The sequence below is a fragment of the Jatropha curcas genome, chromosome 2, assembly GCF_041381405.1.
Source record: "Jatropha curcas cultivar XTBG-Jc1 chromosome 2, XTBG_Jcur_1.0, whole genome shotgun sequence".
Classification (NCBI taxonomy): domain Eukaryota; kingdom Viridiplantae; phylum Streptophyta; class Magnoliopsida; order Malpighiales; family Euphorbiaceae; genus Jatropha; species Jatropha curcas.
Window position 1 is genome coordinate 8,911,110 of NC_143152.1, and position 61,743 is coordinate 8,972,852.

Sequence of the window (61,743 nt, forward strand, 5' to 3'; positions counted from 1 at the left end):
CTGCTCGTTTACCTCCACCTATTGCTATCCCTCCTTTCTATACACCGCAACCAAGAGATTCTTCGCCACCTGCTCCATCTCCATTTGACACAGGTAATTGTACAAATGTCATATGATTTATATACTTTCATGTAAATATTTAGAATGCCTCGTGTATTGATTTTGTGTCATGTTTGTTCCTTTTCTAGCAGCTTCTTCAATTGAGGCACGTAAGGAGCTCCAGTTGGTGGCAGGACAATAAGTATTAGTCAATTTACCTATGCATTTGAATTGTACTTAATCTTTAGGTGTGAGAATATTATTCATATGTGAAATAAATTTGCAAAATTTGTACAGCATTCATCCATCTTCTGTTGCTTCGAAGGCTTTCACGAGGATCATGAAGCTTCACTCTGATAAGGAGGGACACACTTGGCAGACAATACCAGCAGAAGCGAAGGAGTTCTATTGGGATGAGTTTCAGGTACATCAGAGGGTCTAATTGTTACAAATTATATGTTTTAATTTTGTAGAAGTTATTTTTCTAGGAGGAGCCCATTACAGCGATGATGAAGATCGCTTAGGAGAAACAGTGCGCATATCGTTACGCTGACTTCACTTATAGGATGCGGAAGACTTCACCTATAGGATGTGGAAGAGCAGAAAGAAGCAGCACTTCAATTCCAGTACACGAATACCTTCCTTCAATCAAATAGATGGATTCCCAGGTCGAGAGAGTACTCTATCTTCAGGTGAACGTGAATTGAACTCCCAATAGCTTAAGCAAAAACTCACTATTCTTAGCCTTTCCAAAGACATTAGCCCTATTTATTACCTCGAATGGACCACCTTGTAATAAAATTTCAAAGAATAAAGAAAACTTTCCCATATAGGTATTTAGTATTACATTCTGCCGGAAGCATATTAGGCTTGGCAAGAGGCATGTCGTCACCCAGATTTCGTGAGGAAGTGTGAGATTTAATCACAGAATAGGCTCAGTGAGACCAGTGGTCTAACAGGACCATCGAGATACACTGGTGGCTCCATCTCGACTGTTGAGGTGACTGAGCGCCCGGTGAGAAACATGACTCGAACAACTATTACTTAATATTTTATCACTAGTGCAAATATTAATTTCTTTTTATTGAAATGCAATGCCATACAGGCAAAACGGATGGGTTGTGAGCCTATCCCGATCGAAGTCTTCAATTACACTCATACAAAGGACCATGATTCAGAGACCTTTGTTGACAGTCGCGTGGTTAGCATTAATGTAAGTATACTTTCATTCTCTACCTGATTTCAAATGAAATATCTGTTTAACTATTATATTGCATGTTTTGTTTTCAGGAAAATTACCATACAGCTCGAGAGCGTATGATATCTTCACAGCCTAAGGGTACAGAACAGGCGATTGTTGACGAGCTGTAATTGTATTGCGAGGCCGTAGGAGGCAAGAAGAAGAGGAAAGTCTATAGGATTGGCTCGCAGGTGGCACACTATTATGCACACTCATGTCGTGCCTCTGCGAGTGCTTCCACATCAGCACAGCAAGATTTCAGGGAAGAGGAGATTCGTATGTTGTGTACTCATCTTGACGAGCATGAGAGGCAGCTGGCAAATCTTGGCAAGCATGTCATGAGGATGTCTGGTCCACAAGTAGCATTTGCTTCTAGAGATCTGCGTGTTTCATCTGATGCACCGACTCCATCAATTATAGTTCCAGCGCACGACTCAACTACAGCGCCTACTCCAGACACGGGTTAGCATCCTAGTGAAACTCATGCCGACCCTCCTACTACCCTCCTACCGACATTGTTTTTCCTGATACGGACACATTGGCCACTCAGCACCATAGATTTGATTTTGGACTGTTTTAGACTTATTCTTATATATATACTATCGTTTATGACTTTTTCTTTATGTTACTGAGTCGTATACTATTATTCGACAAATTGTGCCTATCTATGTATGATTTGATATGTGTATATATGTATGTTCTTTTAACAGGTGTTTGACATTTAGCTTTTTCCAATTTCAAATTTCTTTTTGCCTCAAACAATTTTGCGATCAAATTGCGACTGCCTTTCAAATATTAAAATGTATTCAGCGACTAATTGAGTGACTGATGACGTACTGCTTTTAGCGATCGATTGGCGACCACTGTACAACTGGCCCCTTATTGTGAGCGATTTGCGACCGACCACTGCAAGACCAAATAGCGACCGACATAAGATATTCTGTGACCAATACTGTCATTATTGGTCGCAAATAAATTAGCAACCGGCTATCTTGCGATTGATTTGTGTTTATCGCAAATCGGTCGCAAATGCCTATCAGCGACCGATTTCGACAATATTATCGACCGTTCGGTCGGTCGCTATTTGCCTTTTTTTTGTAGTGTGGGTTAGTTAAAGTGAAATACACCATTTCACTTACTGAACACCTTGGTTTAATCTAATCAAATGTTCATAGGTGGGACCCACAATTTATATTCTTTATTAAATAAATTGCCATGATTTGAATTTGTGGTAATTGAGGAGCTAAGATGCTTCAAGATACACCATTCTTTTCAATAATATAGAGTTTGCACATCAAAATGAGATAAAATTTAAATTTGGGCTGCTATTACAATGAAAAGTTTGACATAATTTGAATTTAGAGTGCAATGTGACTATAAATTAAGAGTATAATTATGATAAAAAGTTAAAATTGGAGCATCTAAAAATTAAGATCGTTCTAGGGTGCAATTATTATAACATGCAAAGTTAAGAGTATTTTATATAATTAAGTCAACACATTCCTTATTTAAGTTGACTCAAGTATAAGATGTGGGACCTGTATTTAATATATTTTATTCACTAATTTTGACTAGGATGAAATTACAATGCTTGAGAAGTTAAGTGGATTTAAAAACCAAAAGCTTGAGAGATTTTAAATGGTTTACATTTCGCATATTTTTATAGACTCTTTCTAAATTGCGTTTAGGTTGCGAAACAGTTTATTTACTGAGTTTTTTTTGGTAACCAATTTTCATTTTACAATAGCTTTTTTTAAAATAATTTTACAATAAATTTTGAAATTAACTAGAACTTTTTTAAAGGTGATTTTAAAAATTATATTAAAATATATCCTTTTTAGTATCAATTTAAATATTTTAATATAAAATATGTCGGTCATTCTCGAAAACTATAAATACATATATAATATTTTAGAAAAAGGTGTGTTTATTATGCTTTTATAGAAAATAATATTACATTTACATATTTTTATTAATTTGGAAAACTTAATACATAATTAAAAAAAGGAAATATGGCTATATAACTTAAATTATTAAGAATATTATATTATTTACTCTACTACGAATTAGATATTTAATTATATTTTGTTCTTTCATCAATATTTTCATCTATTAAATTTAAAAGAAAATACCAAGATACTCTTTTGCCGCTTCCCTTACCTCTCTCTCTTGAATTTATTTTATAATATAGTTACGAGATTAGCAGACACAAAATAATTTTGATCGGTAAGTTTTTAATAATATCAAACGGTATCGTATTCCTCTATCTTTCCACCTCCATCTCCCCTGCGTTGTTGTAACCCTAAATCTAAAATGTTTTGTTACTAGATTCTTCATTAAAAGCAGAAGTCTCAATGAACAACAAAGCAATAAAAAAGAAAAAAAAAAAAAAAGGAGAATTCACTCTTTGAAAGGAATAGTAAAGCAAAACAATGATAATAATAAGAAAAGAGAATAGCTATATATGACAATATAAGGAGAACGTTGTACTTACTAGTTTCTTAGGTACAGTATCTCCTTCATTCGGTTTCTTCATGAATTTTTTTTTGGTAACAGAATTTTGTTTCTTTTGGATATGAGGAGAACAACATAATACATGGACTGAGTTAACCAATCACAGCCCCCCATAACAAGGTAGGAAACCACGTCGCAAAATATTTTTTATGTTCTATAATATTTTCTCTTTTTTGGGTTTTCCTTAAAATGATTTTTTTATCCAAAATAACACAACTAATATTTAATTTTCTTTAATTAAAAATTGGGCTGAATTGATATTAAAATAAAATTTGATATTAAATTAATCAATTGATTGTTAAATGCAAGTAGGAAAGAAAATTGTGCACTATCCCTCATGTACATAGATTTTTTTTTTTTTAATTCATAGGAAGATTCAATGGGCCGAAATAACATTGACGATTATATAACAGGGATAACTTTTTCATTAATTTATCAAATTAATAAAAATTATCATAATCGAAAAGATTCAAACTTGAAGTTTTTCACTCTTTAAAATCAGATGGCACGTAATTGATTTATACATGTAGATATTTAAAACATTGGATATTAGCATTAATATTAGGAAAGGTAAGTGAGTGAACAATGATAAAACAAGGCATGAAATGACTTGATGTTAAAAGTGTAGGGTCCTAACACCAGACATAACACGTGGAACGCGTGTCCCACCATAAATCAACCTACTTGTCTATATTATATCTCCACTGCCCTTTCCACAAATTAATGCTGTATTTTACGGTAATTGACAGTAATATTTAAGAAAACAAAATCAGTTAAAATTCAATTTTTAGATATTCAAAGTATTTATAAAATCTTCATTGTATTACTTATTATTATATTGACATATTAATGCTTCTTATTCAATCTCCCGTTAACAGGGGTGGACACGGTTTCGAAACCGTCGGTTTCTGTTCCAATTTTGGAATCGAGCCGAAAATTAATGGTTTCGATTACGGTTTGAAAGCGAATGGTTCCGATTTCGATTTCGATTCCTCAATGATTCTAAAATCAACGATTCCAACCGGTTTTTTGACCGGTTTCGGACTGTTCTGGTCAGAACTAAAACCGTCAGTTCAGACCGAAGCTGAAACTGCATTTTCACAGTTCCAAAACTGGTGGAACCTGAACCTAACCGGTTCGGACCGATTCCGATTCTCACTAGTTAGGAACCGATGGTTCTAGTTTCGAAAACTGAATTTTGGCCACCTCTACCTGTTAGATATAGGTATTTACCAAACTCAATAGCAGATCCCATACCCAATACTTTTAAAATATGTTGAATGCATAATCTTAGATCGAGGTAATATTGATGCCCATATTTTACTATGTAGAAAACTCAAAGTAATAAGTGGAGGATTCATAATTTTTTTTCTGAGGATCAATATTAAAGTATTGATAACTAAAACATAGAAATAGGGAAGGTCAATTGAATAATTACATTATATATATATATATATATATAATTGTGAAAAAAGAGCTATCAATTGATCTCTCCTTTTATGAACAAATCCGCCACCGAACACCATCCGATCTTTCACTTAACATGGTTGCTATTGTATGATAATTTGGAGTAACATTGTATATAAGAAACACAAAAAAAAAAAAAAATAGTGATAAAATATATTTTGTTGATGTTTTGCAGGTATAATACCAACCCAATTAATTATAACTCTATGTATTAACAATAATTTTTCATCCAAAAAAATTTTTAGGTCTCTTTCTCTTTTCTTTCTAGTTTTCTAACTCTAGTTTTAATTGGAGCTGCCGTTGTTTATTAGAGGTAGCTCCTACCTCCTACTTTCTACTATCTCTTTCACTTTATCTTTTTTTATTTTTAATTTTCTTTTGCTTTAATAAACTCATATCTGTCTTCTTTGTTTTATTATTATTGATTGTCTCCATATTTGGAATTTTTTTTTTTGTTCCTTCTTTGTGAGAGTTATTACTAAATAAAACTATGATATTTGATTTTATTTGGCTGGAAACTTTAGATTTTGATTTGCATGTATGAATCTTCGATCGATGGAGCTGGTAGTACGGCATGTTCCTCTATTGATGCTATTGAAGGTAGTACGGCAAAAACTCATCTATTTTTCATGATATATTCCAAATTATTAGAAAATAATTCAGTTATAAAATATCCAAAGAAATTATTATTTTGACGTCTAAATCAATTAAGGAACTAACTAGTGATATGAATGATTTATATCTTTGTCAAAATCAACGCTGAGCGAAAAATTTTAATATTATATTTTTTTAGTTTTAGGCTCACTATTCAAAATAATATGAATTTTTTGTTTCATTAAAAAATCAGCGAACTGTATTACTTACTGATTGTTATTCTTGATATTATTATTAATGAATTACTTTTTCAAAAAAAATATCAATCCAATAAAAAATTAATTTATAAATATCGTCACCAAATGTTGGCATAACCATTACCGACGGATTACCTATAAATTTATATGTATATTTTGTGAATGAAATAATGATCAATTACCGACCAAATAAAATTTGTTGGCAAAGAGAATAGCCAACCACATATAACAGCCAAATGAAATTAGTACACTTGTCCGTTCTACAAAAATTATTTGATGAGTATGCTACCTTATTGGACGTTTATGTTCATAAGGGACAATACACTGATTGAGAGTTCATGAAAATTCATTAGATTTTAGAAACAAAAGAATAGCTAGCTAGCTGGAGCACATTTCATGGAGGTCTACGTAGGGTGGGCAAAAATCCGGCTCCATAGATATCCGTTTCAATTCATCCTGACGGGTGGATTTTATCCTATTCGATTAATAAATGTGATAGAGTAAAAATTAAAAATTATATTTGCTACGAATTTGGGTGGGCACTGGATAATACATAACCCGCCGTGAATCCCATCCAATTAAATTTTTATTTACTTGGTATTTTTTTTTAAAAAAAAAAAATTATATATATATAATTTAGTCTAATTAAATGGTGTTAAAGTTCAAACATTAAACAAATTGAACTTCAAATGAATTCTCTTCGTGACTTCGTTACTTTATGGCTGTGGATTTTTGTTGCTGTTACCGGCAAAATTGTAATAAATCAAATCATCATCCTTCCAATTTATGCTTTTATTTCTTTTAATTTTAATATTTTTATAATGTTTGGCTTTTCTTCAATATCTATTTTTCTTATTTTACTATTTGATTTATTATTGATATGTTCAACGATTAATTTTTTACTTTTTTTTATTTATTATGTTGAAATGGAACTATAAGCCTTTCTTATTTTTATTACGGTTATCATGCACAGTTTTGTTCTCATTTTCTTTATTTTCATTATTTTATCATATTTATTTAAATATTTTTATTAAAAGTAGATAATATATAATATTGAATAACATTTATTACAATTTCATAAAAATATGTATATGCAAATTAAATGGATTTAATATTAAAAACTTAAAAATAAAATTTTAACTAGAATTAGCGGATCTAATACATGTCTATCCCGACTTACCCGATCCATAGTAGGGCGGGTAATACATATTGCTTCATGGATAGAGGTAGGCAATACAATACTCGATTCATACTCGATCTGTTGTCATCCCTAGATCTATACATACACACAGCACGTGCACAACATCTCAATAACCATCAAATAATTTTTCTTTCATATAAAAACTTTTCCAATCAATTTAGAACCAAATTAAAAAAATTTCAAGCTTTTAGTTCTAGAATATCCCATAAGTAAATATATATATCTCTAAAACAAACACTTCTCTCACCCTCAAAAACAAAAGTAGTCACAATCTCAAAAAACAAAAATTAGAAGTAAACACAATTTGTTGAATATAAAATTTTTATAAAAAGTACACATTTTGAGATCAAAACATGGACCCTCATTGGCCACAAAAATCACATTCCTCCCCCAATCAAAATCAACATCAGCCTCACAATCCTCCAAAAAAATCAATCACACAACTTGCACTCAAGCCTTTCCTTTTTCTCTTTTCTTTTCTTATTATTTATTTTTTTCGTGCCAATAATATGGAAACTCTTAACTAAACCACACAATTTGGAATCCCATAAATCTCGATGACGGGACACGTTCACTTGTCACTTACCATACACAAAAATACCACCTTAGCGTTGACGTGTAAACTGACTCCCCACCCATTCTTCTCTTTATTCTGCTCCCTCACCTCTAAACCCCTCAAAATCATTTGTAATACACAGTCTTCTTCTTTCACAAAGAAAAACGAAATGTACAATCCCATGTATCAAGAAATCAAGAAACCAGTAAATCAAGAACCAAGAAACCAAGAAAATCAAGAATCAAGTAACCAAGAAGATCAAGAAATGAATCCATTATCGCTTCCATTAGAATCAAACCAAACCCATTATCGTCTTACTAATGATTATGACGACGATGATGAAAATCAACAAGAAAGTGAAGGGAAGACCCAGCAGAGTGACACTGGGGTGCCTGTAGGAGATCAAGATTATGGAAAGAATGAGAAACAAGAGACGAGAGGCAAGGCATTGGTGCAAGAATATGATTCTGGATGTGAAAGATTAAGGAGACATAGAATTGAAGTTGCAGGTAGGGTTTGGATTCCAGATATATGGGGTCAAGAAGAGCTATTGAAGGACTGGATTGATTGTTCTGCTTTTGATGCTCCTTTAATGCCTAACAGTATTATGTCTGCTCGCGCAGCTTTAGTTGAAGAGGAAGAAGAGCAACTTCTGGAAGATTAAGAATAGAAAACAGGTGTTGAGTAATTTTATCAACGTAAAGATCATTCCTATTGTTTCTCAATTAATTAGTTTCCATTTGTTTTGATGATGATCTTCATGATTATGGAATCGTTAATTAAATTCCACAACATCATGAAATTACTTTACGTCTATTAATTATTTAACTAGTTATTCTGTTTCTATTGTGGTGGATGATTAACCTAATCTACCAGAAACTGGATTGATGTTGTGGTTTTTTTTTTTTTTGGAATATTTGTTGTTATTAAAACATACATGCTAAGACAATATGTTTGAAATCAAAGGACAATCTCCGTTTGATCCGTGGAAAAATATTTAGGGAGATGAACAATCACAAATTCTGGAACGATATTCTGGAACGACATTAGTTAGATGTGGAGATATTCTTGTAGAAAAATCTAACCACAAGTTTTAGTACGTAAGCTCAATGGTGCAGGAAGGGTTTTCGGATCAGAAAGGTTTCGAATTTAGATTCGAGTCAATATCATAAAATGGCATCCACAAAATAACGGCTCTAATAGATGGCTGCTTCTCGTGTATCTTGATATTAACCGGCCAATGATTCTGCATTATCAATCATGAATAACCTAGTTGAACAGCGCAGCAACAATTATATTGGCCTCTGACGCACGTCTTCTTGCCTACATTATCTATTTACATATTGTGCATATAATAACGAATTGGTTAAAAATTGTGCATTTTATACCGAATTGGTTAAAAATTGAAAACCTCAATTAAGGATTAAAAATTGAAAATCTCGATTAGACCTTTATTCTACGAAAGCTTTTTTTTATAGTGTTTTAAATATTAAAATTACATTTTATAAAATATTTAACTTTTAGCATTTGATGAAAAGCTACTTACTCAAACAGCTGAATATACCTTAAAATGGTAAATGGATGAAACTATAAATGCCCTGCTCCACATTTCTTAGAGGGAGTTTCTGAATAACAGGGTTAAAATTAATTAACAATAAAACGCCAACACTTGCACTCCATATATTTGAATATATTTACTTAAAACATTTTCTGGACACAGCACAAAAATATTTCCAACAAGCATGTCAGATATTACTTTCTTTAAAGTAATTTTATTGACACAACAGGGTAGCGTCCCTGTCTATGTTTCCCTACTTAACTAGTATGCTAAACATGTTGGACAGCTTAGCATTATTGGTATATCCAGCTATGTATTTGTTAGACAGCAAGGCAACTGTCAACTTGATCAACCCTTGTTGAATTTTAAGGCCCTGAGTTCTAATGCCAGGGAGGGATAAAAACAAAAGTTCATAACCAAATTTGAAGACAAAATTGAACACTGTAAAAATTCAAATGATTCTGCTAACCCAATCGCTGTGACAATTCTCTAGTAAATTTTATAGAATTTCTTGATTTCACAAAAAAAGAAAGGAAAAATTTTGAAAAAGGCTGACTACTTAGGAAGATTGTTTCTACAACTTTATGAAACAATACAAGGTTTATAAATATATATATATATATTTTTTTTTTTTTGGGGGGGTGGGGGGAAAGAAAAGTAAAATCATGTAAGAGTTGCCAGCTCCCATATCTTTACTGTTCCGTCATCACTTGCAGAAGCAAGAAGCCGATTCTCCTGTCATATTTAAACAAAAATATACAGCAGAATGTTAAACACAAATCACTAAGCAAATAGAACCAAAAGAGGAAAATATGAAATAAGTATTAAACTAAGAATATTCTGGTGTCATGCGCTAAGAAGAAAGTACATGAAAGAGTTCAATATAAAACAGGCAAGATGGGAGATAAGAAATATCATGCATCACTTTGTTTGCTTTTGAGTGTATTAAAAGTGAATGGATAAATCAATCACTAGAAGACCGCGGTAACTTTTAAAATGATTTTATTTTGCAAACAGTTATTCAAATTAGAAGCATTATTGTTGTCAAACTAACACGGAATGATTAATCCATCCACCACCCACTTTAATCATATTTGATGATGGCACTCAATTTTCAGTACTTATAAAGTAATTTATCTAAATATAGTCTCACTAATTTTATAGAAGAAATCTTACTCCAGGTCCCCATTGCACTGAATTTATGTCCATATCATGAGCCTTTTCTCCTTTCAACAGTAGTCTACATGAAGAACCATTAACCTGTAACAAACATAATTGAGATTATTCGATTTAGTTCTTTTCCAAATTCAATAGGCAAAATATGGGACCAAGAACAAAATTAAGGCATCCAGAAATTCCAAGGAACCATAATAGTGAAGTTCATGAAGTCACATTTCCTTTATGTTTCTTTAGAAATTGTTGACCCTTTCACACCTATAACTCAGAAAATTGTTTCATTTGGTTTAGATATTCAGATCTGAGCAGAGTGTGATTCCATATCAACAAACACAAAGGGTCAAAAAAATGAATAAATCACTTCAAACAGGATCAATATTACAGCAATATACTTGTGGCCAATTTTTGCAATGACTAGCAAACTCCATAAGCAAATAACTTGCAAGTGCAATTCTGATAATACTGCTCAAGGTAGTAAATATCATACATGTGTTTAAGTGTATGTGTGCACATAGGAAAGCACACAAGCATATGTTCATATACTTCTAAATGTATCATAAGAGTAAGCATTAATACTGCTTCAACAACAATGTAAAATGGAACAACTGCCATGCTAATTAACCAGTAGATATAAACGTGTGGGTGAAATGATTAAATACCAAACCATCTTTACTCTCCACAAAAAGTCGAATAGCATCATCAGCTGCTCCACTGGCTATAATACCTTCCCTGTCACATTCAGATGAAAAAATAATCAATTTAAGGCCAGTGAGTAAAAGAAATATCTTGGTGGAGGAGAGAAAATTAGAGTTCAACTTCAAGTGTGAAGAAGAAGAAACATTCTCATATTTTACTTAAGAGATTCAATTTCAAGATACAAACAAATTGATGAAATATATAACCAAACAGGCCCGTCATAACAACCTTTTTCCACTTTCTTTCCTATTTCAAATCAAGGGACGTGAAACATGGATTATTCAATCAAATAGCAAAGTCAATGAAAGATTATTCAATCAAGGGAAAATTAGAGTTCAACTTCAAGTGTGAAGAAGAAGAAACATTCTCATCTTTACTTAAGAGATTCAATTTCAAGATACAAACAAATTGATGAAATATATAACCAAACAGGCCCATCATAACAACCTTTTTCCACTTTCTTTCCTATTTCAAATCAAGGGACGTGACCATGGATTATTCAATCAAATAGCAACGTCAATGAAAGATTGCTAGATAACATTAGGCATGGCCACCGGTTCGATTCGAACTGGAACCGAACCGTACTGTAGACGAACCGGAACTGGACCGAAACCGGAGGTTCAAAATTTTAAACAGGAACCGGCGGTATCGGTCTGGGTCAAACCGAAAATTTTTTATTTTTATTTTCAAAATGATAATCACTTAGCCTATTTTATGCATCTCTAAAAGTCTCAATAATATTATACTACATAATATACTTTAGTTAAGAGATTTATTTTTTAAAATACACTTTACTTTAAAAGTTAAAAATCTAAAAAGTAAATTGGTAAACAAAAAGAGAAATATTTAGTCTAATTATATTATTTTTAACTTTTTTTTTACCCTTTTAAATTGTTTGCTAAGTTTAAAATTACATTCTTTTGAAGCATTTTTCAAAATTTTCTTATAACTTTTTTAATTAATAACATTTAAACAAAATAAAGTGATAATTTATTTGATTATTTTGTAAAATTAATTAATTTTATTCCTATATGAGTACAAGCATCCTAAAATTTATTTAAAATAAAATTTACCAATATTTTTTAAACTCATATTAATATGTACGAAAGAAAGATGTAATATTAAAACCGACTTAAAAAAAAAAAAAAAAAAAAAAAACATATATCGCCGGAAACAGTAAACGAAACCGTCGGTTCATCGGAACTGCGCCGGAACCAAAGGTTCAAAGGCCGGTTCAGGTTCAACATTTTAAAAAATTTGAACCGTCGGTTTCCTGAACCGGAACCCGCGGTTCAATGAACCGGCCATGCCTGGATAACATTAGCCAATCGCTTGCACAAAATTTCATTTGAACTCCAGATTTCATGGCTGTTGGTTTGGTCTCTCAACTCAAGTCCCGAATGGTACCTAAGCTGCATACAAACAATGAATTTGTGGTATTCTGCAGAATAAATTACAACAATGGTTACACTTAGTTCCTAAAGGTCACATATTTGCCATTTTTAAAACACTAAATTTTTTATTTTTGTTTCAACAGGAGATCACCCATAGGGATCCGATAACCAAATGGTAATAATACTTCACAAAGAAAGGATGATAGAGTAATAGAGGGGTAAGAGAAAGAAGAAGATTGCAAAATACAATGGCAGAGTTGAAATTCTTTTTTTTCTTTTTTTTTTTTTTTTTTAAAGCTTAGTTCATTTGGGGGCACCATTTGCAAACTAACTAATGAGAAAATAAGATTTCTTTTGAATAAAATATTTTACTTTTAGTGTTATGCTAGTATTGCCAGTCACTGGATTCCAATGATAACTTCATAATTGAAACAAAATTAAAATTTAATGACTAAAAAATGAAAAATTGAAGTTATATAACCTTAATGAAACTAAATGCAAATTTTAGTGATCATCAATATAATTTTACCCATATCATAGGTGTCAATTTAGCATTCAACAAAAATCACTTCTTTACAAATCAAGGAGATGACCAATATTTATCTCGCCTATGCATTTTAAACCTCAGAATATTGTAACCAATGTCCAGAGGTGTCTAATGGTGCATGCATTTCCTTTTCCTATTTTTGGACTGCTAAACATTGATAACAGGAAAAAGTATGGGCAATGAAGAAGAGACAATCCTAAATAAATCCATTTTACACATATTATTGTAGATTGCTCAAGACCAAATATTGGAACCCAAATCCATGTAATTATTGCAATTAATTGAAATTTCACTACCTTGACCAGTGAACCGAAAAAATTGTCCGATCATGATAACCAGAGAGAGTACAAACGTGATTCCTGAAAAAAAATGATAAAATATTTTATTAATAATTTCAGGAGTCTAGTTTGCTCATAGTGTACATGCTGTAACTAGAAAAGGTAAATGAAAAAATAGCTAGCGTACAACTTCATATTTCTGTCAAATTACACCTAAAGATAATATGATGCTATTGACATTCTAAGACCATATCTTGTAGCTGAAAACTATTTTTTCCTGAATGAAATCAATGATAACAAATAGTAAAAATATTTTTCACAAATTAGAAGAAAACAGTAACCTTAATTTTTTGCAAAGAACTATAATAGTAAAATCAATGAGAAATTACTACATTTCTATAGCATGTAGTGCTTTTCTTGCTATTCAAAACAGCCTATCAAAATTTAAAGTTCAATATTACTCGCACTATTCTATTTTTCTATGACTATCTGGTACTCCTGCTTTCCTTAGAAATGCATTTAACTGTTCATAGTCAGAGTGACTAAATATAAAATCCCAAATCTATCCCTGTTTGCTATTTTGAAACGATTATAATTTATAATTGAAGAAATACCATATTTCTTTTGGTTAAGAATGAATTTGGACAAGAAATACAAAAATTGAAAGGTACGACAGAACATTTGGGATTGAGTAATTCAAATTTTTAATGATAAACACCACATCACTTGACTTAGAGAATTGGCTTGTGTCATTACCAACTCTTTGATTCCTCCTTTATTCACAGCCAAATATGCTAAGTTATAATTCTGGTTATTTGCAGAGTTACTGATGCTTCCAAGCACAGAAGCTACTACTTATACTTAAATGTTTTCCATTAATTATTCAAATACTTTGCATGAGGTTTCCACAATATTGGGGAACATCTTTGTTTCTTCAAATTCCATTCCAAAAGTACAGCCTGTCAAATATAGAACATCTAGAGTCTAGATCTATTTGTTTACTCAGAAACAGAACATCTCAAACAGCATTATAGATACAATCATACTAGAAGATCAAAAAAGTGCAAAGTTCCTCACCAGGGTGCATGGCCATCACCAGATGCAGTCCTTCCAATATCTGATTCCCATATCTTTAGGGTAAGATCGTCGCTGCAAATGAATCCAGTTATCTTTAAGTTGCCTTTGAAAGAATCACTTTGCTTTTACTTAGGATAGAATTCCTCAATGTCATGAAAAAAATAATCCCAATCAATATCTAAACAAGGAAAAAAGATCCACGTACCTACAGCTAACCAATTTGTCTCCATCAGCATTAAAAGAAAGTGCCCAAACAGTAGAAGTATGACCACTGAAAGAAAGAAAGCCATGTCACATTAGGCCAATTACTCTAACGCAAAACAAATTGTCATTAGGCCCACACAAATATATACCCATGCGAAAGAAATCAAGTTCATGTAAGACCTAAAGATAGTAATTTTACTAATGTAGACCGAAAAAAATATGTCCATATAAACAATAGAAAGGAAAAGAATCAAAACAGCAAGGGAGGATGATGCAACACCAAGAAAGAAGTAAGGTAGTACTTGTTAGATTCACTCAAGGTCTGAACACAGTGCCAATCACCATCTTCATCCTCAGCCCAAACCTGTGAATAACAATTTTTTCTTACCAAATTTTTAATCCTATATGTATGATCTTGTCATCTAAGAGGGAATAACAGTCAATGTTTACAAAGATATTATAGAGAAAATTGAAAGCGGAAGGCAATGTAACCCATAAAGTACCTTAATAGTGTTATCATAACTACAAGAAAACAAAATGTCTATAGTTGGATGCCATTTAACCATTTTAACATCTTGAGTATGTCCTTGTAATACTGAAGCACACTCGAATTCATTCCCTGGCATTACTTCCCAAATCCAAACAGTTTTATCTCGACTGCATGTTGCCAGCAGAGTTCCAGAAGTATTCCAAGACACACTTTTGACTTCATTTTCATGACCCTATTTGCCAACCAAAAAAAAAAAGAGTGAAAAAAGAAAAAGGTGTGTGTATTATGGAGGAAGAGAGAAGTTGCATATCTACAATTCTAGTTGCCATGACAAGTATAGAAGAAACTTTTATTCAAACAAGCTATTATATCACATATAAAGAAATGACAACAAACAAGCTTAAATTTTTCCAGCAGCATGGACGGATAACATGTTTAAATTATAGACAAACCTCCAAAGTTGAAATGCATTCAAAATCACCTCCAATGCTTTTCCAAATGGCAGTAGTGGCATCAAAGCTTGCAGTGGCCAAATACGTCCCATCTGGGGACCAGTTGCAAGATCGCACAGTTCTTGTGTGTGTTTCTTCTAAAACTGCCTGCATAATCACATGTTATCAATATGAATTCCCAGATAAAATCAACTATAATCAATATAGTATGAGGATTTTTACATTTACCATCAATCTCAAAAGAAATGAGAAACACAGATCTAGAAATGAAAGACCCAGCACAATAAACAACCAACCAAAGTTGGAATGGTAACCTTATACCTTCACTGGCACTAGTCAACTCTATTTCATATTAGAAGTGACACGCCAATGTAAATATAATTTAATTAAAAAGCACACAACGAAATGTAAGAAAGAGCTAAATGTTCTTTCTACCACTCTGGAGGAAGAAAAACTATGCAACTCTGATCACTTGATTCCATACCTCGATTCAATATAACTTAATTAGCTTCATTAGTGCGAAAATTTACTTGAAGGAATATGCTTAGGAGATCCTTTTGCGTTTAAATCCTACAAAAAAATCAGTATTCTGACATTTGAAAAAATGGAAATAAAATGATAATCCTCCTTTGTAGTTTGTACACTCGAGACATGCAATAAATCACTTTTCCAGTTCTCGTATCAACAAATAAACCAGAATTCGCAAATTCTACTGCTTTTATTATAAGTAAGATAGTCATTTAATTTTTATAACAACTAGAAACTACAGCAAATAATCAATCATGCCTAATCCAACTACTTAACTTCACTTAATCTGATTCTTGATTTTGCAATTAAGAAAAAGGAAAAAAGCGGAGTTCGACTTCTACTTCCATTTCAAGTTCAACACTTATATTTACTCATCGACCAAACAGGAAATAGAAGCTAAGGAATAAGAAGTCAAAAACCTTGCAATCCCAAGAACGAAAGGTTGGATTCTGAGACCAGATTCGAACAGTCTTATCGCCGCTACAAGAAGCCAAGAGCGGTGGATACTCACCGGTACCGGAGGCTGGATGCCACGCGAGGCTCCAAACCCTATCAGCGTGGCCTTCGAGTTTTTGAATCTCTTTCAGCTCAAAGTTGCAGTCAATTAAATCCATGGAGCCAATTGCGAGAATGAAATAGTAAGAGAGATTTGATTGGGAAAAAAAAAAAATTTATGTAGTGATCGATTGGTATATTAAAGCCAGCAAAGAGTGATAAAGTGATCGGGAAAAGTGAAGCGCAGAAGTTGAAGTTTGCTACTTTGGCCTTTCGCGTTTCTCTCTTTCTTTCTCGAGAATAGTAAAAAGACGACCGGTTGAAAGTTTTACACGGGCTTCGTCCTGGAAAGGTGCCGGTGAATGTAACATTACGGAGAAGGAGTGTGGCTCCCACGTGGCGTAGTAATTTCCAATTTTCGCACTCCCAATTCACTGCGGTATTGTTCGTAATATTGAATCATTATATTATATTATATTATATTATATTATATTATATAGAAAAAATATAATACAATTCTTGGTTTGCGAAATACAATTAGTATGTCCCTGTCTTTTAGGAAATAGACTAAATGTCCTTGTAGTTTACTTTTGTCAGACTACAAGATCTTTTTCATGTAATTTTTGCATCTTTTTCATTAAATATCTTATAAAATAACGAAAATACCTGTTTTATTTTAAAAAACACAGGGACAGACTAATTGTATTTTTCAAACCATAAGGACTACATTGTAATTTCTCTACTATAATATTTTACTATCTCCCCTTTGACCTCTATGTTTTCTTATTGACTTAGCGGAAAATATGTAAAAATTGAACATAAGAATCTAATAGTGTAATGGAAGCAAAATATAAAGACAAATTAGTATATTTTAAAAAATACATGAACGAACTAGTTGTATTTTGCAAACCACAAGGATCGTACTATAATTTTCTCTATATATACACAGAGGAGAATCATAAAGTTCTTCTATATACTTACGTGGCATCATCTTAAGAAAGTGAGAGTCTTTACTATTTTAGTATTTGCTTTTAAATTGATTGAGAAAAATCTTACATTTTTTTTTAATTCTAAGATTATGCATCCCTTCAATTTCATTCTCTTTATGACTTTTATGAGTTTTAAATACTTCTCATTTTCCTTTTATAAAAACTTGTATACTGATGGTGGTGATAGTTTACCTTCTGCTGGGATCCTGAATGGCTTTCCTGCACTTTCTACTTCGGATTGGGAAAATTTGCATCTCCTATTTATGGAGGATGAAGTTATTCAAGCTTTGAGATCTATCAGTCCTTATAAGGCCCTAGGGCTAGATGGTTTTCAAGCTGTTTTCTTCCAAAAGGCTTCTAAATCGGTTGGTCTCTCGATCATTAATACGGTTTTAAATTTTCTTAATTGTGGAGTTTTTTATCGCGTGGAATCTATGACATTTTGGTTACTCTTCTTCTAAAGGTAGCTAATCGTGAATATATTACTCAGTTTTGCCTAATAAGTTTATGCAATTTAACATATAAGCTTCTGACAAAAGTGTTGGTAAACCGCATGAAACATGTTCTTCCTTTTCTTATTTCAGCCAATCAAAGTAGTTTCATCCGAGGTAGGTGACTATATGATAATGTTGTCACTTTACAAGAGATTGTCCATTCTATGAAGGGTTGTCATAGATCTACAAAGTGGATGATTCTGAAAATTGATTTTGAGAAGGCTTATTACCTCCTTCGTAGGAATTTTGTTATTGAAGCCTTGCAATTAGTTAAGTCTTTAGCTTTTTGGAGCTCTATCATCCGTCGTTGTTTTGAGGCATGTTTTATGTGTATTTTGTAGAATGGCAAACCTTCGAATCCTTTCCGTCCTAAGCATGGTGTTCGTCAGGGTGATCAAATCTCTCTGTATTTATTCGTACTAGGTATGGAGAGGTTGGGACATTGTATTAATCAGGTTGTGGGAAATGGGTCTTGGCATCCTTTTTCAGTTAGTAGACGAGGTCCCTCAGTTTCACACATTTTCTTTATTCATGATATATCGCTTTTGCCGAGGCATCTCTGGAACAAATCAATGTTATTACAGATTATCTTAATCGATTTGGGGCAACGTCGGGTCAAAGGAATAATAAGGCGGAGTCTCAAATGTTTTTTTTCCCTGAATGTTGACCTGGAGCTGCAGATGCAAATTTGGCAGGCAACTGGTATGCGGTTATCTACGAATATTGGTTCTTATTGGCGAGTTCCAATCTTCTATGATCGGGTAGGGAAGCATGATTTTGATTTTTTTTCTTTTGCAAGTAGATAAGCAATTGGCAGGATGGAAAAAAGGTCTCTTATCTTTTATAGGACTTGTTGGATATCAGTGCAGTGATAAACTCCAAGATTGATTAATAATTTATTAAAACAAAATAATAACGGGAAGGGCAACCAAAATAATACTAAAACAAAACACCAAATAAAATTATATTAATAAGAAGTAAACTTTCACAAAGCTTAAGGAAAGAATTACTTACTTGCTTCTTGGACTTGGTTTTTGCTTGGTTGGTTACAAATGAGGTGAGGAGTGGTATTTATAAGCATTTCCACCTCCTCAATGTACGGCTATGATTTACTTACAAAAATGTACAGTGGAGATTACACGGAGCATTCTAGAGTAGGTGAGATATTTCATTAAAATATCTTGTGGGAGTATTCTAGAATGTCCTAGGTATTTACACACCATGTGGGCTTGGGACATCCATCTTTGGGCTTAGGGTTCCCACCTTTGGGCTTGAAGCTTACCAAGTATTTAACTTATTGTGGTAGCCCATTTTGGTGGTTGTCTTTTCTAAATTAATCGGTGATATTTTAATACTCTCCCTTAAGGATTAATTTCTCTTTCTTCATCATTCCCAACTATTGGCGAAAATCTTCATATTTATTTGCGTTTAAACTCTTTGTAAAGATATCGGCTGGTTGATCCTCCGTCTTGATATATTTCATTTTAATCTCTCCTTGTAGAACCTTCTCTCTGATAAAGTGATAGTGAACCTCCACGTATTTTGTTCTCGCATGAAACACCGGATTCTGAGCCATTTGTATAACCGAATGACTATCACAATTCAACGGAATCAGATAATCGAAGGGTTGATGCAGATCGTTTATAAGCTGTGACAACCAAACACTTTCCTGAGTTGCTGTTGCTGCCGCCCGATACTCAGCTTCTGTTGTGGAAAGTGACACTGTAGATTGTCTCTTGCTGCACCAAGAGATTACTCCTGAACTAAGACTAAATGCATAACCTGTTGTTGAGTGCCGAGTTTCGTGATCTCCTGCATAATCAGCATCGCAATATCCTTCCAACTTGATAATTTCACCTCTCTTGTATAAGATCCCATAATCGATTGTACTTTTGACATATCTCAATATTCTTCGAACTGCTTCCAAGTGAGGTTTCTTAGGCTTCTGCATAAATCGGCTGACTACTCCAACTGTAAAGGAAATGTCCAGCCGTGTCATAGTGAGATAGATTAGGCTTCCCACTAGTTGTTTATACATAGTAGCATCTTCAAGATCATTCCCTTCATGAGCACATAGCTTGACATTAGCATCCATTGGAGTAGATATCGGCTTGGATTCCATCATTCCAAACCTCTTCAGCAGATCTCTTGCATACTTCTATTGTCCGAGTTACAAACCTTCCTTGGCTTCTTCTATCTCCAATCCAAGGAAATACCTGAGCTTTCCTAGCTCTTTCATCTTGAAACGAGTAGCAAAATTCTCTCGGATGAGTTGAATCTCTTCGATATTGTCGCCAGTGATTATTAAATCATCAACTTATACTAGCACTATAGCTAGTCTTCCTTCCTGATCTTTCACAAACAAATTGGAATCTGCTAGTGCCATAACATATCCATTCTTGATAAGGAATTCTGCAATCTTGCCATACCAGACCCTCCGTGCTTGTTTTAGACCATAGAGAGCTTTCCTTAGCTTGCACATATAGTTAGGACTCTCACAACTTTTGAACCTTGGTGGTTGCTCCATGTAGATTTCACGATCAACTTCACTATGTAAGAATGTGTTCTTCACATCCATTTGCCATAAATGCCATGACTTACTAGCTGCTAAAGCTAGTAATACACGCACAGTAGTGATCTTGGCAACTGGACTAAATGTCTCACCATAGTCCAAGCCATACTGCTGAGAAAATCCACGAGCAACCAGTCTTGCTTTACATCGCTCAATTGATCCATTCGAGCGAGTTTTGATTTTGTAGACCCATTTGCAAGAGATGAGTTTCACATCTCTTGGTTTTGGCACTAATTCCCATATTTGATTTTGCTCCAAAGCAGCAATTTCTTCTTCCATCACAGTAGTCCACTCAATCTTCTTTGATGCTTCTTCATAAGTTGTTGGCTCCTTTATCTCTGCTATAGCAGCATTTGCATATTTTGGATTAGGCCTTTTTTCTCGACCCGATCGCCGAAGTAGAGGATAATCTGGATCTTGTTCTTCTTGACTTGGCTATTATTGTTCGTATGCACCTATCTTCCATGGGCTCTTCGATTTCTCTTAAACTCTGGATGGGTCTGCTTAACCTTTCTCTGGGATGAACTCTCCCTCTCCTATCTTTTCAACTTTTTCTTGAATTTCTTTTGAGTCTGGTAGTAAGGTTGCTTGAGATGACCACCAAGATGATGCCTCATCAAAGACCACATTTCGTGAAATATGGCACTTGTTAGTTATAGGATCACAACATCTCCAGCTTTTTCTTTGCTCATCATAATCAACGAATATGCAGCGAACTGCCTTTTTTATCAAACTTGCTTCGAAGTTCATCCGAAATGAAGACATAACATACACATCCAAAAAATCGAAAAGGACTTACAGTTGGTTTAATGTTCCGCAGTTTCTGGAATGGGGATGTAAACTCCAGTCTTACTTGAGGTAGTCTGTTGGTGACGTACACAACTGTCTTCATGCACTCTGCCCAAAATCTAGCTGGCACATTCTTCACATGGAGCAAACTCCAGTAAATCTCCACTAGGTGTCGATTCTTTCTTTCAGCAACTCCATTCTGCTGCAGTGTTCTTGGACATGTGAATTGCCTTCGAATGCCTCGCTCTTGGCAATATTGAGTGAATTTGTCAAACGTGTACTCTCTCCACCATTGTTGGTGCGAAGGCATCTAATTTTATTTCTGACTTCCTTTTCAACTTTCATCTTGAAAGCTTTGAATTTTTCAAAAACTTTCGACTTCTCTACCATGAAATCTACCCAAACATATCTCGAGTAGTCATCGATGAAAGTAATCATGTACCTCATCTTACTGTTTTTAGGTTGCTTGATCCGTCTAAGAACATCTGAATGTATTAACTCCAATAGCACCTTGGCTCTATGTTTTGACTCTTCAAAGGGAAGTTGGTGAGCTTTCCCATACTGGCATCCAGCACATATAGTGTCTTCTCGGCATTCCGATTGAGGAAGACCTTTAAGCATGGACTTCTTCATCATCACCTTAAGCTTGCGATAACTAACATGTCCCACCAAGCGTGCCACAAGTTAGCTGTCTCACTCTTCCTTGTTCTGTCAATATAGGCTTCTTGTGCTGACATGACGTAGATTGATTCTACTCGTCGTCCTTCAATGACTGGATCTCCGATTAATTTAAGGTTACGATAAACCTTAACATTATCAAGACCGAACACCACATAATTACCTGCACTTGCTATTTGTGATACAGAGAGCAAGTTTTTCTTCATCCTTGGCACATGGTAACCATCTATAACTCCATTTTCTCCTTACTGGAGGGAGAAACAGTGGTTGTCTTTCCAATGTGAGCTATTGGCAATCTCGTGTTATTTGCTGTGACTACAGCACGACCTCCATCATAATCAGATACATCCGATAATTCCTCCTTATTTCCTATCATGTGATTAGAACTTCCAGAATCAACTATCCAATCATCATCATAGTTGATTTTATCACTTACAATTATTAATGATGACTCCTGCTCGGGTCCTTGCATCATCATCTCTACTGGCTTCTGAGGCGAATATTCTTCCTCTTGAATAAAGAAACTGTAAATATCTCATTACTCTTCACTTTGTTGCTCGTTCTGGGTTGATACTATGTTTCCTTCTACTCGTCTACTTCGACGTTCTCAGGCGAAATGTCCTCTTTTATTGCACTTATAGCAACGATCACTTTCTCGCCAGCCGTCTTTCCTTTGTCCTAGCCTTGCTCCCCCTTACTGTAATGGTCTCCACTTTTGCTTTCTCCATCCTTGTTGATTGCTCTTTCTTTTCCACCATCTACTCTCGCAACGTTTTGAAATCCCCTCTTTTTAGCAAAGAGAGCTTTCTCATCATCCTTCAAAGCTACTTTAGACATTTTTTCGTCCAAAGTCTCTTCATTGGACAAGATATTCTCTAACTCGTCTAAGGTTGGTTGCGTAGCCCAACCACGAGTAGCAGTCACAAGACCCTTAAATTCAGGTCTTCGACCATGGATGATGATCCTCCTCATCCTTGTCTCGTTGATCTCGTTGTCTGGATCTAATTTTGAAATCTCCTCACATAAAGATTTTACTTTAGAAAAGTATTGACTTACAGTGAGGTTCTGTTGCGAGATTTAGAACAACTCATTTTCGAGCCATTGCAGTTTTGCTTCGTTCTTCTTAACGAAAGCAGACTTGAGGATGTCCCACGCTTCCTTTGGTGTTTTAGCCGACTTGATCCGTTGCATCTGCTCATCTTTTACTGCAACCGTCAGCACAGACATCGCCTTCCTGCATTTTGTCTCCCACTCTTTTAGAGCTTTTGCATCCCCAATTGGTGGTGTAATATTATCTCCTCCGACGATATCCCATAAGTTTTGACCTATGAGATAATATCTCATACGGGTACTCCAGTTCCTGTAATTATTGTTATTTAGCTTCTCGATGCTATTAGCAACTCTAAAAAAATTCGCCATGAGGTACTGGTGTTCCTGACACTAACCAATACACGACGGTCCCTGACCAATCACGATCACAATCCTTGCTTGTGAATCTTGTTGCTTCAACAACAGTCCCCGACTATTAATTCCAGCAGAGTAATGATACCATACACTTGTAAATGAACACCGCAAAATACCACGACTACAACAACTACCACCACAACCACGCTCTGATACCACTTGTTGGATATCAGTGTAGTGATAAACTCCAAGATTGATTAATAATTTATAACACCAAAAATAATAACGGGAAGGGCAACCAAAATAATATTAACATAAAACACCAAATAAAATTGTATTAATAAGAAGCAAACTTTCACAAAGCTTAAGGAAAGAATTACTTACATGTTTCTTGGACTTGGTTTTTGATTGGTTGTTTACAAATAAGGTGAGGGATGGTATTTATAGGCATTTTCACTTCCGCAATGTACGGCTATGATTTACTTACAAAAATGTACGGTGGAGATTACATGGACCATTCTAGAGTAGGTGAGATATTTCATTAAAATATCTTGTGGGTGAGAGTATTCTAGAATGTCCTACGTATTTACACACCATGTGGGCTTGAGACATCCATCTTTGGGCTTAGGGTTCCCACCTTTGGGCTTAGGGTTCCCACCTTTGGGCTTGAAGCTTGCCAAGTATTTAACTTATTGTGGTAGCCCATTTTAGTAGTTATCTTTTCTAAATTAATCGGTGATATTTTAATAGGACTTATGGTTTGGTGGATTTGGCGATGGCAGAATGCAGTTATGTTTAAAGGATAGGATCTAATACTTCAAGCCAAGTTGAGAATTCTGCATTTCCAGGTAACAATGGTGTGTAAACCGTTTGATATGCAGGGTATGCTTCAAGCATTTGTTAGAGTATCTTGGACGGCTCCACTTGAGTCTTGGGGTGAAGATTAATACGGATGGCGCTTAAAGGGGGAACCTAGGTCCTGGAGGTGGTGGTGGATTATTAAAGACTCTTTGTGGGCGTTGGTGTAAAGGCTTTTTGATTCGGTTAGGGGTATGTACTTCTATGGAAGCTGAGTTTCAATCTATTATTTTCGGTCTTTCTTTAAACTGGGATTTGGGCTATCGTAAGGTTCTGCTGGAAGTGGACTCGTTGGTTTCTAAGGACCTGGTGGTCGAAGGTAATCCATTGCGGATTGGGTTTGCTAACATTATTGCAAATATAAAGCTCTTGTCTCTCGGAGCTGGAAAGTTCGAATTTAGCATTATTATCAAGAAGCAAATAAAGTTGCGGATAGACTTGCTAATTTGGTTGTGGATGAGGCTCTTAGTCACCATATTTTGGATAGTCCTCTGCTGAGGTGGTGCAGTAGGTAACATTGGCATTAACGATTGGCGACACAAAATTTAGAAAGAAATGAGACTCATTACCGACAAATAGCACTGACAGAAATTTGGTCGGTAATGTATTTTACCAACTAAATGTTGAATGAAATGCAGTCGATATATAAGTTTTTAATAATTCAACCCTAAAACTACAAATTTAGCAACTAAGTTTTTTATATACTGACAAAATATTTTGTTGGTAATTAATATATGGATTTTAAGGTATTTGTTTAGTATTTTGTTTCATTATCTCTTATAGCACAATTTCAAACGATGAAAGAAAAAATTAGAAAAAAAGGGAAAAAAATCTAACACTCGCAAAAACCCTTCTCTCCCTCTCATAATTTCTCTTTTGCAAAAACCCTTCAAACGCCAATCCCACCTTCGATTATTTCTTATTTCTGAACCTTTTGTTCTTCTCTACAACTCTCTCTTCCCAAAATGCCATTTCGTGGCTACTTATTACCCTTCTCTTTATTGCATGACCAACAAGAATCAACTTGTAAACTAATTGTACTTCTTCGAATTTCTATAAGATATGCTTCTCTCACTTTTCGTCTCTTTATTTTTTTTTATTTTAATTTCTGTATTATTATTATTATTATTATTTAAATTTTAATTTGTTTAATTCTGGCCTTAGATTAGTTAGTAGGGTTTTACTTGCTTAGACTTAGATTAGTTATTAGTTATTGTTCATACATTTATTTTTATTAGAGTTGAGTTTTGTTCTTATATTTATTTCTCTAATTTGTTCTTATATTTATTTCTGTTATTTGGGATGCTAATTCATATTCTATACCTTGTTCTAAATTTGAATTCTAGGCATGAAATATCACCTTTTGACTTTATTTCATTAATTTTATATATGTTGGCTACTGATGATAATCATTTAATTAGGTTCAGGATTTAATTCAGTTCAGTTAACTCACACTATGCTTCTTTTAGGCAACAATATCTATAGGAGAACAAACACTAAATTGGATTACCATTGAGCATTTCATCCTAAGGCTTCCTTATCATTTAAAATTTATAAGTTCATATAATCTTTCCTTGTGATTGCTTATTCTTTACCATTTGCACTAACCTTATAATTGAATCTTTTTGTTGAAAAATATTATAGACATGTCTAAAAGCTTAAAAAAAATGAAGAGATGAAAGCGCACAACATTTTCGAATTGGAGTGATCTTAACCTTTGGTTTCATTTGCTCTCTCCTGTGGAAGTTGGTCATTCCCTATTGTATGTTTCTTCTTAAATAATACTTCTTGGTTGTTTTTGTAAGGGTTTGGTCAATTAAATTTATTAAACAATTTAAAAAACAGTTTCACATAAATACTTTCAAACTTATATTTTTACTTACTATTGTACGTGAATATCATCCTTTGCAGTTTATTTTTATAAACTCTGATTTAATAATATCATCCTTTACAAATTTTCATCTTTTTTTGCATTTAAAGCTAATTTTGTTTATGCTTGTGGGTGAGTTTTCAATTAACTGTTGGAGGTAACTCAATTTATTTATAATTTGTTCATTTCAGATCATTTAGTTGTCTTGATATTCATCTATACTAGTTGTCTTCTCCAGTAGCAAGTGTTTTAGTGTTTAGGTTTGCTTTTTTTAACTTTTTGACTTCTTTTATTATACTTCTCTTACTTCATTTTGCCTCATGATCTATGTTGACATTACAAATGTCCAAAACTTGAGTATATATGCATATATGCATAATATATAAATAATGAAAAATCCCTTCATCTTTAGGTGTCTTCTGTGTAAAGACTTCAGGATCTTAGGCTTGGTGATTTTCAAGTTAATTAAATAGCCCTACACACTATTAACCAATCAAATGTGTTATGGGGATAATGGGACTATATAAAAATTAGAATAATAATAGCACTTTAATGCATTGGGTAAAAAATTCTAATCATTCAAACTTGGTGTCACTAAAGTATGCATATATGGACTTAATTAAAAGAGCGGGTTTGATTTCTTTTACACTAAACTATGAAAATTGGACTAGATTGATCATATCAATTACTTTGTTATTCGTAGCTAGTCCAGACCGATTTGATGTTAAAAATTGAATGGGAAAAATGATAAAAATCGAGAACTGGACGATCAAATGAACATTATTTTTTTCTCTTTCCTTTTTATCTTTTGTTAATTTGGTTTAGGGAGAGAGAAGGAAACAAAGTAATAAAGAGAGAATGGTAAGACTTAAAATAGAAGTTTATTTAATTTTAGAGAGAGAAGGAAAAAAGAAAGGCAATGGTGGAACTTAAAAAAATGGAGAAGTGAATAAAGTACATAAATTATATAAGAGAAATGAGTATTTAAATAATTATATAAAATTTAAAAAAAAACATGGTTGAACCAAGTTAATCTAATCCAACTACATTCTAGTTATTACGTCGATTCGATATGATTCGGTTTCAAAAATATTGATTTTTGAATAAAATATTATAATATTCATTATTGAGTTTACACTTCAACTATATTCAATTGATTTTGAATACTTTGTTTTACTTTTCAAGAAATAATAATAATTACCCTTATAAGATTTACCTTGGTTAACACATTCCAATCACCACGGAATTATAGTAATCAAGAATACCAAGTGAAATAACAAATTACTAACATAATTTACAACTAATAAGATTTAAATGGTTTCCACACTCCAATCACTACATATTTAATAATCATAGGTAATTGAGAATACCAAGTGAAATAATAAATTAATAACATAATTTGCAAGTAGCAACAGTGAAGCAAACCTTACAAAAACATCTTCTTCCTTTCATTGTTTATTTTTCCAACAATATTATTCCTCTTTATGCTATTTCTCTAGGAATTCCAATAAAAAAACATTATCAAAATCTTATTATTGTATTTATGGAAAAATATAAAGCATCAATTTCTTACAAGTTAAAAATGTCCATGAATTATATAGTTCCATGCATAAATGTAAAGGAGGAAATATTTCAAATGTTAATGAAATATTGATATAGAAAGACTTGCATAAATGAAATATTAAGTCTTCCTTGTCCAATTAGATCCTCATACCATGCCATGTCTTCGGTCACCCTCTTTGATGGGCAAATCATTGGTCGCTCTTTAAGCTGTGGCTCCTTTGAACATGTCTTTTGGGATACATGTGTCAAGGTCTAAGGATGACGGTAAAGATGAAATCTCTCATCTTTCTTAAGTAAAGGATTTGCTTCTTTCCTTACTTTCTATTTTATTTTCAGGAGGCTGAAGAGGAAGAACACTTAGCGGCCGATAGCCATATTCAGACGTCGCTTGGTCTGAGATCCACTAATCATTGAAAGTAATTCGTAGACTATTAATGACACCATTGTTAGGGGAAATGATGATGATCATATGGTCAGAGGGGATCAAACAATTAGTAGAGATTAAAATGTTGACTTCTTTTGCACAATTTTGATATTGATCATAGTTGAGGGTTCATCTTCTCAACCATCTTCCTCTCAAATTCCCTTAGCTCAACTGTCAATAGATCTTAAGTCCAAAAGAGGCTATCTCGAGCGGCTCTAGTTTATGAGTTTTGGATATAACCTCATATGTGATGCCCGAGGCGAATCCCACATCGACTAAGCACAAGGTAGAAGTAATATATATAAGGAAGGATAAGCCTTAGACTAGCAAGAGGCCTTTTGGGCTATGAGGTGGTTCTAGCCTAAGAACAAATCCGTGCGGGCCTGAGTAGGTTCGGCCTAAAGTGGATAATATCTTGTTAGGCCTGGGATGTTACAGTCTTGGTATCAGAGCTAAGCCTTGTCCCTCTAGCTGGTAGTGGGCAAATCTCAGCGAGGACGTTGAGTCCTTAAGGGGGTGGATGTGGATGTGAAACCCTAGGCAAATCCCACATTGGCTATATAACATCCCAGGCCTAATAAGATATAATCTGCTTTGGGCCGAACTCACTAAGACCCGCACGGATTTGTTCCTAAGCTAGAACCACCTGATATCCCAAAAGGTTTACTAGTTTAAGGCTTGTCATTCCTTATGTACATTACTTCTACCTTGGGCTTAGCCGATGTGGGATTTGCTTAAGGTGTCACATCATATCTGTGGCATCCCAAGCCTAATAAGATATTGTTCGCTTTGGGCCGAACCCACTCGGGCAGTATGGATTTGTTCCTGGGCTAGAACCAACTCATAGCCCAAAATGCCGCTTGCTAGTCTAAGGCTTGCCCTTTCTTATGTATATCACTTTCATTTTGTGCTTAACCAATGTAGGATTCGCCTAGGGTGTCATATACAACCCCTCTTAGGGACTCAGTGTCCTCGCTAAGGTTTGCCCCACCACTAGCCAGAGGGACAAAGCTTGGCTCTGATACCACTAAATATCACACCGTCTCTCGGTCCTAAAAGATTAGACGATGGGCGCCACATTCGGTGTCGAAGCCACCAATCTAGCTCACAGATAAATCTTAAAACTAATACATAAATTAAAAGTGATTAAGTATTCACAAATCTAGTAAGTCTTAAATTTTACTTAGAAAATAAGTTATGAATTTATTTGAGAATGTTTATTAGGCTTATTATAAGATTAAATGATTGGTATATATATTTATTATGAGACTTGTGTATGAGAATTGTATTAGAAGCTTATATAAGTTTCTTAATTTTGAAGTTGTGTAATATTAAGTTGTAAGAATCAGATCCAAGTTACTTATGTATGAATGGTTATAGAAATTATATTTAAGGTTATGAATGATTTATGAGTATGATGATGTTGTTGGTGAATTAAAGGAATTTTACATGTGATATAGTTAAGTTGAGTTGACTTTGATTACATTGGAGTTTGTTGGTTGTTGAGGTTTGAATTGGAAGTGTTGAGTATGTGAAACTCATAAGTAAATATTTAAAAGAATTTGACTTAATAAGATAAAGAGAAAATGAATGATTATATATGTATAGAGTTGATTTTATGTTGAGTTGATTATGGTAGTTGTTGGATGGTTGAGGATTTTAGATTAGAAGTGTTTTGTATTCATAGGTTTTAGTTAAGTCTGATTTTTAGGGGAAACTCTTGCAGTTTTTTTTTTTTTTTTTTTTTTTTATAGGATCTGCAAAATATTTTTCTAAGTTAAAAATTAGAACCTATTAAACTTGTGAATACTTAACTACTTTCAATTCATATTTTAGTTCTAAGGTTAATTTGTTAGTTAGAATGTTGTCTTTGGCTTCGAATGTGACATCAACCATCTAATCATCTGGGACTAGACGGCGGGTATTGCATCATAATAGATGATACATTCTATGAGAAGTTTCCCTAGACTTAGAATTCCTCTTGGCTCATGGTCCTAGTTAATTGCCTAAATATCAATTATAAAGAATTAAGGAATTGGCCACCTAAGTTCTTACCCTGAGGACCATGTTGATTGAAATGGCATGCCTATCCTCTCAAACCGGTCAAATATCTAAGAAAATTATAAGTTGCAATCCACCCTCAAGCAATGATTTGACCAACGGGTTTTCAAGGATATTGAGTATAAAGCCCTTCAAGCGAGTATAACTAATCTTAAAGCCAAGCTCACATTCTTAGAATCACATGCATCTACTATTGTGTTGAGGTGACTACATTGAAAGAACATTGCCAAGCCAATCGAGAGAACTTAGAGAACTTGTGGGCTGAGAAAGCCAAGAGTGAAACTTTATTAAAGAAGAAAAGTACAGCCAATTGGACATTATAAGATTTATTATCATACATTTTTTTCTTAATTGCATTATGAGCTGTGTCCCTTCTTCTGTAATTACTCTTGAACCAAATTTACGATTTTAATATCAAAAATGATTTTACACTTATTCGTTTAATTGTTCAAAGTATCCAGAAAATGTCCTTTCTAAATTGTTTTATGAGATTGGTTACAAAGATCCTTTAGTCTATTACATGAATTCTTATCCAACTATCAAAAAAAAAAAAAAAAATCTCATTCACTAGGGGTCTTTCATAGTTTTGCCCCTAAATGTAAATTTGGATCGGTCACTCATTAAGCCAAATAAGTCTATTATCAAGTTAGTAGTTTTGTTGTCACTATTTAGGCATAAAGTTAGGTTGTTTCGTCCCTTATCATTTTGTTAATGGATTGATAAGGCAACCATTTGACCTACTGGCGCTCCAACCTAAGGAACCAAGTTCTTGGTTAGCTAGCTTACCGTCCATACAGATCAAGGCAAAACCACATTGTTGACCATAAAATAAATTATCTTTGGTCAATTGATGTTTCCTTGATTTAAGGTTTCAATGATTTCATAACCCGACTGCTTATTAATAGGTTCAAGTCGATTCCTGTTACTGCAGTTCCTAATCAAATAATGCAAAATAACATCATGCGTATCTATTTGGGTTGCTAAATTTGTCTCAATACACAATCGAAAAACTTGAAGAATCTCAACACAAATCCTCCTATAGGCCCATTTGTGTGTTCTATAGGTTAATGTTTTGCTTGGGCATGTGAAAGCTTCCGAATTTTGATCAATCAAATTTTTGGTTGATTTTCATGAACATCCTAATGTCTTAATAAGGTCCTATTGAGTCCCACCAGTCATGCTAGAGAAGATGTTTGATCTGAAATTTATTAGGGTCAATTGGGCTTGTATCTATTAGAATGCCTTTGATCAAGTGTGATGTGTATGTTAGATTAATGGGCAACGAGCCTATTAGTTCGAAAAAGAAGAGGGGAGATAAATAGACAGAGAGGAGGGGAAAAGAACTAGCTGAGAAGAATAGGAAAGAAGTATAAAAATTTAAATGGTTGAAAAAAGAAAGGAGAGAGAGACAAGGAGATGAAAGATAGAGTAAATGCTAATGTTATTGTATTGCTCAAATTTCGTGAGTCATTTACAATAATTTCACCCTCTATTTATAGGAGTTTGAGTAATGCCTCCAAAAAAACTTAATGTTTTAGAATATCCGCATCATTTTATAGTTATACAATTTATATAGTATTTACAAGTGTCGACTTTTAGGCCAAGTGGCCCTTTAAAACAAAGCATTCACCATCATATATAATCTCGATGGTGGGCTGCCTACTCAAGCCTTGTTTTTAAATAGTTGTGATTTGTTTAACTAGTATTTTATTAAATGTGAAAGGAAATAACGTTTCATAATTCGCTCTTTTAAACTCTAAATATTAATATAAACACTACCCCATCAAACACCATATAAATAATAAAAGTAATATTTTAACTATAAAAAGTTATTGCCAAACATATGACAAAGTGTCAATCTAAATATTTAGCCATTTATTTTTCATTCTTTCTATTCAAAAACTAGACATAAATAAATATCCATATATTTCAATTAACTACGTAACATCAAACACCCTAATGGCATACAAAGAAAAAAACTGGAACACATCCTTTTCCTTGTAATTTCTAATTAAATGATAGAGACTAATGTGCTAATTTTGATAAACTTGAAGGAATTTTAGTAATTAACCCAAGGGAAATAGAAAAAAAAAAAAAAAGAATAATTGCGGGTGAAAAAACAAAAGGCACGTGCAACTCTGGAAAAACACGTGGCTAGGGTTCTTACTTCTGAAAGCTCAATGAGTAGGAGAAACGAGCTGTTATTACCTGATCATCTCTCAACTGCGGCGAGCCTCACCTACTCATCGTCCAGGTGAAAAGAATTCTGCTTCCATCCGCTCGTCCATTATCCACATTCTCCGTTTTTAGGGTTCCCCTGCGTTTTCGTCTCTTTTAATCTCTCTGTTTGATTGTTTATCTATTGTAGTTAGAGGAGTTGCAGGAGTTACAAACCACTAACGATGAGGTAACAACCTTTCCCTCACTCTATCATTGGCTTTTGGTATTACTGTTTTATATAAGTTCTTATATCTATTTTCTTTTTTCGGGAACAGTAAGCTTCAAAGCTATACGTTGAGAGAAGTAATTTCAACTGTTGTTACACGGTCAAAAAATGGTAATCGAAATTTTACTGGGACAATTGAGCTTCAGATTGGACTGAAGAACTATGATCCCCAAAAAGACAAGAGATCCAGCGGCTCTGTTAAGCTTCCTCACATTCCTCGCCCCAAGATGAAAATCTGCATGCTTGGTGATGCTCAACATGTGCTATCTATTGCTTATAAGCAAAAAACAGTATCAGGTGTTGATACTCAAATACACCATCTCTGCATTTATATCTCTGCAATCTAAGCAATATTGCCCTGATTATGTACGTTGATTTGCAGGCATCTCAACTTTTATATTTCCGCAATCTAAGCAATAATGCCCTGATTATATACATATATCCTTGGGCAAATCGTGTGGCTTGTATATGATAATGGAAGAATTGTACTTGATATGGACCAGTGATTAGCATTTTCTATGATGTATTTTGCCTTGGTCTTATTGCTTGTGATTTTGGATATTTTCTGCTACAGGCAGCAAAGCTTGGTTTAGAATACAGGGATGTGGAGTCACTGAAGAAACTTAACAAGAACAAGAAGCTGGTGAAGAAGCTTGCCAAAGGGTTCCATGCATTTTTAGCTTCTGAATCTGTCATCAAGCAGATTCCTCGTCTTTTGGGTCCTGGCCTTAACAAAGCGGGCAAGTTCTTTTATTGTTTTTGGCAATTCTATTCTGTAGTATGCTTTTATAGTTAGCATGTTTTTAGATTTATCATCTCCTTCATATTTACTGAAATAAGGATACAAATGCAGGGAAATTTCCGACCTTGGTTGCCCATCAGGATTCTCTGGAAGATAAGGTTAATGAGACAAAAGCTATAGTGAAGTTCCAGCTTAAGAAGGTTCTTTGCATGGGTGTTGCTGTGGGGCACTGTGGAATGGAGGAGAAGCAGATTTTCCAGAATGTCCAATTGAGTGTCAATTTCCTCGTTTCACTACTGAAGAAGAATTGGCAAAATGTAAGTTTTATCATCTTCGTCCTACCTACTTATAACATTGTAGGTCACTTGAACCATCTCTGGGATAGGGCTAACAAAACATCTCCTTAGTATTATTAAATTCCACTTTATTGACATTTGAAGCTCTAAGCTAATGTGCATATAAGCAAGCATTATTGTCACTTGATCTGCTAGCTTGTTTGCGTCTCTGAATAAATTTTGGTCTCTTTCTTCAAACAGGTAAGGTGCTTATGGTTGAAGAGTACCATGGGACGTCCAGAGCGCATCTTCTAAGAAGTTCATTCGCTTCTCTTGAGGATTCTTCAACCAATACTCTTCTTTTCCCCTGAGAATGGTTCAGCTCAATTTTGTTTCTCATTGTTTATTTTGTTTGTTTAGACATTTGAATATTGATATCTTTTCTAATTGGAGGCAGATGTGTTTTAATTTAATCTGTTTCAACTTTCTATTCTATATCTCTGTATCCTCTTCTGTTCATATATATTGATTTATATAATACAAAAGATTCGCTTGTACATGTATGTATCTATTAGGTAGATGTACAAGGATTGAACAATCAGAAGTGGGTTCAACTGCTGCTTACCGTAGATTGATAATGTCCTAATTCAAAGAGCGTTCGTTGAGCAACCTTATGATATATTTTCTAAATTAAATATAAATAAAAACATAAAAATAGATTATTTGTAAAATGCTTTTTGAGCACAAGGACCTTCATGCTCTGCATCAGCCAAAAAGAAGTCTATTGTTCTCTGTTTAGCCTAGAATATTCCAAAACTCTCTAAAAATACATGCAATTCCCACATACCAAAATGTACATTTCTGCAGTAAATAAGGTACTTTTTGCAGCAAATAATCCATGCGGAAGAGAGATGTACTAGTATCTTACCCTGGGCCAAATGCAAAGAGAGGTCTAATGTACTTCTGGAACACCAAATGCTACTACTTCCATTCATACTGCTTCGGTCGAATCTGAAAAAACCCAATCCTATATACAGCTAAATAAAAGCCAGAGAAGCACAATATGAATCACACTGATTATCAAAAAATGTATGACCAATTAAGGAATAGAGATGTTCATATGATAGAATACAAAAAAGGCCCTCGCTACATTATTGTTATACAAGGCATGTGGAGAACAATTAGATTCAAATGATAATTGTTGGGTGAAAAAAATCATGTCATAAATAGATTCATTGAGCACTAATTAAAATCAAATATTGATGACATTTAAGTCGTGTTGGATGTGTGGAGAATAGATTGCTACTGCTACTGTTTCACCATGAAAGAGCTTTTACAACTGCACCCACCAACTGCGCTTGGATTTATAGTCACCTACGAATGGAAGTAGAGTTTAGTTCCTGCCACTTCATTTGCCACATAAAGAGTGATTCAAGATGAATAATCGAATAGTTTATAAACATGAACCAAAAATTTGTTTCGTCAAAATAAGCATTAATTAGGATCCAAAGATTTGCATGAAGCATCCAAGCTAACTACAAAGTGTCTGCAATTCAGCTGCTAAATGTGTATGTACACATACAAGAGTTGTCTATGGACCATGCAGTTTGTGAGATTACTATAGAGCCAATATCATCATCTTATGGTTTGTTGGAAATACAAAAATTTGCTGACAGCTTATCTCTGCAACTACTCCATTTCAGAAAAAAAACATTAACTTAATACCATGAAAAGTAAAAAACTGACCCTTAGCATAAATATACTAGAAAACACAACATTCTGATTCTTGCTACTTGTGTTAATAGAAATGCACATTCAGCTAGATAACTCCATAATCTCATTTGACTAATCCTGTCTGAATTACTGCATCCAATAATCCAGGACTAGGAAAAAGAAGAAAAAGCTCTAATTAGATGTTACTGTCTACCTTCTCTCATGTGATCAGAACAGATCGAGATTATTTGTGACTCAAAAAAGCCAAAAATTTAGCCATATATGTTAATGCTCTGACCTCTCTTAGTTGTCGACATTGTCTAGTTTCCTGACTAACATAGGGAAACAGGAGAACAGCTGAAGTTGATATTAGGGAAACAGGAGAACAGCTAATGTTAAAAAATGTTAAACTTCATTTAAGGGGGAGGCTGTATAAAACAGACTACTTCTACCCTCTCTTGGCCTCAGAAAGTGATAGTCTTGTCCATTGGAGACAGCTTTTTCTTTTTCGAGATGGAATTTCATTTCAAAGGAAATATAACTAAACAAAAATAGAGACATGTGGACATGAATAATGGACTTCATAACCTCCATTCTATTAAATTGCAAAGGGAAAGAGATAAAGCCTAGGTGGATTATTTTTCCCCTAAATCACTAAATCCATTTTCCTTCAAAGTGAAAATGGAAAGAAGTCCATAAACTTGGCTATAACATGCTATATGTAGATTCATCTATATACAACATGAAATTATATATATGAAAAAAAATGCATCAACCGATAAGATGAAACAACTTACTACAAAAGCAGAACGAATCAGCTCCTCAACATAGTCAATAGTTGCCCCTTTCACAAAATCATATGAAATATTGTCAACTACCAATTTTATTCCTTCTCTCTCAAAAACTCTGCAAACAATAAATGATATCCAGATTAAACCATAAGAAACATAAGCATTAACATCTTTCCTAGTTAAAGAACAGAAACTGGAAAGTGATAGTGCACAAAAGTAGAAGAAATTCAAGACCTGTCATCCAGATTGATTTTATTGTCTAAGTCGAATACATACTGGAAACCAGAACATCCACCAGTTTCCACACCCAAGCGAAGCAGTTTTTCATCTGCTGATCCTTCACTGGCTTGCAGCTCCTTCATCCTCTGCAAGGCAATCCTCAACTTAATGGAAAAGCTAGAAATACAATTACATACAAACACAAGCTTCTTAAGTTTACATATATAAATCCCATACAACCCTCTCTATAATTTTATTAAAAGAATAATGATACTAGCTAATGCTAACAATTAACGTATAAAGGCATGTTTGGTTCATCTTGGAAATATAATGGGAATGGAAATGGACACCTAAATCAAAATAATCCTATTTAAATTTCTTTTTGTTAGATAATAAAATCAAATTTGTTAGTCATATTAAGAATTACACTTAAAAATAGATATTATTTTTTAACATAAACTCAAATATAACAAGCCGAAAAATGGAATTCTTCTACAAGAATTGCATTCTGTTTCCGATTTTAGACTAAACCAAACGTTACCTTATGACACAGGAAAAGGAAATATGCCTATGTTCCATTTAATGAAACTGCTATGTGCACAAATGACATTCAAAGAACACCATAAGAACAACATGAAATATTCCATTAACGACACTACATAGTCAAGCAACAATCTGTTCAAACTTCTAATTCCTTCAGTGAAGGATTCCAATCCAATATAAAAAAGGTTGGTTAAGAAAAAAAAGAAATTGCAGTCATAAAGTTTTATAATTCATCCAAAATAGCACAAAATCGGGAACTTCCCATACAAATAGGAAACAAAAATTAACATCAACGAGAGAGTTAAAAACAAAAGGCCCAAGAAAACCCAAATAACGAAACAGCGGAAAGAAACATAAAATTATATGATTACCCGAACACAATTATCAGTTAAGTGAATGGCATCATCGAGAGAAGGAGAAGAAGAAGGAGCAGGAGCTTCGCGAAGAGCAGAAGAGGAACTAAGAAGCCTGTGATTCTGACGAATCCGAGAGATGAAGAAGGGTGTTATGCGGTGAATTAACGATGATCTGGACATAGCTTTGTTGGGTTTAACAAGCTTTTGTTGTTTGAATTAATAAATTACCATTATTATGAGGGTGTGGCAACTTTGGTTTTTCTGGGTTTTCTTCTCTGACGAGGGCGTTGGTTTAATCTGATGGAGAAGGAAAGTGGCCCGTGCTTAACAAACGCATCACGTGCTCCTTTTCTCTTCCGACAATGATGGGTACAAAGTCAAATTTCCAAAAACTTAAGGGGGATGAATTCGTATTTGTACAAAGTCAAAGCCTTTATTATGTAATTTTCTTTTCACTATATTTTTGCAAGCCTAACACATTTATTTCTTCGTTTAGCAAGACTCTCTCTCTTTTGGTTTTTTTCAGCCATTTCATCGAACGGTTGGGCTGCCATACTTGAAACCTCGACGGTATGTAGCAACCTACTGTGATTTTTCTTTCTTTCTTCGTTAACTCGAGACTTCTTTTTCTTCTTCTTCTTAGTCTTCTTTTTCTTATTTTTTTTGCCTTTCTAGTTTTTGTTTGGGATAAGAAGGCATTTATAGTCCATTTCAATTCCATCCTCGTTCATGTGTTGATTTGTGAAGTGTATCTTTTATATGCTGAGTTTTATTGGGTTTATCAACATCTGATTGATTTTTAGTTAGTTTGCGCCTGAAGAACTAGAGAACCTTTGGATGGATTGTTTCATCATACATTTAAAATCTTTTTCTATATTTAAATTGCAGTTTGATAAAGTTGTAAATGATTTTATCAGTTTATAAGAATTCAAAGTTATTTTGATGCCATCGAATAACCTGGAATAATAGATCGAGAAATTGTACTAATCCCTTATGTGGATTTGTCGTGTATACTTGAACCTTATGTGGGAGTTAAAATCATGCAACAAAAACTTTCTTTTTCTTTTCTTGTTTAAATTTCCTCTTTCATTTGGTTTTAGTAGATTTCCAAAAGCTGAGGAAATGTAAATAAAAGTTTGGTTCTTATTGCTGGCTTTCAAGTCCTAGTTACCAAGAAAGGCCTTAGTTCCTCGCTGAACTCTCCTCAAGGGTTCTTAGGAGTAAGAGATTGACCTGAGATCATAAATGAGTTTTTTTGGAAAAAACGTTTGTGCATGCTTTCTGATTACATTAGGCTTTGTTGGCCTAGTGAAGAAGTGAGGCAATGTCTGTGCAAAAGGTCTTTCTGGGGGCTTGGTTATTGTATTTGAACTGATATTACCATAACTATGCATGCATTATTGATTTGATTTAATGGAAGTAAGGGAATAAGGGCCAGTAAGTTACATGAATCTGCTAACATGATCACACTGTGAGTAAACTGTTTCTGATAAAAAATTATAATGTTGGAAAACGATATGGAGAATATAAATGGATGGAGCCAAACCATAGAGCTGGCTTTTGTCCATTTAAAGAGCTAATCTTTCTTTTCAAGCCGTTTAAATTATCTGTCATTTCAAAACTTTATAGGGATTATTTACTTGAGAAAATATTTTTGGTTCATCTAGTAGGAGAAAATATTTTTGGTTCATCTAGTAGCATAAAGTAAGATCTAAATATTTGTGCTTCCTTATGGAGTTTCTCTAAATTTGGCAATGATGGGAAAAGTTCATTGTATTTGAGTCTTTGACATTCATAAACAACATTGCTTGTCAGGTTGTTATTTTTATAAATACTCTAGTATTAACAGGAATATTGTTGTTTCTTTGTACAAAGAATTGAGGCCTAGCTTAAAATAAAAATGAACAATAACTCATCAAGCTGTGAGCAAAAGCTTCAACCCCGGAAGTTGGAGATATCAGACAAGAGCAAAGGTTTTGTGGAGTTATTGCAACAATTAACCATTTGTGATTCTGTATCAGATGAGGAATTTGAGAAGCGATTCCAAGAGATAAGCACATATGGCGATGACCATCTTATTTGTGTAGTTGAAGATGATCATACCGGAAAGATTATTGCCACCGGGAGCGTGTTTATTGAAAAGAAGTTCATAAGGAATTGTGGCAAAGTTGGGCACATTGAAGATATTGTGGTTGATTCAAATGCTCGGGGCCGACATCTGGGGAAGAAAATTGTTGAGTTCTTGACAGATCATGCTCATTCAGTGGGTTGCTATAAGGTGATTCTTGATTGCAGCATTGAGAACAAACCATTTTATGAGAAGTGTGGATTCAAGCAGAAAGAAATTCAGATGGTGAAGTATTTTAATTGAGAATTGTACCATGCCCTTTCACCATATATTTGAATGATTTACTTTAAAAGAACTCTTGAGTTCTGTACTCCTATCTTGAATTTTGTCATCTTCATCATCAATAATATGATTGCCCTTGAATTTGTTAATTGTAGCTTTAAAAACTAGTCGATGTATGCAAGTCTGCAAAAGAATCTCCCCAGTTAACTAACCTTCTTGTTTTGTCCAGCATCAGTTCCTAACTAATTATTATTGGTATAACTAGACTATATATGCATTGCAGCAGATATATTATACTACATATGATTAATGTTATAATTTTAAATGATTTTCTCACGTCAAGATTTATGAATTTTCAATTTTCATTCCTCTTATATATTGAGAAAGAAATAAATAAATAGAAGTAGAAATATTATTCTAAATCTACATAAAAAGTAGGGAAGAGAAAAAAGTTTCTTATCGTATGATCAAGCAACGAATGTTTACACAAAGTAGTTAAATGATAGAAAATTGAATGTAATCAGCAAAATCTTAACACGTTATTTTAATTAGCTTTTAGATATTAACGTAGCGTCTTATAGAAAGGTTAGCTAACATTTAATAACTACTAAAATAGCTAATTTTAAAGGATTTGCAATTTTACCCTACAAGCCCTTCGTATAAATCAATAGAATTTTTAATATTCACCATCTGATATTTGCATGCGAGAGCAAAAATCGGTTTAGATTGGAAAACGAGAATCGAGATTAAAAATTCGATGAAACCGAATCGAATCTAACAGTTTGTCAAAGCTGTACCGTTTGCTTTATGTGAACATTCATTACACAGGTTAGAACTATGTCGTTTTTGGTTAAATGGTATCAGATTAATCTCTATAAGGTTTCGGTTCGGTTTGTCTTAGGATATGTCGGTTTGGTTTAACTAAAATTTTTGCTGATTAGAAAAATTATACAATGGTCACCTAATTTTATACTTAATTTCATTTAGGTCACATAATTTTAATTTGTTATTTTGTAGTCACTTAACTTTAATTTTTGTTTCAATGGGAGATCATTTACCGAAATCTGATAATCGGAACAGTAAAATGAAATTACATATATCACAAAAATAAAATCATGATTACAAAGGAATATAAAAAGAAAATGAAATAATACTACACAATATAAATAATAGAGTAAAAGTTTTGTTCTCTTTTTTTTTTTTTTTTTTTAAACCCGTTTAATGTAAATGAAAATTTTTATTAAATAAATTAATAGGTAGATTCTAAATTAATGTATTAGAAGAAAATAATTATTTTTAAAATAAAATTTTTTATTTTGATTACCATGTTAGTATTTTCGATGATAGTATTTTGGTGAATGACCTCTCGTTGAAACAATCATCAAAGTTTAGTAACTAAAAAATGACAAATTAAAGTTACGTGACCTTATGAAATTAAATATAAAGTTAAGTGGCCATTGGTGTAATTTTCCCATTAGATTACAGATATATAATCTACTCCCTTCCTCCCATTTTTTTGCATAGTTTGGCAAAACACGGATGTTAATAATTATAATTAGTTGTTGATCCGCGTTTCGCGCGCCGTTACTTACATTATCTAAATGTAATTAGCTTAAAAATATTAGTTGACTGGAATAAATAAAATAAAATAATCTTAAAAATTTTCAAAATCATAATAATCTATATATCAATTAAAAAATAAAATTTTAAAAAATATATTCAAGATCCAATCAAATTGTAGAAATATAAAATAAAATTCTAAAAATTTTTAAAAAAAGAAAAATGAAAAAGATGAAAGGAGAACACATTTAGAATTTTATTTTTGTTTATATTTTAGTTCAATGATTATTATTATTAAATATTTTATAATTAAATATATTTAAAATTTCAAAAAATATAACTGATTATTTGAAATTTTTAAAAATGATACAATAAATATAATGTATTAAAGTCACCTTTAAACACTATAACTATATTAGAGTTTGAGTTAGATATAAATTCATAAAAAATACAAATAATTTTTATTATTTAACTATCAAATATTAATAATTAATAATAGACATGCCACAATAATAAAGTCAAAATTAGAAGTTAATTAATAGAATGTATTAGAGTCATATTTAAGACACTACTGTATTAGTGTCACGACCCGATTCTACGGGCCGGACCGGCACTAGGGCCCAGGTAAGCTTAAGGCCCCCGAGGCCCGTAGTAAGCCTGAAACCCTAAAATTTGCTATCTTAATATAAACTTCAAATATTCAGCCCATATTACAAAAAAAAAAAAAAAATAAATAAATAAATAAATAAATAAGCCTCAAGATTTTATTTCATCTCATTTCGTCTACGATAATACACGACTAAATGTAAGTAAATTCTACAACTGCGGAGTCACTAACTGTTTGATATACATAGCCTTTTATACATACAGTTACATACTGAAATAATTATGGAATTAAGGAAAATTTCTTTGATGCCTTGCGTCGAAGAAATGTAACCTAAATCGAACTAAAGAGGAACTTACTTCCTGAAAAATTAAACAAGACATGTGAGTTTTTCCTAAAATGATAATTATTGCACAACACATACAGTCACACAGATGTGTAAACATATCAATCTAGTCATCCGACTAGTTATATGCTCACGCAGCCAGTCACACAAATGGCATGTCACCAGCACTCACAAACAATATCACCTTCCAATAATCACATCACGTGGAAATTGGTCTGTGGCGTCACCGAAACCCCCGATGAGCCGTCCTCCCACATGGCCCATCCTCTCATAACGTGTGCACCAGGGAGCCGATCCCCCATACTGGCCGACCGGTCTAATCCTCACTTGACCAGCCCTCTCATTGTTTTTCCATTCTCTCTTTTCTTTTCCATACCAACAGGAGGCAACCCGGTCGTCTCCATCAAATCTAGATCATCAGGCGCTCACAACAGGAGGCCACCCTGCGGGCTGCGATCAAACCTAGATTATCCGGTGCGCCCAAATAAAGAAGCCAACCTGTGGTTAACCGTAACGGTAACAGTAGGTGCACACGGGGGCGCCGATCTCCCATTTACCCGGCCGACGGTCCAGTTTTACAATTCATCATAATCAGGATCCATGCTTTATCGACCGTCCTCACAAACCCATGGTGACCCACTTCATCCCAATTCCACACAAGCAAAGCACAGCAATATCACAACACAAATAAATCAAACATTGCAATCAAATGCAGACATATTATTCAATTAGACATCGTGATGCAATGCACCATTAAACATCCAAAATCAATGCAAATAAATAAATAAATAAATAGTATTAGCAATTAACAACAATAATATAATAAATAACAATATTAACAATAATAATGTAAATAAATAAATGAATATTTAAATAGTTAAATGAATAATAAAGTTTATAAACAACCAGAGCACTATATTTATTATGTACCAAATTATAGAACTAATCTAAATAAACTTATTAATTATGTTGTTAATTAAAATTTATTCTAATTTCTATCAAAATTTCGGCAGCATCTCCCCTAAAAATTGGACTATCTACCAGCTCAAATATCACAATATTTTATCAACTTAACCATTTTCCAACAAAAGATACATAATCTCTTCGCAAATCCTACTAATGAGAATCCCATAAAAACAATTAGTACATCAATTATGTAGAGAGAATTTAAATTCACCATCAAGTCCCTATTTTTGTTATTAACTTCTCTATATTAAATTGCCTTTCTGAAATAACTTGTTATTTTATTTTCTTCTACCGAAATTTATTTTATTTTTCTACCGAAATTTCTTTTATATTTCTACCGAAATTTCGGCAGCATCTCCCCTAAAAATTGGACTATCCACCTGCTAAAATATCAACAATTTATCAATTATATAACTCAATCCCTATGGCCCATCCATCGGGCAATAAATCGAATAAAATTTCCCATCCTCCTTCAATCTCAACACTACCACACACAACCAAAATTATGATTTAATATAACATTATGTCTACACTACCTTAACCCCTACTTAATTCTATTAATATACCATTATCAAAGTTCCTTAACTAATTCAACACTAATGAAATATATGCTGGAAAAATAATCAATGCAAAAGAAATAAATTAGCTAATCACAAGACTAAGAAAAACATTCTAAAATTAGTCCAAAAATTAAATTTATATACCCAATCTTGCTGCCGGAATTTGTTCAACTGGAAAAAGGGAGTTACGCGTGTTGGAACTAAGGGTAGGTGAGAGCAATGGCGTTGAGTCCACCAAAACAGGCTGCTACGCTCACCAGAACTGTGGCGCGAGCTAACTGGACAGCAGGGGGGTGGTGGCGCAACAGCGCAGTGGCGCAACAAGATGGCGCTGCGTTCGTTCTTAGTGGCTAGAGACACGCTGAAGCAAATGGCGGAGCTGTGTAGCAGCGATGGCGCGATCTGGGGATGGAGCAGGTGGTGGCGCGACTCTGCTTCTCGCCAAGAAATGTAGACGCAGATGAAGAGGGGAAGAAAGAAGGAAAGAAAGAAGAAGAAGAAGAAGAAGAAGGAGAAGGAAATGGCGGTGACAGTGTGCTGTTGGTGTCCCCGGTGATCGGAAAGCGCAAGAATGGGGGAAGGGGAGAGTGGTGTGCGTTAGAAATAGAGGAAAAAGAAAATTCTAGATGGTTTGGGTCGAACCGGTTCGATTCGGTTCGATTCGGCCCAAACCTTTGGTTTTCAATGGTTTTTGACTTTTTCAATCGGTTTTCGGTTCGATTTCTCACAGTATTCACACTAAAATATTAATATTAATTTTCAGGCTGTCGGTATATTAAATTTAATTGGAAAATCTTTGAAAATACAATTTATATATATATATATACATAATAGATAAATTGCTGGACTTTCATTTTATTAGTCGAAAATTTCCGAACGAACTATTTTGGGCTTAGGCCCAATTCGAAAATTTGGGCTCGAATTGGGACTATGTTACAATTGCAGCCCACGCGGCCAAAATTTGCGATTTTTGATTTAAAAAAAAATGCAAAGGTTTCGAAAATAAAAATTCAGGGTGTTTCAATCTCCCCCCCTTAAGACAATTCGCCCTCGAATTGAAATCTGGTAAGAGAGATTAAGAATGAACACACAGAGAATTTCAAAGCCATAAGAATTTACTTCCAACACCAAGAGCACGGCTCGAGAGTAGATAATATGAACCTAGGAAAGAAAAGGGTCAAGTATTCTAGTTGTAATTCTCTCGCCAACCATCTTATTTAGTGCCACCTAACTAACACTCACAAGAGTTTGAGTTTATTACCTAAATCTCCAATCACTATCTCTAGACAGCTACTGAAATCTTTAGAAAATCTTTCTTAATCAAAAGTTCAGAAATCACTACTTTAATCCAACACTTTAAGAAAAATCGTCTTGTAACTTTCGTTGTCTATTAGTATCACAGGGCGACTCAAGCTCATTCTCTTGGTCCTTACCTATGCGAATCTTATTCTTCCTATGATATTCTTATCCTATACCAGTTCCACTATTCGATGACTCCTGGTCTAAAGGACCTCGTTGCACTCCATAAATATCTTACCTTTACAAAGATTCTCATGCTTTTGACTCAACCATCAACTTCTCTTTAACTTAATCTCTCAAATTACCCTAAAACTTATCACCTAATGGACTTTCATAATAACACCTTTTATCTCTCCTAGCTCTTATATTTTTAATAACTTTTCATTTCACAAATGTTGCTATTAGTTCGTCCTAAGGATATTAAATATTCTTATTAATTATTTTGTCCACTTGGTTTCTTTCATACTACTAATCATCACTCACAACTTACATAATCACTAACATTTTTAACCTACCATTTATTACGTACCCTAAATATTCACCTTATACCTAATACTCATCAATACTAAGGTTTTTAATAAAATTTCTCAATTCTTGACCTAATGCTGCCTTACCATTCAGATATTACATCAAATCGATCTCATTAACTCCTTCGAGTCTGATTTACATATACTGTTAACTTCTTTACTCTTTTGTCCATATCCTTTCTGGATTACAATTTCAAACCATAATGTTAACATTTTAATTAGTCTTATTTGACTAAGTGTTAGGCACCATGTCTGAAACTATTGACTTAACATCCATCTATTGCTAACTTATATCAAATTCAGATTCAACTCATCTGTCTCACCTATCTTTGACTTTAGAATTTTTAACAAATCCTTTCCTTATCTAAGTCTAATAAGATATTCATGAATTCTTCTAATTTTTATCTACTACTTACTCCTCATATATATATTATAACTCGTCATATATCCTTCTTATACCCTTAAAGTATCCAAGTTCATTCCTAATGTCATTCCTTCCATTTATTACATTAAACAATCCTATATTCCAAATCTAATCGCCACTTAACTTCTATACCAAAATCGGCTACACGACATTTCTAGCATTCATGTCTCAACTTGACTACTAACTGTCTACTTACTTATTATTATCGCCACCAGTCTTATTCTTCTTTTTCCCAATTTTCTTTCAAATTTTACTATCCTTGTAATTATTTCATTTTACGATCTAATCCAATTGGCCCGGTGATATAAATAGACAGCTTTCAAAAATAATTTTCTATATAAATAATCAATTTCAAATTATTTATCATAACACAATTTGAATTCAAAATTAAAATGGGGTTTTAGATTTAAAATGTCAGGTAAATAAAATGAAGACAAAAATAAAAGGTTTATATTTTTGAATAAACTCTAAAGAAATTCAGTAGCTGTGTTGAAAACTAGACACAAATTTCTAATTACCTCAATGTTATTATCTATGTTCATGAATCTACTATACCAATGAAAATCCTATTTATTCTCTACACTATCCTACTCACTGACAGGAATAGAGTTCACATGAAAAGTAGTGTACTGGGTGATCAGGCCAATCCACTACCAACAAGTATTACTCTATTCCCTAGCCTAAGGGTTGATACCAACTCTAGCCCCTATAGGTATTTCGATGGGTTCATCCTATTGTCCACTACTTTCACTCAAATACTTCTATCTATGGACCATTGGTTTGCACAACAAGTATGGATTTTTCCTTCATAGGGTTCAGTGCGTCCACCCTCCCTAAGAAGGAAATTCCCAAACTTCTTTCCTTATGTTGGTTACGGCCTATCCCAACACAAAGAAATTTCCTATACTCCGCAGTTGTGTCCTAAAACCCTAACCTAAGCTCTGATACCAACTTTGTCACGACCCGATTCTACGGGCCGGACCGGCACTAGGGCCCAGGTAAGCTTAAGGCCCCCGAGGCCCGTAGTAAGCCTGAAACCCTAAAATTTGCTATCTTAATATAAACTTCAAATATTCAGCCCATATTACAAAAAAAAAAAATAAATAAATAAATAAATAAATAAATAAGCCTCAAGATTTTATTTCATCTCATTTCGTCTACGATAATACACGACTAAATGTAAGTAAATTCTACAACTGCGGAGTCACTAACTGTTTGATATACATAGCCTTTTATACATACAGTTACATACTGAAATAATTATGGAATTAAGGAAAATTTCTTTGATGCCTTGCGTCGAAGAAATGTAACCTAAATCGAACTAAAGAGGAACTTACTTCCTGAAAAATTAAACAAGACATGTGAGTTTTTCCTAAAATGATAATTATTGCACAACACATACAGTCACACAGATGTGTAAACATATCAATCTAGTCATCCGACTAGTTATATGCTCACGCAGCCAGTCACACAAATGGCATGTCACCAGCACTCACAAACAATATCACCTTCCAATAATCACATCACGTGGAAATTGGTCTGTGGCGTCACCGAAACCCCCGATGAGCCGTCCTCCCACATGGCCCATCCTCTCATAACGTGTGCACCAGGGAGCCGATCCCCCATACTGGCCGACCGGTCTAATCCTCACTTGACCAGCCCTCTCATTGTTTTTCCATTCTCTCTTTTCTTTTCCATACCAACAGGAGGCAACCCGGTCGTCTCCATCAAATCTAGATCATCAGGCGCTCACAACAGGAGGCCACCCTGCGGGCTGCGATCAAACCTAGATTATCCGGTGCGCCCAAATAAAGAAGCCAACCTGTGGTTAACCGTAACGGTAACAGTAGGTGCACACGGGGGCGCCGATCTCCCATTTACCCGGCCGACGGTCCAGTTTTACAATTCATCATAATCAGGATCCATGCTTTATCGACCGTCCTCACAAACCCATGGTGACCCACTTCATCCCAATTCCACACAAGCAAAGCACAGCAATATCACAACACAAATAAATCAAACATTGCAATCAAATGCAGACATATTATTCAATTAGACATCGTGATGCAATGCACCATTAAACATCCAAAATCAATGCAAATAAATAAATAAATAAATAGTATTAGCAATTAACAACAATAATATAATAAATAACAATATTAACAATAATAATGTAAATAAATAAATGAATATTTAAATAGTTAAATGAATAATAAAGTTTATAAACAACCAGAGCACTATATTTATTATGTACCAAATTATAGAACTAATCTAAATAAACTTATTAATTATGTTGTTAATTAAAATTTATTCTAATTTCTATCAAAATTTCGGCAGCATCTCCCCTAAAAATTGGACTATCTACCAGCTCAAATATCACAATATTTTATCAACTTAACCATTTTCCAACAAAAGATACATAATCTCTTCGCAAATCCTACTAATGAGAATCCCATAAAAACAATTAGTACATCAATTATGTAGAGAGAATTTAAATTCACCATCAAGTCCCTATTTTTGTTATTAACTTCTCTATATTAAATTGCCTTTCTGAAATAACTTGTTATTTTATTTTCTTCTACCGAAATTTATTTTATTTTTCTACCGAAATTTCTTTTATATTTCTACCGAAATTTCGGCAGCATCTCCCCTAAAAATTGGACTATCCACCTGCTAAAATATCAACAATTTATCAATTATATAACTCAATCCCTATGGCCCATCCATCGGGCAATAAATCGAATAAAATTTCCCATCCTCCTTCAATCTCAACACTACCACACACAACCAAAATTATGATTTAATATAACATTATGTCTACACTACCTTAACCCCTACTTAATTCTATTAATATACCATTATCAAAGTTCCTTAACTAATTCAACACTAATGAAATATATGCTGGAAAAATAATCAATGCAAAAGAAATAAATTAGCTAATCACAAGACTAAGAAAAACATTCTAAAATTAGTCCAAAAATTAAATTTATATACCCAATCTTGCTGCCGGAATTTGTTCAACTGGAAAAAGGGAGTTACGCGTGTTGGAACTAAGGGTAGGTGAGAGCAATGGCGTTGAGTCCACCAAAACAGGCTGCTACGCTCACCAGAACTGTGGCGCGAGCTAACTGGACAGCAGGGGGGTGGTGGCGCAACAGCGCAGTGGCGCAACAAGATGGCGCTGCGTTCGTTCTTAGTGGCTAGAGACACGCTGAAGCAAATGGCGGAGCTGTGTAGCAGCGATGGCGCGATCTGGGGATGGAGCAGGTGGTGGCGCGACTCTGCTTCTCGCCAAGAAATGTAGACGCAGATGAAGAGGGGAAGAAAGAAGGAAAGAAAGAAGAAGAAGAAGAAGAAGAAGGAGAAGGAAATGGCGGTGACAGTGTGCTGTTGGTGTCCCCGGTGATCGGAAAGCGCAAGAATGGGGGAAGGGGAGAGTGGTGTGCGTTAGAAATAGAGGAAAAAGAAAATTCTAGATGGTTTGGGTCGAACCGGTTCGATTCGGTTCGATTCGGCCCAAACCTTTGGTTTTCAATGGTTTTTGACTTTTTCAATCGGTTTTCGGTTCGATTTCTCACAGTATTCACACTAAAATATTAATATTAATTTTCAGGCTGTCGGTATATTAAATTTAATTGGAAAATCTTTGAAAATACAATTTATATATATATATACATAATAGATAAATTGCTGGACTTTCATTTTATTAGTCGAAAATTTCCGAACGAACTATTTTGGGCTTAGGCCCAATTCGAAAATTTGGGCTCGAATTGGGACTATGTTACAATTGCAGCCCACGCGGCCAAAATTTGCGATTTTTGATTTAAAAAAAAATGCAAAGGTTTCGAAAATAAAAATTCAGGGTGTTTCAATTAGAGTTTGAGTTAAATATAAATTCATAAAAAATACAAATAATTTTTATTATTTAACTATCAAATATTAATAATTAATAATAGACATGCCACAATAATAAAGTCAAAATTAGAAGTTAATTAATAGAATGTATTAGAGTCATATTGAAGACACTACTGTATTAGAGTTTGAGTTAAATATAAATTCATAAAAAATACAAATAATTTTTATTATTTAATTATCAAATATTAATAATTAATAATAGACATGCAACAGTATTATATATATATATATATATATATATATATATATATATATATATATATATATATATAAGCAAAGTAGTTTGCATTATATGAAAGTCAAGTGTAAGCCTCTGAAATTATCAAGTATGAGGATGACAATAATTATTTAGCACGGCTGTAAGAAGATAAAGTATAATGACAGCAATTGTAAGAAGATAAATTGTTTTTTATTTTTAAATAATGTCTATAATAATATCTATTAGTTACATCACATCAAGATATTGCATTAAATTAAATTAAAATTTAATTAAAATACAAATAACACAAGCTATAAAATAAGAAATACTTAATTTCTTATTTTAATAATTATCTTGATGTATGGAATAGTATTATATACCAGGAGTTAGATTGCACGGACATGAAACACGAGATACGGAATGTACAGGATGTGTGATAATAAATAAACAATCATTTATAATAAATAAAAAACATAAAATAAAAAAATCATTAATTTTTTATTTAAATATAATTAGTTTAAATTAATATTAAAATAAAGTACATATAACCCAAACTATAAAATAAAAAATATTTAATTTTTTATTTTAATGATTACCTTCACGTATGGAGTAGTCTTATATACTAGAAGTTATGTTAGACAGACATGGGACACAAGATACGGCAATGTACAGGATATGATAATAAATAAACAATCATTTGTAATGAACAATAAATAAAAAATAAAAAAATACTTAATTACTTATTTCAATATAATTAGTTAAATTCTCAAAATTATTATCACTGTTGAAAATTCTATACCTATCTATATAATATATAAAAGTATGGTAGTTTGCTTTATATGGAAGCCAAATGTAAGTAGCACATATTGTCACTTAGCATTTGGATTATAAAATGATGGATGTTAGAACTCATATAGTTTATATTTTCAGATAATCCCTCTATCAAGATAATATTTATAAAAAAGATTATCTCTAGCATTTAGTATATGAATATAAATTTATTTCTCCTTACAAAAATATTAATAAGTAATCCACACGTTTAAAAAGAGTGTGAATAAACAATACATTACTATTAAATAAACAATCTATAAGAAATTTAAAAAATATAAATTGGAACATATAGGATACGACAATTTTTTAAAAAGTAGGACAAACTATACTAAATAATTAATACATTAATATTTCAAATAAATAAATAATAATTTAAAATAAATTACAAACATAAAATAAAAAAAACTTAATTTTTTTATTTCAATGACACAGAAATATTTAAAAATACTTCATTTTTTATTGGTAATAAAAAAATCTTGGTTGATTAGCTTGGTCTCTAGAGTAGCCTCATATATTAGAAGCTAAGTTGCACGGAAACGGGACACGAGACAAGGAACATACGAGATACTATAATTTTTAAAAAAGGTAGGATATTCACTCACTTAAAACACACTACACTAAATATGTAATACATTAATATTTCAAATAAATAAACAATAATTCATAATAAATTATAAACATAAAATAAAAAAATATTTAATTTCTTATTTCAATGATACAAAAGCAAATTAAAAAAAAAAACTTCATTTTTATTGGTAATAGAAAAAAAATTGGTTGATTAGCTTGATGTAAAGAGTAGTCTCATATACCATGAACTAGATTGCATGGATACGGGACACGAGATCCAGGAATGTATGGATACAATAATTTTTAAAAGTAGGACATCCATATACTTAAAACATATTACTCTAAATAAGTAATACATTAATATTTTAAATAAATAAACAACCATTTATAATAAATCATAAACATAAAATAAAAAATACTTAATTTCTTATTCAATATAATTAGTTAAATCCTCAAAATTATTATCACCATTGAGAAATATATTAATAGTGTGTATGTATTTTTTTATGTAGGTGATACCATGCATGATTTTTGCTATTGCATACCTTATGAAAAGTTTCGCATGATACTAAAGAAGATATATTTTAGCATAAAATACATTTTATCATTTTATTATATAATTTTACTATTTTTGAATAATGTTATAAAATACTATTTTATCTTTTAATATTACTCTGCGTATTGATGGCAATTTTACCCGACTCTATTTTGAGGGTTTGGGTAGCGTATAAACGGGTTTGGATAGGACCTTTGTCTAGGTATCAAGTTACCTACCACCAAGCTACTTATATTCTTGTGTAAGAAATAAGCAAAAAATATATGTACTGAAAACTATAATAATTTATAAATATTTATTAATGAATAAAATATTATTAGATAGTAATATAATTAATTTTAATAAAATTACATTACATTAAAAATTAAAAAATTATTAATTGAATAGAATAAAAAAGTTATTAATCGAACAAAATGCTAATAATGTTATAATTAAAAATTTTTAAAGCTACTTATCAACATCATTAGAAAACTTCTAATGATAATTATAGGCTTAATGACAAAAAAAAAAAAAAAAAAAAAAAAAAAAAAAAAAAAAAACTGAATTTTGACTTTTTTATCAATTCTAGCCAATTCTTTTAATTTTATCAATCAATACCACGTACTTAGTTTTCTATATCAATTCTAACCTCGGTTTGTCTTCTGTTAATTTCATGCTGATGTGACAGTTATCTCTCACAAGTGGGCCCTATAACATCTAATGTCAGCGAAAAGTCATATATCCATGTATATTAAAAAAAAAGCCCGAACTTTGAGGTTTTTATCAAATCTACCCAGTTTTTTTAATTTTATCAATCAATATCGCGTATTAATTGATCTCTATCAAATGATTTGGTTATATTGATATTTATTAAATTAAATAGTTTATTAATTAACTATGTCTACTAAGTGTCTAATGTGATTAATCAATTAGGATTCAGTGTTACTGCACAGTTTTTTTAAAAAATATTTTTTTTAACATTACTTTAAAATGTTATCAATTAGTATCTTTATTTTTAAAAGACTCTTCAGTAAAATTAATTTCTAATTGATTAATCTCATTATACATTTAATATATATAGTTAATTAATAAATTATTTAATTGAATAAATATCAAAATAACAAATCATTTGATAGAGATTAATTAGTATGCGGTATTGGTTGACAAAATTAAAAGAACTGGCTAGATTTGATAAAAACCTTAAAGTTCAAACTTTTTTTTAATATACGTGGATATATGACTTGGTGCTGACATTTGGATGTTGTAGCTCCCACTTATGAGAGATAACTGCCACATTAGCATGAAATTGACGGAACACAAACGCAAGCTAGAATTGATACAGAAAACTAAGTACGTGGTATTGATTGATAAAAATTAAAAGAACACAAATGGATGTTGTCCTGTCACCGGTGTTGTTCCATCACCACCTTTCCCTCTTGCCGTTCTCGTTTCCAGGAGGTGCAACGATCATTGGAGAGGTGCAATCTCGTCTTCGATCGAATAAGCTTTGCCTCCAACATTTCCCTTCGTTTTTCCAGCGATTCCAGTGTCGAGAGCAGACATCGATCGATTTCTTTCTTCTTTAAGAGAAATTACCCTCTGGAAATTTCAAGGTTCATGGCCGATTTGTAAAACTCACCATGAACGGCAGCTCTAGGCTCCTGTCGAGCTCGTTCCAGCCAGTTAGAGAGTCGGTGTAACATCCCTTCCCGGTCCACCCGTAACCCGAATGAACCGAACCGAGACGCTACAAACTAGTTGACTTTATGACCTGACATGCTGAAGTCATAATGTATATTGAATATAATAGCATGCTGATACTGTATACAAAAATAATGTAATTTATATTTACAAAACATGATACTAGTGTCAAAATGAAATGGGCCCAACTGTGTGCCCTGTACATGCCATGAAAAGGATAAACAAAAATACACATCCGTATGAGTAGCTACCCTGAAGACTGAGTCTTCTACAGATGAACTGCAACAGTTGTAAACTGACTCTGTACTGTCCAACCTCAAAACCTGCGAGTTAAACAGGTAACTCGCTGAGCAAAGAAAGCTCAGTGGATATCTCTACAGATAAAGAAACAAATAAACACATACATGTATAGAAAGAACCATGTAAACACATATGGCACATATAAGCACACACATCATGATACTTTCATGATACCTTGATTATCTTTTGTACTGTTTATAATACTGTATAATTCATGAAATGTTATGTCAAGATATCTATATGGCTCCATAAGGTTATAGTGAAACCGAAGTGATAAGAAAAACTGTATGAAACTGGATGAATACTGTATGCTTGGCTGCTATGGCCCATATAATCATATCCACTCAACGGCCTGTAGCCGGAGTATCAAACTGTATGAGGTGCAGATCTGCTATCCTATGTCGCGACATAGCCTTATCTACATGGTTTCTACCTAACCTCAATGGAGCATAATGTTGGTATGTCAATAATATCACACAATATCATATTCATAGTTCATAACTTCATAATTCATAATGTTTATTTGATTTCACATCATTTGCATGCTTGCATGTTGTTTTGATACATGTTCTAATGTTGTATTTGATGTTAAAATGATTGGAGGCATATAAGTGAAGCAAAGGAATACAATTGCATTGAAAAAGAAGTCCAAAAGTGCATGAAAACACAAGTCGCGAGCGCGCCTTGCAAGGTCGCGAGCGCGTAATGCAGCAGATGAGAGACAGTGAGTTATCGGGCACAAGTCGCGAGCGCGTACTTGAAAGTCGCGAGCGCGAGAAGTGCCAAATGAGAGACAGTAAGTTCTCAGGCTAAATTCGCGAGCGCGCGATGAAGGTCGCGAGCGCTTACAGGCCAAGGGCCAAGTACGCGAGCGCGCACTTCAAAGTCGCGAGCGCGAGATGTGCCAAATGAAAGTCAGAGAGTTTGCGAGCACAAGTCGCGAGCGCGAGATGTGCCAAATGAGAGTCAGAGAGTTTCAGGTGAAAGTCGCGAGCGCGTAGTTCAAATTCGCGAGCGCGAGAAGGCAACGCGAACTCGTCATGCAATTCGCGCGCGCGCTTCCAGCCTGCACTGTCTGTACTCTTTTGGTCATATCTCTCAATATACAACTCCGATTTGAATGATTCAAAAACCCATGTAAAGCTAACACATAGAGGAACAAATAACTCTTCTATGACACTTCCTAATTCCATCATTAAAGGGGTCAAAATCAAGATGAATTTACTGGTAAAATTTCCAGCAAAACCTGTTTCAACATAAACTCAATATTCACTTCATTTATTCAATACCTCCCCTGTTCTCCCCTGTTTCTCACCATTACCAGTCCTCCCACTCAACATGAAGCAATATATTGTCTCACTAGCAACACACCACACAATTCTCATGCAAAGAAAATGAAAAATAACAAGAGATATCAAACCTTTACTCCAAAAACTTGAGCTCCTCTTTAGCTTCTTTTTTCTGCACTCCTTGAACTCCCTTCACCTAAAAATAAGAATTCTTATGAATTCTAAAATAATAACACCAAATGATTCAATTATGAACTTCAAGAAGGTTTACTTACTTGGCTAGAAGAAAAATTGAAGTTAAGGCTTAACTACCATGTAAAATTGAAAGGAAGGTGGAAGAGGAAAGGAAGAAAATGAAGAAGATGAAGATAAACATGAAAATGGGAAAGTGAAATGGGTATGCACGGGTACGCTCTAAAAGATCCATGACTTTGTGTGTAAAAGTTCTAAATGGTACCTCAATTGTAAACAGACTACAACTTAATACCCAAGCTCAATCTTTTAATGCAAATCAATCCTCACCCATGTGCTTTAATCTTTTCTCTCAATCAAGTAACTCCACTTAATAATCCATTCTACCCCAACCGGGTTTGATTCAACTCGACTCAACTCGACTCTATGAAAAGACTCGACTCAACTCGACTACTCGACTCTATGCTTAGACTCGACTCGGTAGGATGTCACAATTCTCCCCTCCTAAATAAAAAACTTCATCCCGAAGTTTACCTGTTGTGAACAACTGCGGATACTGTTGTCGCATGGTGTCTTCAGATTCCCAAGTTGCTTCTTCTGTCTTATGATTCCTCCAAAGAACTTTTACCAATGCTATTTTCTTGTTCCGTAATTCTTTAGTTTCTCTGGCTAAGATCTGAATTGGTTCTTCTTCATAAGTGAGATCCGGCTGAATTTCAATCTCTTCTGCTGATAACACGTGTGATGGGTCTGATCTGTATCTCCTTAACATGGATACGTGAAAGACATTATGAATTCGATCTAAGGTTAAAGGTAACGCTAGGCGATAGGCTAATGGTCCTACACGTTCAACAATCTCGTATGGACCAATGAACCTAGGGCTAAGCTTACCCTTTCGTCCAAACCTTAGGATCTTTTTCCATGGTGAAACTTTCAGAAATACCTTATCACCCACCGAGTACTCAATATCCTTTCTCTTTAAATCAGCATAAGACTTCTGTCGATCACTTGCTTCTTTCAGCCGTTTTCTGATGATTTCCACTTTCTCTTCTGTTTCTCTAACCAACTCTGGACCCAAAATCTTCTTCTCACTCAGTTCTGTCCAACACACAGGTGTCCTACATGGTCTACCATACAATGCTTCATATGGTGCCATCTTAATGCTTGATTGGTAGCTGTTGTTGTAGGCAAACTCCATAAGAGGTACATATCTGTCCCAACTGCCTTCAAATTCTATAACACATGATCTCATCATGTCTTCTAGAATTTGAATGACTCTCTCTGATTGGCCATCTGTTTGAGGATGAAATGCAGTGCTGAAATGCAATCTCGTTCCTAATGCTTCCTGCAGTTTACCCCAAAACTTCGATGTAAACCTTGGATCACGATCAGATATAATGGATGATGGAACTCCATGTAGTCGAACTATTTCGCTAACATAAATGTCTGCTAACTTGTCCAGAGAATAGTCCATCCTGATTGGTAAAAAGTGTGCGGACTTAGTTAATCTGTCCACGATCACCCATACCGCATCATGCTTCCGCTGCGTCTGAGGTAATCCAGTAACAAAATCCATCGTGATCTAATCCCACTTCCATGTTGGCACTGTTATTGGATGAAGTAACCCAGCTGGCAGTTGATGTTCCGCTTTTACTTGTTGACATGTTAAACATCTTGTTACAACATTTTCGATATCTTTCTTCATGCCCGGCCACCAATAGCCTTTCTTCAAATCTTGATATATCTTGGTACTACCTGGATGCATTGTATATGGACTGTTATGAGCTTCATGCTGAATCTTTTGTCTAAGCTCCCCTATCTGTGGTACAACAATTCTGTCTTCATAGAATAAGACTCCACTGTTATCCAATCTGAATTTCCCACCATGATCTTCCTGTCCTTGTTTTACCCATAGTGCTGTTTGTGCATCTTTCTTCTGTGCCTCTGCAACTTCCTGAACCCAAGATGGTTGTACTTACATCTGTGCTAGAATAACTCCCTGCTGTTGCAGCTCCATGCTAATTCTCATTGCTCTCAAAGCAAACAATGATTTCCGGCGAAGGGCATCAGCTACCACATTAGCTTTGCCTGGATGATAATTAATGACATAATCATAATTAGCCAAAAGCTGCATCCACTTCCGTTGTCTTGAATTCAAGTCCTTCTGTGTCGGTAAATACTTTAAACTCTGATGATCTGTGTAAATGTAACACTTTTCACCGTACAGATAATGCCGCCATACTTTGAATGCTAGAACGATGGCTGCCAATTCTAAATCATGGGTTGGATAATTCAATTCATGTGGCTTCAATTGTCTGGAGACATAAGCTACCACTTTCCTGTCTTGCACGAGTACACATCCTAACCCAATATGAGAGGCCTCACTGTAAATCTCAAAGTCTTTACCTGACACTGGCTGAGTCAACACTGGTGCTTCAGTCAACTTTTTCTTCAAAGTGTCAAAACTCTGCTGACATCTATTATCCCATTGGAAGACAACTGCTTTCTTCAATAATCTTGTTAAAGGTGATGCAATGATGGAGAATCCCTTTACGAACCTTCTGTAATAACCGGCTAAACCCAGAAAACTTCGAACTTCTGTGACATTTCTGGGTGGTCTCTAATCAACAATAGCTTCAATCTTATGAGGATCCACTCTGATACCCTCCGATGACACCACATGTCCTAAGAAAGAAACTTCTTACAGCCAAAACTCACACTTACTGAGCTTGGCATACAGCTGTTTATTCCTCAGTGTCTGAAGTACAATCCGCAAATGTTTATCATGTTCAACCCTGTCTCTGGAGTAGACCAAAATGTCATCTATAAACACCACCACAAACTGATCCAGATATGAATGAAACACGCGGTTCATGAGATCCATGAAAACCGCTGGTGCATTTGTGAGACCGAATGGCATGACTAAAAATTCATAGTGACCATATCGGGTCCTGAATGCAGTCTTAGCGATATCTTCTTCCTTTATCCGCAACTGATGGTATCCCGACCTAAGGTCGATCTTAGAAAACATACCTGCACCTTTTAACTGATCAAACAAATCATCGATTCGAGGCAATGGATACTTATTCTTGATTGTCAGTTTGTTCAGTTGTTTGTAGTCAATGCACAATCTGAATGATCCATCTTTCTTCTTTACAAATAACACCGGTGCTCCCCAAGGTGATACACTGGGTCTGATAAAGCCTTTATCCAATAACTCCTGTAGCTGAATCTTTAACTCTTTTAGCTCTGCTGATGCCATTCTGTAAGGTGCAATTGATACTGGTGCTGCTCCAGGATAGACATCTATAGTAAACTCCACTTCCCTCCTTGGTGGTAACCCTGGTAACTGTTCTGGAAATACATCTGGATAATCACACACTGTTGGTATGTCTTGCACTTCTGACTGTTCTTTCTCTGCTTGTAATGCACATATCAAGTATGCTTCACAACCCTTTTGAATTAATCTCTTTGCTGCCATGGCTGATATCACATTACCCAGAAACTCTCGCCGCTTCCCGACTACTGTAAGCTCTTCCCCTACTGTAGTATATAGTGTCACCCTTTTCTTTGCACAATCAACTATAGCCTGATGTCTGGATAGCCAATCCATACCCAGAATAACATCAAATTCTCTAAATGGTAACTCCATAAGATCTCCTGGAAACTCTTTTCCATGAATAACAATTGGACATCCTTCGACCACTGTATGAGTTTTTACTACATCTCCTAATGGATTAGTAACTAACATACCCTGACTCACATATGCAACTTCTAACCCTTTAACCCAAGGTTTAGGTACACTAATGTATGAATGAGATGAGCCAGGATCAATTAAAGCATAAACTGTATGATCACATAAGGAAAACTCACCAACTATTACATCTGGAGCTTCCTCATCTTCTCTGGCTCGCATAGCATAAACCCTGGCTGGACCTCTTGTATCAGGTCTGTCCACAGTCTCTGACTGCTGTCTCTGCCCTCCTGAGCTCTCACCTCTACCTCTGCCTGCTATGAACTGTGTAGGAACTTTTGCCCTCTTCGGACAATCCTTCTTTTGATGGTCTGATGCTCCGCATATCCAACATTTACCAGTCACCAACCAACAATCTCCACCATGCCGTCTGCCACAATGCTCACAAGGTGGAAAAGTATAACCGGCTGACTCTGCACCTCTACCGGTGCCTCTACCAATTCCTCTGCCTGATCCTCGACTACCACCGGCAGAACTAGCCACAACTGATACCGCTGGCGCGTTAGCACCCCTAGCTGCGCCTTGGCTAAAGGAAGGTCTAGCACTAGCTGAACTACTGGCACCTCTGAATCTCTTGCTTTCTGACTGATGGGTACTGGGTGCACTCTGAGTCTGGTCTCTCCTCTGCTGAGACCGCTGGCGTCTGGTACGCTGACTGGCCTGAATGCGCTCTATCTCCTGAGCTGCCTCTACCAAAGCTGAGAACTCTCTGAATCTGGAAGCTACCACTCCCATCTGAATCTCATCATTCAAGCCTTCCTGAAACTTTTTACACCTTTCGGCCTCTGTAGTCACTATCCCCTTACCATACCTGTTGAGCCTGGTGAATTCTCGCTCATATTCGGCAACTGACATTCTGTTCTGCCTCAGGTATAAGAATTCTTTCCTTCTCGCATCTAAGTAAGCCTCTGCGATGAACTTTTTCTTGAATTCATCCAAGAAGAATTGCCATGTACGCTGCTCTGCTGATACCCGCTGCTGAACAGTAATCCACCAGGTATATGCCTCATCTATGAGCAATGATGTGGCACAAACCAACTTGTCCTCTGATGTACATTGTAATTTTTCCAGAACTCTCGATATCCCATCTAACCAATACTCAGCTCTTTCTGGACTATCATCCTTGTTAGCACTGAATTCTTTCGCCCCATATTTCCGAAGCTTCTCTAGTGGGGGCTTTCTTTCTCTTTCTACTACTATTGGTGCTTGAGGTATCACCCCTGCAATCTGTCTAAAAGTATCCGCAAGTTGCTTTAACAACACCTCTTGACCTGGTGCTATTGGAGCCTCATCCTCCACTGGCCTGGAGGCGTGTGACTCACTCTCACCTTCCTGTGACATCCTCCTAAAAGAACAACAACTGCTTAGTTCATCAGGGTAGACATGGCATGTACACTATACTGACTTATGCATGCAAGCCCGGGGAAACTAAACCTAGGGCTCTGATACCAAAATTTGTAACATCCCTTCCCGGTCCACCCGTAACCCGAATGAACCGAACCGAGACGCTAAAACTGGTTGACTTTATGACCTGACATGCTGAAGTCATAATGTATATTGAATATAATAGCATGCTGATACTGTATACAAAAATAATGTAATTTATATTTACAAAACATGATACTAGTGTCAAAATGAAATGGGCCCAACTGTGTGCCCTGTACATGCCATGAAAAGGATAAACAAAAAAACACATCCGTATGAGTAGCTACCCTGAAGACTGAGTCTTCTACAGATGAACTGCAGCAGTTGTAAGCTGACTCTCTACTGTCCAACCTCAAAACCTGCGAGTTAAACAGGTAACTCGCTGAGCAAAGAAAGCTCAGTGGATATCTCTATAGATAAAGAAACAAATAAACACATACATGTATAGAAAGAACCATGTAAACACATATGGCACATATAAGCACACACATCATGATACTTTCATGATACCTTGATTATCTTTTGTACTGTTTATAATACTGTATAATTCATGAAATGTTATGTCAAGATATCTGTATGGCTCCATAAGGTTATAGTGAAACCGAAGTGATAAGAAAAACTGTATGAAACTGGATGAATACTGTATGCTTGGCTGCTATGGCCCATATAATCATATCCACTCAACGGCCTGTAGCCGGAGTATCAAACTGTATGAGGTGCAGATCTGCTATCCTATGTCGCGACATAGCCTTATCTACATGATTTCTACCTAACCTCAATGGAGCATAATGTTGGTATGTCAATAATATCACACAACATCATATTCATAGTTCATAACTTCATAATTCA

At 34.1% G+C, this 61,743-nt stretch overlaps 5 protein-coding genes and 1 pseudogene across 7 annotated transcripts; 3 read left to right on the plus strand and 3 right to left on the minus strand.

Annotated features, from left to right (window-relative positions):
• The first annotated feature begins 7,854 nt into the window (after positions 1–7,854).
• On the plus strand, positions 7,855–8,712 carry LOC105629495 (uncharacterized). Its single transcript, XM_012211104.4, has one exon. It carries the CDS (start codon positions 7,870–7,872, stop codon positions 8,530–8,532), a length of 663 nt encoding a protein of 220 aa, XP_012066494.2. The 5' UTR covers positions 7,855–7,869; the 3' UTR covers positions 8,533–8,712.
• A 1,148-nt stretch (positions 8,713–9,860) lies between these two features.
• EMB1345 (Transducin/WD40 repeat-like superfamily protein) lies at positions 9,861–17,105 on the minus strand. 2 transcript variants are annotated; one of them, XM_037636927.2, is made up of 10 exons: positions 16,688–17,103; positions 15,741–15,887; positions 15,302–15,520; positions 15,101–15,162; positions 14,800–14,865; positions 14,595–14,666; positions 13,536–13,598; positions 11,262–11,331; positions 10,603–10,686; positions 9,861–10,161 (listed from the first exon to the last, which is right to left on the minus strand). In XM_037636927.2, the coding sequence occupies exons 1-10, from the start codon at positions 16,880–16,882 to the stop codon at positions 10,090–10,092; spliced, it is 1,050 nt and encodes a 349-aa protein (XP_037492855.1). In that variant the 5' UTR covers positions 16,883–17,103; the 3' UTR covers positions 9,861–10,089. The 2 variants fall into 2 exon arrangements, with proteins under 2 accessions (XP_037492855.1, XP_020533186.1); XM_020677527.3 differs by lacking the exons at positions 9,861–10,161; positions 10,603–10,686; positions 11,262–11,331 and adding an exon at positions 12,423–12,710 and having other exon boundaries at positions 16,688–17,105.
• Positions 17,106–19,642: 2,537 nt separating this feature from the next.
• LOC149498199 (secreted RxLR effector protein 161 pseudogene) lies at positions 19,643–20,368 on the minus strand (annotated as a pseudogene).
• A 12,282-nt stretch (positions 20,369–32,650) lies between these two features.
• On the plus strand, positions 32,651–34,485 carry LOC105629497 (large ribosomal subunit protein uL1z). Its single transcript, XM_020677520.3, has 5 exons — positions 32,651–32,872; positions 32,961–33,201; positions 33,486–33,651; positions 33,765–33,970; positions 34,190–34,485. Exons 1-5 carry the CDS (start codon positions 32,868–32,870, stop codon positions 34,241–34,243), a joined length of 672 nt encoding a protein of 223 aa, XP_020533179.1. The 5' UTR covers positions 32,651–32,867; the 3' UTR covers positions 34,244–34,485.
• A 520-nt stretch (positions 34,486–35,005) lies between these two features.
• LOC105629499 (Iron-sulfur cluster biosynthesis family protein) lies at positions 35,006–37,889 on the minus strand. Of its 2 annotated transcripts, none has more exons than XM_037636925.2 (4): positions 37,566–37,889; positions 36,667–36,797; positions 36,439–36,547; positions 35,006–35,334 (listed from the first exon to the last, which is right to left on the minus strand). In XM_037636925.2, exons 1-4 carry the CDS (start codon positions 37,728–37,730, stop codon positions 35,299–35,301), a joined length of 441 nt encoding a protein of 146 aa, XP_037492853.1. In that variant the 5' UTR covers positions 37,731–37,889; the 3' UTR covers positions 35,006–35,298. The 2 variants fall into 2 exon arrangements, with proteins under 2 accessions (XP_037492853.1, XP_012066497.1); XM_012211107.4 differs by having other exon boundaries at positions 35,006–35,302; positions 37,566–37,888.
• Positions 37,890–37,962: 73 nt separating this feature from the next.
• GNA1 (glucose-6-phosphate acetyltransferase 1) lies at positions 37,963–40,049 on the plus strand. The gene is made up of 2 exons (XM_012211108.4): positions 37,963–38,120; positions 39,426–40,049. The coding sequence occupies exon 2, from the start codon at positions 39,451–39,453 to the stop codon at positions 39,919–39,921; it is 471 nt and encodes a 156-aa protein (XP_012066498.1). The 5' UTR covers positions 37,963–38,120; positions 39,426–39,450; the 3' UTR covers positions 39,922–40,049.
• The last annotated feature ends 21,694 nt before the right edge of the window (positions 40,050–61,743 follow it).

Coding starts and splice junctions, on each gene's coding strand:
- LOC105629495 (XM_012211104.4), top strand. CDS start 7,870: ATGACGGGACACGTTCACTTGTCACTTACCATACACAAAAATACCACC.
- EMB1345 (XM_037636927.2), bottom strand. CDS start 16,882: ATGGATTTAATTGACTGCAACTTTGAGCTGAAAGAGATTCAAAAACTC. Junction 15,163..15,301: donor GTTATGATAACACTATTAAG/GTACTTTATGGG, acceptor TGTTATTCACAG/GTTTGGGCTGAGGATGAAGA. Junction 14,667..14,799: donor GACAAATTGGTTAGCTGTAG/GTACGTGGATCT, acceptor ATTCATTTGCAG/CGACGATCTTACCCTAAAGA.
- LOC105629497 (XM_020677520.3), top strand. Junction 33,202..33,485: donor TTGCTTATAAGCAAAAAACA/GTATCAGGTGTT, acceptor TTTCTGCTACAG/GCAGCAAAGCTTGGTTTAGA. Junction 33,971..34,189: donor TGAAGAAGAATTGGCAAAAT/GTAAGTTTTATC, acceptor TTCTTCAAACAG/GTAAGGTGCTTATGGTTGAA.
- LOC105629499 (XM_012211107.4), bottom strand. CDS start 37,730: ATGTCCAGATCATCGTTAATTCACCGCATAACACCCTTCTTCATCTCT. Junction 36,798..37,565: donor TAACTGATAATTGTGTTCGG/GTAATCATATAA, acceptor ATTGCCTTGCAG/AGGATGAAGGAGCTGCAAGC. Junction 35,303..36,438: donor TGATTCGTTCTGCTTTTGTA/GTAAGTTGTTTC, acceptor TTCCATTCGTAG/GTGACTATAAATCCAAGCGC.
- GNA1 (XM_012211108.4), top strand. CDS start 39,451: ATGAACAATAACTCATCAAGCTGTGAGCAAAAGCTTCAACCCCGGAAG.